At 40.5% G+C, this 72,089-nt stretch overlaps 1 protein-coding gene across 8 annotated transcripts; it reads left to right on the top strand.

Moving 5' to 3' along the window:
• Positions 1 to 17,442: 17,442 nt before the first annotated feature.
• LOC125457907 (NACHT, LRR and PYD domains-containing protein 3-like) lies at positions 17,443 to 70,424 on the top strand. Of its 8 annotated transcripts, none has more exons than XM_059650999.1 (14): positions 17,445 to 21,131; positions 25,765 to 25,840; positions 32,941 to 33,014; positions 37,414 to 37,548; positions 45,912 to 45,956; positions 47,552 to 49,340; positions 50,074 to 50,160; positions 51,869 to 51,955; positions 53,416 to 53,586; positions 53,686 to 53,856; positions 54,812 to 54,982; positions 59,728 to 59,898; positions 67,373 to 67,547; positions 67,828 to 70,424. In XM_059650999.1, the coding sequence occupies exons 3-13, from the start codon at positions 33,005 to 33,007 to the stop codon at positions 67,533 to 67,535; spliced, it is 3,000 nt and encodes a 999-aa protein (XP_059506982.1). In that variant the 5' UTR covers positions 17,445 to 21,131; positions 25,765 to 25,840; positions 32,941 to 33,004; the 3' UTR covers positions 67,536 to 67,547; positions 67,828 to 70,424. The 8 variants fall into 8 exon arrangements, with proteins under 8 accessions (XP_059506989.1, XP_059506988.1, XP_059506982.1 ...); XM_059651001.1 differs by having other exon boundaries at positions 17,446 to 18,064; positions 21,006 to 21,131; positions 67,373 to 70,424; XM_059651000.1 differs by having other exon boundaries at positions 17,446 to 21,131; positions 67,967 to 70,424.
• Positions 70,425 to 72,089: the final 1,665 nt, after the last annotated feature.

Raw genomic sequence — 72,089 nt, 5'->3', positions numbered from 1 at the left:
TACCTATTAGGTCTTCCAGCTATAATATTAGCTGCTTGATTTCACATTCTGCCCCAAACAGTGACCCAGACTTCGAGAATTCAATGTAAGTTTATTGTTTGTTATTCAAAGGATGTTATTTGATCTGAAAAATTAGTCTGGTATGTCCTAGATTTCTTGAAAGAAATTGATAGCAAGAAGCTGTGTTTTTTGTGCTTCTTTGTCACTAATCTCAATACATTTTGATGATAGTTTAATTTTAAAGATGGAACCTGACTTCACAAAAATACATTTCTGGGGCTTGGGAGTGATGACTCCACTGCAATGTAATAAATAGTAATTATATCTGATTGTTTACATTGCATGCTAAACAGCAGGGCCAGGTATGTCGACCACTATTAAACAATGGCTAATTTGCCCTAAATATAGATGCATGCAGTTGTGATAGTAAATTTAGGTTTTCACTTCCACAGTAGACCATTGTTGTGACAACTGCTTTGCTCAGATCCCAAGTTGCCGAATGAGCTTACCCCTGTTTAAATCATGTAAGTTTTGCGCCCTGACTGGCTCTTCAATGTAAAACATGGCATTGGCTTCACTGTCTTGTCAAAATTAAACTTACCTTTCTATCATTTCACCTCAATTTTGTCACGTCTGTTCCGACTTGTGATTTCAGCTTTCTTTTGCTATCAGAAGAATAGTTTGGCTTCAGAATGTTACTCTTTGTACTGGACTACTTCCCAGGTGGTTTTTTTTCCTATTCATTTGTGGCTTGTGGGTGTCGTCAGCTGGCTAGCAGTTCTTGCCCATCCCTAGTTGCCCTTGAGGAGGTGATGGTGAGCTGCCTTCTTGAGCCACTGTAGTCCTCCTACTGTGGGTTGACCCACAATGCTATTAGGGAGGAAATTCCAGGATTTTGACCCAGTGACATATTTCCAAGTCAGGATGGTGAGTGACTTGGAGGAAAACCTGGAGGTGGTGGTGTTCCCATATGTCTGATGCCCTTGTCCTTTTAGATGGAAGTAGTTGTGGGTTTAGAAGGTGCTGTCTGAGGATCTTTAGTGAATTTCTGCAGCGGATCTTGTAGATATTATACACTGCTGCTATTGACCTTCGGTGGTAGAGGGAGTGAATGCTTGTGGATGTAGTGCCAATCAAGCGGACTGCTCTGTCCTGGATGGTGTCAAGTTTCTTGACTGTTGTTGGGGCTGCACTCATCCAGGCAAGTGGGGAGTATTCCATCACTGTCCTGACCTGTGCCTTGTAGACGGGGGACAGGCTTTGAAGAGTCAGAAAGTGAGTTGCTTGCCGCAGTACTCCTAGCTTCTGGCCTGCTCTTGCAGCCACTGTGTTAATGCGGTGAGTCCAGTTGAGTTTCTGGTCAATGGTAACCCCACGATGTTGACAGTAAGGAATTCAGTGATGGTAACACCATTGAATATCAAGTGACAGTGGTTAGTTTGTCTCTTATTGGTGATGGTCATAGCCTGCGTGAATGTCACTTGCCACATGTCAGCCCAAGCCTGGGTTGTCCAGATCTGTCATGGACTGCTTCATGAGGAGTCACGAATGAACAGTGTGCAATTATCAGTGAACATCCCCACTTCTGACCTTATTTTGGAGGGAATGTCATTGATGAAGCAGCTGAAGATGGTTGGGCCTAGGACAGGTAGGCTTCGAACCTACTCTTGTAACAGGTTAAATCTCAAAGACAAGTTAAGTATGAGGCAAAAATCCTCATTATAAGATTTATGAGGCAAAATTTTAGAACAGAATTTCTGAGAAAGGACATGTAGTATCTTCAGTGAAAGGTTTGCTTCAGGAATCAACCACTGTACTGTTAATAGAGTCTATGCAATCTGCAAGTTCTGCAACTTCAGAACTAGTGAAAGATAGCAAACCTTCTCTCTCTTTCCCTGAGCTTGCTCTATCTACCAGGTCCAGCCATACTTGAATCGCATAAGAAATCTGTCATTTCCAGATTTGATTATTCTCCAGGACAGCTTCCAAATTTGCAAGCTGTGTAAACTTCAATTGATATAAAACTCTACTGCTCATATCCTATCCTGCAAAAAATCCTATTTATTTGTCTCTCTCATGCATGCTCATCTATGCTGGCTCTTGATTTGCTACTATTTCTAACTTAAAATTTGTGTCCTAAAGTTTAATTCATTATTCCGTGGACTTTAACATGCTGTGCAGCCCTCCTTATCTTGCCTCACACTGGCAGCTGTGCCTTAAGCCATCATGGCACCATGTTCTAGAATCCTGTCTCTAAAATTCAATCCTTTGATTAATCCTTCAGTCATCCTTCGTTTTATAGGCTGTTTGACTCAGCATCCATTTTCTGAGATCAAATTCTGAGAAGCTCTTGATAAATGCAAGTTGATGTAGTTTTCCCTCAAGGCTTTTCAATGTCTGTCAATGCACTCTTGAAGGCTAGGAATCCCCAAACAATCTCCAACTACAGACAGACATTCCATAAATGTTTCTTTCTAGCTTTTGACATCTATATTTTTGCTAACTTGAAGGAAGACAGGTTACAAGGACCTAATACATGCCAAATTTTTTTTTGGAGCAGAATGGCAACAAATGTCCTGCAACTTACAGTTGGAAAAAAAAGACATAATTTCTGAAATGTGTATTGGAGGTAGAATATCTAAAATATGTCCTAGTTTCACATAATTCTATCCATTCATAGTAACAATGTTGCAGGTACAGCCTCTCCTTTTACTTTTTTCATAATAAATCTGATGATAGCAACATTTCACAGATAAACTAATTTGATATTACATTTTTAGGTAACGTATTGTCCACAACCACAATGCAATTTCATTTGCATTGTGACGTGCTTTGTGAATGATTCCCTTGTCCTTTGTGTTTGTTTTCCTATAGCCTTTTGCTACAGAAGATCATAAGACAAATTCAATAAAGGTGTGAACATGATACATTTCTTATTTAGAAGGCAGTTCGTGAAATATCACTCAACTGAAAGACTAATCATATTTATATCAGATGAAGCAAACCTCTTCTTGTGATTGAAGTGTTTTGTTTTATTTTAGCATGATATCCATTAAATCTAACCTGAAACACAGAAAGCTTCTCGTTGTACTAAAGTGTCTATTGCAACCACACCCAGCTCCACTGGTTCCGATTCCACTGTTAATAGGTGATACTTATATCCTCAGCTTCTACTCAAGCGTCATAGAATTGTCTGAGACCTGTTTTGAAAAAAATACATTTATCATTGTCTTTTTTCCCCCAATGAACTTGCCTAATGGGTTTACAGAATGCAGATGTGAGCAAGGGAAAGTTGTGTCTTTGATCATATGTACTTCATGTGGAGTTGTTTCATCTTAATTTGTGTTAATGGGTCAGATTTTCAAAAGAAAAATTATCTTTTAACCATTATCCTTTTAACCCATTATCTTGCCAGTAAAATATTACCAGAGGGCATGTACCATTTTTACAGAAAGGTTTTCTTCTTACAATTCTCATTATTACCAAACCCAAATGATTTTTAAATGAGACAGCTATTATGCCTACATCATGTAATGAACAGGAAGCACACTGAGTCTACACCAAGGTTTGCTTTCCAGAAACAGAACAGCTGAGCTTTCTGAAAGCATTCTTTCAGCAGGTCTCTGAACTGCTCCAAATAATAACCAAAGCAGAAACCAGAATCTGATAGTCACAAACAAGCAGTTATCACAAGACATGCAACTACCAAAAAATGCCTTTCCAAAAGTTCCAATGTCCTTTCATTACATAAAGAACAATCCTGTCATCCTCAATCCTTCAAACTAAAGTCTATAAAAATTAAATACGAAGGATTCATAATAAAAGATAAACACATGATTTGACATGTAACTTTTCTGATAATGAAACCCAAGATGGAATAGTAAAAAAGTTACAGTTTAGGAGGAAGACATTTAGCCTATTAAGCCTGCGCTGGTTCTTTGAAAGAGCATAGGTGATTGTCCCATATCAACAAAAAACCTCACTAAGTTCCTCATTCTCTGTACAACTCTGTTTTCATTTTTTTTTGTTTACAGAGTTAAGTAGTACCATATTTTCAAGTTCCAGATCCTGACAACTCTCCGTGCAGAAAAAATTCCTGATATTCCTACTAGATATTTTGTCAATTATTTTAAATCTGTGTTTACCTACTCTCCAGATGGAATAGATTATTTTTGACTAGATTACTGAAAACTCTTATCGTAGTGAAAAGCTCTGTTAGATCACCTCTTCACCATTTCTGTGAGAAAAACAACGTTAACATTTCCACCAATATAAATAAAAGCAGTGTACAGTGGATGCTGGAGATCTGCAATAAAAACAGAAGATGCTGCAGAAACTCAGCAGATCTAGCAGAGCATGTGCTATTAGTGCTGCATCTACTGCTTTTTATCGTTTATATAAATGATTTGGATGTGAATATAGGTTAGTAAGTTTGCAGATGACACCAAAATTGGTGGTGCAGTGACAGTGAAGAAGGTCATCTTAAAGTACAACATGACCTTGATCAGATGGGCCAATGGACCGAGGAGAGCAGGTGGAGTTTAATTTCGATAAGTGTGAGGTGTGGCATTTTGACAAGGCAAACCAGGGCAGAAGTTATACAGATAATGGTAGGGCCCTGGGAAGAGTTGCTCAACAAAGAGAATCAGGGATGCAGGTGCATTGCTCCTTGAAAGTGGAGTCTGCAGGTAGATAGGGTGGTGAAGGCATTTGGCACACATGTCTTTCTTGGTCAGTGGATTAAGTATAGGAGTTGGAGCATTATGTTGCATCTGTACAGAACACTGGTGAGGCCACTTTTAGCGTATTGTGTTTAATTCTGGTGTCCCTGCAGCATCAGGATGTTCTCAAACTTGAAACAGTTCAGAAAAGATTTACAAGGATGTTGCCTGGATTGAAGGGTTTGAACTATAGGGAGAGGCTGAATAGGTTAGGACTATTTTCCCTGAAGTGTCAGAGGCTAAGTGATGACCTTATAGAGGTTTATATAATCATGAGGGGCATGGAAACGGTGAACAGTCAAGGTCTTTTTCCGAGGGTGGGGGAGTCCAAAAATTGAAGGCATAGGTTTAAGGTGAGAGGGAAAAGATTTAAAAGGTACCTGAGAGGCAACTTTTTCCACACAGAGGGTGCTGCATGTATGGAACAAGCTGCCAGAGAAAGCAGTAGAGGCAGGTATAATTATAACATTTGAAAGGCATCTAGATGGGTACATGAATACGAAGAGTTTAGAGAGATATGGGCCGAATGCTGGCAAATGGCACTGGATCAGTTTAGGATATCTGGTCAGTGTGGATGAGTTGGACCAAAGGGTCTGTTTCCATGCTGTATAATTTTATGACTCTATGTGTCAAGATGAACAAAGTTAATGTTTCAAGTCCCACGATGGCTGTTTTTCTGAACTGAGGTTTTCACAAAGGCTGTTACTTCTCTTTGGTAAGGGAAAGAAATAGAGAATTAGCAAATCAGTTGCTGCACAAAATGTGTACCATACCTGACACAGGACATAACCATGACACTAAATTACTACTTGTCCAGAGATAGTAGGAACTGCAGATGTTGGAGAAGTTAAGATAACAAGGTGTAGAGCTGGATGAACACGGCAAGCCAAGCAGCATCAGAGGAGCAGCAAGGCTGATGTTTCGGGCCTAAACCCTTTGGGCCTAGACCCTTCTGAAGGGTCTAGGCCTGAAACGTCAGCCTTCCTGCTCCTCTGATGCTGCTTGGCCTGCTGTGTTCATCCAGCTCTACACCTTGTCATCTCTTATTACTTGTTGATCTGTGTTTAGCAAGGACAAAGCTGCTGGCAAATGTGAAGCAAATGAGAATGTAAAGGAGATACTAGATCGGCTAAAAACTTATAAAGGTCAAGTACTACAAAAGCAGGCTTTGTTAAAATTGACCACCAAGACAAAATTGTCATTCAAACTTCAGGCTTGTATAGAAAGGAGAGGCTTTCCAAGGTTGAAAGACATTCACTAGTTGCAGAGAACCCAGTCTCTGCTTGGCTATTGGAGTTAAAATTTGATATGATTGGTCCAGCGATGATGGCCATAAAGATGTTGATGATGGGGGGAGATCAGTAGTGGTAATATGAAATGGTAATACTGTAAAATACAAATCCAGTTAACAAAGCTTTATGATCATTGAAGTCCATATGGCCCCACTGCTCTGTGAGACCCAGCATCACCTGAAAATGTCTCAACTGCTACAGGTGTAAGACACTCACTATAGTTTCTATTAATACTATATTTTCTTGTCGCTTCTTGAGTTCTTTGTCCAAATGAATATATCACTTCTTCTAATTGTAATATGTATAACTGACTGAAATGCTTTTAAAAATTATGTCTATAATTTTACTGTTAAGACCATAAGACATAGAGGCAGAAATTAGGCCAATCAACCCACTGGGTTTGCTCCGACATTCGATCATGGCTGAGAAGTTCCTCAACCCCATTCTCCCACTTTCTCCCCGTAACCATTGATCCCCTTGATAATCAAGAACCTATTCTCTCAGTCTTAAATGTACTCAATAACCAGGCCTCCACAGCCTTCTGTGGCAGTGAATTCCATAGATTCACCACTCTTTGGCTGAAGTAGTTTCTCCTTATCTTGTTTCTAAAAGGTCTTCCCTTTACTCTAAGGCCAAGCCCTCGGGTCCTAGACTGTGCTACCAATGGAAGTATCTTCCCAACACCCACCTTGTCCAGGCCATTCAGTATTCTGAAAGACATAGACATAGACATAGAACATTACAGCACAGTATAGGCCCTTCGGCCCTCGATGTTGTGCCGACCTGTCATACCGACCTCAAGCCCATCTAACCTACACTATTCCATGTACGTCCATATGCGTATCCAACGATGACTTAAATGTACCTAAAGTTGGTGAATCTACTACCGTTGCAGGCAAAGCGTTCCATTCCCTTACTACTCTCTGAGTAAAGAAACTACCTCTGACATCTGTCCTATATCTAGCACCCATCAATTTAAAGCTATGTCCCCTCATGCTAGCCATCACCATCCGAGGAAAAAGGCTCTCACTGTCCACCCTATCTAACCCTCTGATTATTTCATATGTATCTATTAAGTCGCCTCTTAACCTTCTTCTCTCCGATGAAAACAGCCTCAAGTCCCTCAGCCTTTCCTCGTAAGACCTTCCCTCCATACCAGGCAACATCCTAGTAAATCTCCTCTGCACCCTTTCCAAAGCTTCCACCTCCTTCTTATAATGCGGTGACCAGAACTGTACGCAATACTCCTCAAACATACCTCATATGTTAAGTTTTCCATTCCTTGGACCATTCTCGTGAACCTCCTCTGAAACCACTCCAGGGCCAGTACATCCTTCCTGAGATATGGGGCCCAAAACAGCACGCAATACTCCAAATGTGGCCTGACCAGAGCCTTATAAAGTTGCAGTAGTTCATACCTGCTTTTATATTCAAGTCCTCTCAAAATAAATGCCAAAATTGCATGTGCCTTTCTGACTACTGACTCAACCTGAAAGTTTACCTTGAGAGAGTCCTGGACTAAAACTTCCAAGTCTTTTTGCACTTCAGACTTCTGAATTTTCTCCCCATTTAGAAAATAGTCCATGCTTTTATTCTTCTTACCAATGTGCATGACCTCACACTTCTTTGCCCATTCTCCTAACCTGTCCAAATCCTTCTGCAGCCTCACCACCTCCTCAATACTACCTGTCCCTCCACCTATATTTATATTGTCTGCAAACTTAGTGAGAATGCCCACAGTTCCTTCATCTACATCATTAATGTACAAAGTGGAAAGTTGCAGTCCTAGCACTGACCCTTGCGGAATTGCACCTGTCACCGGCTGCCATCCTGAGAAAGACTCCTTTATCCCTACTCTCTGCTTTCTGCCAGACAGCCAATCTTCTATCCATGCTAGCACCTTCCTGCTAACATCATGGGCCCTTACCTTACTCAGCAGCCTCCTGCATGGCACCTTATTTCAGGCCTTCTTGAAGTCCAGGTAGATAACATCCATTGGCTCTCCTTGGTCTTCCTGCTGCATTCCAGCAGATTTGTCAGGCATGACCTCCCCTTGATGAAACCATGCTGGCTTGCCCTATTTTACTATACACTTCCAAATATTCAGCAATCTCATCCTTTACAATGGGCTCCAAAATCTTACCCGCGGCTGAGGTTAGGCTAATTGGCCTATACTTTTCTGACTTTTACCTTACTCCCTTTTTAAACAGGGGTGTCAGGTTAGTGATTTTCCAGTCCTCTGGGACTCTAGTGATTCCTGAAAGATCATGCTTTCACTATCTCTTCAGTTATCTCCTTCAGAACTCCAGGGTGTAGTCCATATGGTCCAGTTTATTTGTCCACCTTCAGGCCAATCAGTTTCACTAGTGGCTTTTCCTTGGTGATGGCCACTGTACTCAGCTCTGCCCCCGACTCTTGAATTTTTGGGATATTACTCATGTCTTCCACCGTGAAGACTGATGGGTTTAAACACAATGTTTAGAGGCAGTTATCCCTCTTCAGTGAGGGAGATGAATAGTGATAGGGAATTAACAGATACCTGTACAAAGCAGATCAAGGAACCAGCTTTTGGCTCAGTGCAAATTTTATATTATAAGAACCAACTGCCATAAAATATATTTAAACATCCACATTGAATATTAGTGAATATTTGAATAGAAAGTGGATAAATGAATGAATAGGCAGCATGCTATGGCAGGTTAATCAGTTCTGTAAGCGCAGAAATGAGTAGGTTGTTGGGAGACAGGGAGTAACAAGTGAATTAGGTGATAGATGGGTAGGGTGGCAGGGTGCCAGGGTTGGCAGGTGGCTGAGTGAGTTGATGGCAACTGAATAGCTGGGGTAGTTGGAGGGGGGGGGAAACTGAGAAGGTGGAGGGTAATTGTCAGTGTGAGCAACAGCAGAATCAACTGGATAGTCAAACAGGCGTTAAACTAGGATTTTTCCAAGTACATCAGGACTGCCCAACTCTAAATCAGAGTTTTTGAGACTTTTTCACAGAGTCCCTGAAAATGGAGTCTGCCAGAGGAATTTAAAATTACTTGAATATTTCATACAGAGGTCAGTGAATCAAAATCTCCATGAGATTCCAACCACATCATGCCCTATCTGTGTGGTTTTCAGAGATTTGGATGCAGAAAAATCTGGGCTTCTTAATTTACCATGGAAACTATAAAATGATAGCAATGGCAGTATAATCACGATACATCAAATCACAAAAGGGCCCTGCACATAAATTCATGTTAAGCAGAGCTTTTAGGTAGCCGAGGATACCCTTATGCAACCTGATCTCCTGGAAATGAATCTTATGTAAGAGAAAATGAAAATAGTGTCAAAGTAAATATGTGAAAAATATCTTTATTTTTCAATTTATTTGTAACTTACAATGGCTTGACCTTGTACTGTAAAACGTATTGAAAACCCCTGTGCGTTAACTTTGAAAACACTCAGCAATTTTTTCTGCTTTGCATGCTGGTCCCAAACAAGTCTGCCATGTTTCTAATGCTGTCAAATACATTTCCAGTGGTTTTGTGCTGCAGTGCGAAATCCTGGAGCATCCATTTGTGGCTTCAGCTGAAGGAAAAGGCAAGTGAGGATTCATCAGATTCTTTAGGGTCACCAGGGTGTAACGCAATATGGCTCCTTAGACTTTCCAATCAGAAGTGGCAGCTTTTCTGTGTCACAATATTATTGTAGACCATAGCAGATTCCTCGCTTCATTTTCCATTATTACACCTTTCATTTTTAAACATTAAAGAGCAATCTGGTAAAAGACAATAAAACAATCCAATTTCATTTGCATTAAAAAAGTACATACTCATTCAGGACTTGGGCAAACTTGTTTGCTGTCACCATGGCTGACATGCCCATGGTTTTACATTCAAGCATCGCCTAACTCCTCTGATTGGTTGCTGCGGTCATATAATGAGAATACATATATTCAGCTAATCTGGATTTACTGCCAGCAGCAATGCCTGGCTATTTTACCTAAACCTGAATTGTGGTTTCTCTGAATTTGACTCATTGCAATTTCACTCTTTAGCAAAGGAGGTATTTCAGTCTGACACTTGTGTGTCAACTCGAGCTATCGAGTCTCATTTCAATTTTTTCATTTTCTTCTTTTTTTATTTTCTTTCTTTTCAAGTGATACTTGAAATTATGGTATCTGCGGCAAAAGTGTTCATGTACTAATAATATATATTATCAAGTTTCCTTTCATTCTTCTGGGATGATTTTTAGTCGAAGACATTGCCTTGCCAATTAAATAAATAGCGGAAAATTTATCAGTATTTAATTATTTTTAAAAATTCATAGTTTTGAAATCTCTATTAGAACTACCTCAAACTCTAACTTTTTTTTGAAAAAAAAGCTTTTCAAGCCATCACACTGAATACCACCCTTTACTGCCAGTATCCCTCTATTCATTTACTCATCCTCAGGAAAGTGAACATTGTGTAAGACCAGCATTTACTGCCTTCACAATTGCCTCCCAGCAGCAGGTAGTTGACAGCCTTTTTGAACCATGACAGTCCATGTGGTGCAAGTACATCCACATTACTGTTAAGGAGGAGTTGCAGTAATCTGCCAGAACACAATCTTAGCATTGGTGAGCAGGTTATTGCTATCTAAGCGTGACTTGATAGCATAGTTAATGATGTCTTCCATCAATTTACTGATGGCTGAGTGTAGACTAAAGAGGCAGTAATTAGCCAGACTGCATTTGCGATAATTTTTATGGAACAAACATACCAAGGTAATTTTCTGCCTGTCAATTAAACATCATCATTGCAGCTTGGTAGGGGCACAGCTAGTTCTACAGTGCAAAACTTTGGTACTACAGCTGAAATGTTGTCAGGGCTCATGTGCTTAGTGATATCACATGGAGTTAATGACATCGTTGAAGTCTGGCATCTGTGATATAGGAGACCACAACGAATCATCCAATCAGGACTTCTGGTTCAATACAATAGTAAATATTCAGTTGTATATTTTGCAATGATTTGCTGGGTACCCACATTATTGAGAGTTAGGATATTTGTGAGCCTGTTCCTCTAGTTATTTACTTCACTGTCCACCTCCATTCATGATCAGATGTGGCAGGTCTGCGGAGCTTTGATCTGATTCATTAGCTATGGGATGGCTTTCACTTTTTAGCATCCATGTAGATCTAGTCTGTAGCTTCATCAGGGTAGCACCTCATCTTTAGGTCAATCTGGCACTGCTCCTGGCTCTATACTCTACTGAACCAGGGTTCTTCCTAAATGGTAATGATATAGTGAGAATACTGGCTGTGATTAAAAACAATTATGCTATTGATGATGGACGCACTATGTTTCAAGGGTGCCTAGTTTGAGCTCCTCAGATGTGATCTGAATCTCACAGAATCACAGATTGCGTGGCACAGAGGCCATTTAGATCATCATATCTGCAAGGAGCATTATGACTGACGTCATTCTCCTGCCTTTTCTCCATATCTTTGCACATTGTTTCTATTCAAACAGTCATTTCACAGCTTCATGAATGCTTCAATTGGCTCTGCCTTTGCCTTACTCTCAGCCAACACATTTCAGGCCTAAACCATTTCTTATGCAAAAATGTTGTTTTCTTACATCAAGTGCGCAAATCACGTTAAACTTGTACCCTTTTGTTCTTGATCCTTTTATAAGTGGGGACAGTTTCCCCCTTTCAACTTCCATTATTTTGAAAACTTCTATCAGATCTTCTCAGCTTTCTTCTCAACGAGGAGGACAGACTCAACTTCTATAATCAATTGTCACAATTGAAGTTTTTAATCCTTGTAACATCTTTGTAAATCTCTTCTGCACTGCATTCTCCAGTGCATTCACAGGACAATACATGATACTACAGCTGAGGGCTAATAGTCTTCTAGTAGAGGTTCAGCATAAACTCCTTGTTCTTACACTCAGTGTTCCTATTGATAAACCCCACAATACAGTGTGATTTATTAAGTGGCCTGTTATCTTCAATGATCTATGTACAGATCCATAATAAGTCTCTTTGCTCCTCCTTGTTCTTAAGTACTAAATATTGTAGTTATACTGTGTCCATGTTCTTCCTACCAAAATGCATTACTTCATACAACTCTGAATTAACTCCAGCAGCCATCTATCTGACAACTCTACCAACTTGTCCATGTCTTTTTGAAGTTCTACCCAGTTCTTCTCACTGTTTATAAACAGTGCTTGCAAGTTTAGGATGATCTGTAAATTCCAAAATTGTTCCCATACAAAAAATCTAGAATAACAATATGCATCAAAAATAAACAAGGGTCACAATGTTAACCCAACATCTCCAAAGCATAAAAAAATTCATTGATAATTAATCTTTGTCTCCTATTACTCAGCCAATTATTTATTCATGTTGCTCCTGCCCGTTTTATTCAATGAACTATAGCATTTCTCGAAGGACTGTAGTGGAACAGAACCTTTGAAAGTTCATGTAAAGGTAAAGGTAACATTACCATAGTTTTACCAGACCATATGAATGTTCTGTCATTACAGAATTGACTGGTGGTGGTTTAGCCTGAGGCCCGCCACACTCGGACAAGGGGTGAGATTGAGATGGAGATTCTTGAACAGTAACCTCAACTAACGCAGGAATGGAACCCACACTGTCCACATACACCCACATCAACAGCATTTCCCTTATTAATCCTTTCTGTTAATTCTTCAAAACTTAGTCAAACATGATTCTTGTTTAGAATTCCATGCTGGATGTTCCTAAACAAGCTACCATTTTCCATGTGATTCCAAATTCCACCTCAAATAATTGTTTCTGGAAGCCTCCTCAACACCAAAGTTAAACTGACTGGTCTGTAATTGCTGGGCTTATCCTTACAATGTTCTGAGTGAGGGCAAAATGTCTGTGATTTTCCAGTCTTTTGGCACTTCACCTCAGTGCAGGAAGACTCAAAAATTATAGTCAGTGCCCTTGCAATTTCCTGTGTTACGTCCTTCAGTATCCTCGGATGCATTTCAACTAGTCCTGGTGCCTTGTCAACTTTTAGTATTGACAGCAATACTTCTTCCTCCTCTGTCAACACTGCCTGGGTACTATCTAACTCCTTGGTAATCACAGATGCAAAGTATTCATTTAACATCCAGCTGTGCCCCTTGCCTCCATGTGTAAATCCCTTTTTGGTCCCTAATCTACTACCCAGTCCTCATTTTACTACCGTTTTACTATTGACGTGCCCATAGAAGACTTCAGGATTCATCTTTATGTTGGCAGCCAGTTTTCTTTTGTAAGCCCTCTTTCCTTCTCTACTAAGCCTTTTTACCTCCCCTCTGAATCTTCTAGATTCTTCTTGATTTTCAGTTGTATTAGCTACCTGACATCTGTCAGAATCACATCTTTTCTTCTTTATTTTAATTTCCACCTTCTTTTTCATCCATTGAGCTCTAGAAGCGTTTCCACTTCTTTTCCCTTTTAAGAGAATAAACCTTAATATACCCGAATTATCTCTTCTTTGGAGGTAGCCCATTGTTCAGTTCCAGTGTTTCCAGTCAATGATTTGTTCCAATTTATCTGACCCAGCTTTGTTCTTGCCCCTTTGAAGTCAGCTCTCCACCAGTTAGTTATTCTAACTCTGGATTGGAAATTGTCCTTTTCTAGCTTCATCCTAAATCTTACATTACAATGATCACTGCCTCCTAAATGATACCACACTGACACTTGATCTACTTGGTCCACTTCATTTCCAAGAACTAGGTACAACGTCATTTTCCAAACAGACAGATACGTACAGCTGTGGAGAATGCAGTTGATGGATGCACTTGTATCGGGTTATTGAAGGGCTGGTCAAGTAGGCTTTGGCCTTTTGTTGATTTCTTAATCCACAAACTCAGTCCGACAGATTATGTTCTTCCAGACTCGGCCAGCTGGTTCAGTAATTGTACTGCCAAGCCATTCTTATTAATAAACATTGGTGTACCCCATCCAGGGGGGTTTCTGTGGCCTTGGTACCCTTGATGCTTCTTCCAAGTGATGTTCAACATATAGGAGTACAACTCATCAACTGAGGGATGGTGGTAGGTGGTAATCTTCAGGGCATTTAACTGTCAATGTTTGCCCTGCAGCCATTAAAATTCATGGTGTTTGCAGTCAACGTTGAGGACTCCCATGCTAACTCCATCCTAGCTATATACCACCAGGCTGTACCTGTGTTTGGCCAGTTCTGTTGGTGAGACAGACCTGTGGAGGAATGGTGATGAAGGGTGCTGGGATATTGGTTGAAAAGTGTGATTCATTGAGTGAGATTAAATCAGCTTGTTGCTTGATTAATCTCTAAGGCAGCTCTCCCAACTTTGACACAAGGAGAACTTTATAGAGTCTACTAGGCAGGGTGTACCATTGCTGTGGTCTAGCAAGGCTCTCAATGACAGGACCAAATATCCACCATCACATTCTCTCGGCATCTGCGGATGTGTAATGCACGTTTCATTTTCAGCATTGCTCACATCTGGAGAACGACAACAAAAATTGAAAGCTGTGTGTTTTCATAGAATTTGACCATAACCACTTTAGACCATAACCAACCATCATGCTCTAGTTGCCATGTCTTAGCCTTCTAAGTGATAATTCTTTATGGTACATTTTGCTTCAATTTCTACTATATATCTCCTCCATACCCTGTTGTATTTTATGTTGCTTAGGGGGCTTCAATGGTACATTCAATGGAAACTATTTTGACACAAGTAATCAAGGCTTACTTGGAAAATACAGTGTCAGTGTGGAAGATTGCACAAGAAAGTTCAGACCTTTAGTAAATCTAATTTCCAAAAAAATTAGTTTCCAAAGGATGTTTCCTCCTAAGTAGTATTCACACACTATCCTCAGCAGCCTGTCATTTGTGACATAAATGGTAACATGCAGAGATTACCTAGCAGGTATCAACTAGGAAAAATAAATCAGCTAACCAAAAAAATGGAGACAATTCAAAAATACTAACAATAAAGATAATTCAACAAACAATAACAAGGCAAAATATCACTGCAAATGCAAACGGGGACAAACATCTGTGCTTGATTTGTAAGAGATCTGTGGCTCAGAATGAAGAATTCTTTTTTCATTTACTTGTCCACCAATGGCTGCCAAAACGCATACAAGAACCATATGTTGATGGGAATGTGGGCACCAGGAGACAGCTACAAAATGTCAGGCAGCTTGACCAGAAGCAATGACCCTCAGGCAGAACTTAGTGAACTTCTGCTGTAAGTGTAATTGCTGCAGTTAGTTTGGGGATTGAGTTTGAAAGAAAACAATTCAGTTTGTGTTATTTATGGTACCTACATTTGCTCGCTAATAATGCTCTTTATCTTTGAATAAGGAGAATGTAGTAGCTTCAAGCACCTTTCCAGCTACCATTTCAGCATGCAATTTGAACTGACAGGCGTAGAAGGGTGCACTGCAATCACAGATGTCATCTTTGGAATAAGGTATGAAACTGAGACCAGTCAAGCTCCATGCAAAAGATTCTATGTCCACTGACTTCCCTCAGAACAAAAACATGTAGAAATTTGCCTCATTGCTGTTCAAGGAATCACGCTGTGTGCAGTTCTGCTATTTGCCCATTACAACTTTGACAATCCTTTACAGGTAATTCATTGACTGCGAAACTATTTGGCTGCTTGTTATTTATCTCAATTACACTATACATGTATTTACTCATTGAGATTGTAACATTTCTGAAAATACGTTTTGATTGATTCACTGTCATCTGTTTATAACTAAATTGGTTATATTGGAATGAGATGATTAAATAAAATATTTAGAAAATGTGCATTTTTTTATTGGAACGTAACAATTTGCTAAATAGCAAGTTTGTCTATGAACGCAATTTTCACCAGTCTATTCAAGCAGAAACAATAAGTGATCTGCAGTTTAATTCATTTTTTCAATAGTTCATCACTTTTAAAAAAAAATTCACAGACTATGGTATGGTTAGTATTTGTTGCTTGTCCCTAGTTGCTCCTTGATTTGCTATGTCATTTCACAGGGCAATTAACAGTCAATCACATTGCTGTGGGTCTGGAGTTACGCGTGCACCAAAATAGGTAAGGGAAGCAGATTTTCTTATCTAAAGGATCATCAGTGAATCAAATAAATTTTTGCCACAATTGACGATGCTTGTCATTCACCATTATTGAGACCAGCTTTCTACTGCAGATTTATTAATTAAATTTAAATTCCACCAGCAGCAGTGATAAGAATTTGTGCTCCAGAAAAATTAATCTGGATGTTGGATTACTATTCCAAGGACATTGCTAGCACACCATTATCTCCACCTTGTAAGTATAAAGTCTAGACAGCCTGCAAAATTGGCAGGAGCTGAATTGATAATTCAACCAAGGGATACATCATTTGTGGGACATTGTTTCCAATATTCAGTGCCAAAAGCTGGACACATTCCACATTTGCCCATTTACAGGGCTAATTTTTCAACAACCCAATCCTAAAGAGTCCAAAGAGGTCCAATAAAAAAAAAGAGTACCACAGAAATACCATTGTTGGTCACTTAGTGCCACTCTCGAAATTTTTTTATAGTTGAGTCACCGGATGTCTCAGCTTCAGGCTAAACAACTGCCCTCCAGCCTTATCTAGTCGTTGGCAACTCACAACACCAGTGCAATGTTTCAAGCCTTAGGTCATTCTTCAGAAAAGGCTGTGTGGCAATCTGATAAGAGGCATTTAAAATTATGAAGGATTTCGAAAATGAATTCATTGATAATGCTTTCTTTCTTGAGGGTAAATAAAGATGATCCTTACAAGACAGTTGCTAAGAAATACAATATGGAATTCAGAATAAATTAATTACCCAAAGAGTGATGAGAATGTGAAACTCATGGTCACATGGAGTGGCTTAAGTAAATATTATTGATACATTCAAGGCAAAGCTGTACATGGGAAGAGAATCGAGAATTACAGTGATGAATTTAGATGAGGAAAGATGAGAGAAAGCTCAGATGAAGCATGAACATGGACCACTTGGGCTGAGTAAGGATAACAAAGTGTGAAGCTGGATGAACACAGCAGGCCAAGCAGCATCTCAGGAGCACAAAAGCTGACGTTTCGGGCCTAGTCCCTTCATCAGAGAGGTTGATCACAATTTTAATCCCACTTGGGCTGAATGTTCGGTCATTCGTATATGTATACGTGCGTGACACGGGTATGAACTGGACAGTGCGCTACTCAATGCTTGCTGAATTCAGGCACTGAAACATTGATATTGCATTCTGTGAATGTTGGAGGCAAAGAAATTGACACATGGGCTCCCAAGGGTCAAGGGTCACTGTCAGGTTATTGTACTGCGAGGCCGGAGAGTCCAAAGTCTCACTTACCAGTCTGCTGCACACAAACTCCTCACGGGGCACCAGAGAGTAACACCACACATATCTGCAACCATAATGTGGGTCTTAGTGGGTATGGGCTGGGGGGGCAGTGCGTGTCCGTGGTCGTGGCTGTTGTCAGCCCCGGTGACGGTTGGCACCTTCTCTTTCCTTTATTTTTCACATTCTGTGCTCTCCTTCCCAGCCTGCCCGACTCCGCGTCGCATTGGGATCGCGGAGGAGCTCGGGGGGGGTGGGGGGCGGTGGGATTGCTCAAGGAAGGCTCCGGCCCCCAAACTTCGGCCAGCCGAGCGCGCGCAGCACCAGCTGACCGTTAAGTCAAACGGCCGCCGCGCGTGAGCGTGTTTGCGGTGCGCGCCCGCGACCAGGGACAGTCATTCATTGAATGAGCGGGCGGACGAAGGGCCTGAGAAACTTTCCATCCACCGTTTGGGCTCGTCCATCTGCAGGAGGTAGGAAGTTTATCGCCTTATGAGGCGGATAGGAACAGTCTCCGGGGTGAATTCGGAGTCCCACTGCACATCACGGCTCTGAACTCTTTGGACCTGACCCACAGCCACTGCAATCGCCGACGCTGCTTCTGGGAATCGACTCTAAACTTCCGTACGAAACCAGAAGAGCAAGAAGTAGATGTTTCCGCACAAGCCCGAGCCAGAGGCAGTGGTTTTTCGACCTTCTCTCAGTTAAGGAACCCCCACAATATAGTTTATGAAATGCTGTGTAATGCTGTCCTCCAAGTCAAACGTGAAAACAAAGTAGTACACAATTGAGCAAATGAATGAATGTGCAAATAAGTCTTTTCTTTTAAATATTAAAACTATATTCAAAACTCTAGTAATATGTTCAAATTACCTGAAAATTGGGTGGAAACTTTGAAAGATGCTCGGATTCTGGGGAAATCTGTTTGAAAATGCATTTTTCTCCACAACATTAACGTGTATTGACCACTGAGAGCTTTAAACTTGTCACTTGATAATTGTGTTTCGCTGTATGTGATGTTTGTGAGTTGGGGGTAATTACAGACAAAATTATGCTTTCATCCATCAGACCCCAGCTTCCCTGCCACACAGCATTCGACCCTTTTATTTATTAATTGGAATATGAGAATCAACTCAGTGCCTTAGGTGCCAGGACCTTTATTACTTTCATTCTTTGCACTCCCAAGAATCAAGCAGTCTGACATGCTCCCTATGAAACATATTTTCCCCCACTTTACGCATAGAGGGTTACTGAGTGTTCTGGCTGTCTTGTTTATGGTTGTAGAATTCAGTAGCAACCATACAACCATACCAAGGAGCTGCCCAGCACTGGGCATAAATGCCACAGTGTGGGTGAGTTGCAACCGAAAAACAAGATTCTGGAAGGAACTTTCTGTAAGACTCTTCAGAACACATTGAAATGAACACACAGATTAATCATTATGCAAGTAATTTTAAGTCACAGCCTGGTAGAAGAGCAAATACAGATCTTGTTCTGATTAATCTGTATAATTAGAAAGTGTAACAAAGAATAATCTGTATAACTTCAAAAGGAAATGTCATGCTCGAATTTTTTGAAGGAGCAACAAAGTAGATGATTACATTCTCCCATCACAGTGGGTGACTCATTCTCCAATGTGATGTTGGAGGGGATCACCCCAATATAATAAAACCTTTGAACTGATTGGAAGGGTAAATTGTTGATTGTAACTATTGGATCTTGGGGTTTGTGGTCAGGGCAGATTTTTCAGATTTATCAGAAGGCCAGTTTGTTCTGAGCTTGGGCAGTGACCACAAGTCTCATGCTGAAAGTCAGTTGCCAGGCTGGACTTTGTTGGGATATAATTGCCGCAACAATGGGCTGGAAATCTAGGGATAGCTTTTTATTGACCATCAGCTATGTTTTGTGCCCATCTTAGTCTGGTGAACTACTACCAGGCGCCTTGTCTCAAGGGACCCAATATCATGGAAAGAGATTTGTTGGAACTACGTGGGAAATTTTAAACTAGTCTGGCAGCAGAGTGAGACCTTAAGCAGTAGTGAGACAAGAGAGAAGGTTGAGGCTGGTACAGAAGTTAAAGAAAGCAAGTTAAATAGGCAGGCATGAGTACGGCAGAGAACAAGGGATGACTGATGAATTAAACTGCATTTATTTCAATGCAAGAGGCCTGACTGGTAAGGCAGCTGAATTCAGGGCATGGATAGGAACATGGACTGGGATATCATAGCTATTACAGAAACATGGCTGAGGGAGGACAAGACTGGTGGCTCGATGTACGGATGCTTTAGGAAAGATAGAAGGGGAAGCAAGAGAGGAGGGGGAGTGGCATTTTTGATGAGGGAAAACATTATGCTATACTTAGGATATTCCTAGAGGATTGTCTAGTGAGGCTATACGGGTGTAATAGAGAACTAAGAAGGGGTGATTACTTTGATGGGATTGTACGAAAGACACCTCCAATGGTCAGCAGGAAATTGAAGAGCAAAAATGTAGGGAGTTGTAGATGGCTGTAATAGTAATAGGGTTGTAAAGTAAGAAGTTTGAACTTCCCAAACATAAACTGGGACTGCCATAGAGAAGGAGGAATCTGTGGGGTGTGCTCAAGAAAGCTTTCTTAATCAATTTGTAGATAGCGCTACTCGAGAAGGGGCAAAACCCAAACTCTTCTTGGGAAATGAGCCAAGTGATTGAGGTGTTAGTTATGAGTGATCATAATTCTATTAGTTTTAAAATAGTTATGGAAAAAGATAGGCCTGATCTATAAATTCTAAATTGGGGAAAGGCCAATTTTGATTATATTAGGAACTTCCAAAAGTTGACTGGGGGAGGTTGTCCACAAGTGAAGGGGAGTACGGCAAGTAGGAGGCTTCAAACATGAGATAATAAGAGTTCAGGGACAGCATGTTTTTGTCGATGTGAGGAGCAAAGCTGGCAAGAGTAGGGAACACTGGATGGCTAGAGATACTGAGGCTTTGGTCAAGGAAGAGAAGGAAGCATATGTCATTTGTAGATAGCTGGAATCAAGTGAATCCCTTAAGGAATATAGGGGGGGTGTAGATTACACTGAAGGGGGAAATTAAAAAGGCAAAAAGGGGACGAGAAAGGGCTTTGGCAGATTAGGTTAAGGAGAATCCAAAGGCATTCTAAAGTATATTAAGGTCAAAAGAGTAACTTGGGAGAGAATAGAGGCCACTTAAAGATCAACAAAGCCATCTGTGTTTGAAACCACAGAAATATTTCATGTTAGTTATTGCTGTGGAGAAACATATGTAAACTAGGAAACTCAAGGAAATAAATAGTGATGTCTTGAAAATATTTCATTTTACAGAAGAGGAGGTGCTGGAGGTCTTAAAATACGTAAAGGTAAACAAATCTCTGGGATCTGATCAAGTGTATTCCAGGCCATTGTAGGAAGCTAGGGAAGAAATTGTGGGGCTCAAGTAGTGATATTTATATCATCAGATCTGGCAGAGTTAACTTTTTGAGCCCTGTGACCCTTCCTCAACTGAAGAAGGATTACTGGACCCAAAACATTAATTTTAATTTCTCTTTACAGATGCTTCCAGACCTGCTGAGCTTTTCCAGCAACTTCTGTTTTTGTTTCTGATTTACAGTATCTGCAGTTTTGTTTTTGGTTTTTGCAGTCATATCATCAATAGCCATGGGTGTGGTGCCAGAAGATGGAGAGTGGCTAATGTTGTGCCATTATTTAAGAAAGGCTGCAAATAAAAAAGTGAACTACAGATCCGCAAGCTTTAAATCAATGGAAGGTAAGTTGTGGGAGGGGATTCTGAGGGACAGGGATCTTCATGCATTTGAAAAGGCAAGGACTGATTAGCAATGGTCAACACAGCTTTGTGCATGGGAAATCATGCCTCAGTAATTTGATTGTATTTTTTGAAGAAATGACCAAGAAAATGGATGAAGGTGGAGCAGTAGACATTGTCTACATGGACTATAGCAATGCCTTCAGTAAGATTATGTATTGTAGACTGGTTATCAAGGTGAGATCACATGGGACCCAGGGAGAGCTAGCCAATTGGATACAAAATTGGCTTGACAGCCTGAGACAGAGGATGGTGACAGAGAGTTGTTATTCAGACTGGAGGCCTATGATCAGTGGTGTGCCGCAAACATCAGTGCTCAGACCACTGTTTTTCATTAATACAAATGATTTGGATGTCAATATAGGAGGCATAGTTAGTAAGTTTGTGGATGATACCAAAATTGGTGGTAGTGCGGAGAGTGAAGAATGAATCTAAGAGTACGACAAAATTTGAATCAATTCGGCCAGTGGGCCAAGGAATGGCAGATGGAGTTTAATTAAGATAAATGCAAGGTGTTGCATTTTGGTAACACAAATCATGCAGGACTTACACAGTTAATGATAGGGCCCTGGGAAGTGTTGTTGAACAGAGAAACCTAGAGGATTGGATAAGGTGAACAACTGAGTTCTTTTCCCCATGATAGAAGAGTCCAAAACTAGAGGGCATAGGTTTAAAGTGAGAGAGGAAAGATTTAAAAGGGAAGTGAGGGGCAACTTTTTCACACAGACAGTGGTGCATATATGGAACAAGCTGCCAGAGGAAGTGGTAAAAACATTTGGGCAGGTCCATGGATAAGAAAGGTTTAGAGGGATATGGGCCAAACACTGGCAAATAGGGCTGGTTGAGTTTAGGAAACCTGGTTGGCATGAATGAGTTGGGCTGAAGAATGTGTTTCTGTGCTGTATGACTCTATGCCTATTTGACTCAATGACTTGTCCCTTTAAAGGGACTTCTAAGATTTGCTAGCCTGGGCAATGTGGTGAGAATTAATTAGTAAAGGCTTTGGGGATGTTGCTCAGGGATGCCCATTACTGCCAGGAGGTGCAACCAGAAGCCAAAACTATACCTCAATTAGGAGGCCCTCCACCATTCCCCATCTCACATCCCCTACCTCACATACTCCTACACCCCTCCACATTCCCACAGCATCCCACACACATTTACCCTACCCCACACACTTCACCACAACACATGTCCCCCATTCCATGCTCAGACTCCAACCCACACATCATTCCTATGCTATCTAACTCCCAATTCATATCATCTTGTACCCACCCAACCCCTAGGTCTGCAAGGAACTCTGCAGGATTCAAAAGCTGATCATCTCGCACTGTAAAGGAAGCATCCACTACAGATAAAATGCCATTAGCAAAGGTACAAGGCCTTTAATTATGATGAGGCAGCTAGCCTGTAGAAGGGCCATCCTCCACCTTCACATAGTAGATGCCATGGTAACGGAAAGTCAATGGGTACATCACCTGGTACCTCCTCTCATCAATAGCTATATCAGCATCTACTTTTCTGCTCATTCAGTACCCATAAAAATCAAGAAATGTAGTGCAGCCATCTCTATTTCCATTTCACTGTTGCATTTCCTGACCACTGAGAAACACAGGAAGAAGAAATTTAGATCAGGCTGCCAATTGCAATGTGAGATCCTAATTTAAATAATTTAAATCATTCTCAGCCACACTGGACAAGCCTTTTGTTTCTTTACTACAGATCCTTGTGCTTTTTAGACCAGGAAACCTGTTGTAAGACCTTTGTCTTTCCAACCTATCAGAGACCTCATTCCTTCTTTCTCCCATCTCCTCCTTCCGCTTTTTTAAAGGCCATTGCATTTCTATTTTCCCTCAGTTCTCAAGAATCGTCCTTGGGTTGAAATGATAGTTCTATTTCTGTCTCCACAGATGCTACCAGATGTACTGAGAATTTCCAACATTTTCTGTTTTTGGTTCAAATTTACAGCATCTACAGTAATTTGCACTTAGGTTGTGTGGGCACAAAAACGGTGCAAACATTGCAAATTGAAAAAATGTTTCTAATTTGTCAGTTTTAAACATAATCCTGAGTTGAGCCTGATGTAAGGAATTGGGAGGTGGTGGGGGACATGGAGTGGGGGAGATAATAATCAAGTCTATGTGTCAGCGGGATCTAAGGTCCTGAAACAAAAGAAATTTGAATCATCCTCCTTGTAAAGTATCACAGGATGTCAAACCTGTGAGAAGAAAATTAGCCACATAAACAATTGAAACCCACAATGTGAACTGCAAACCTCATGAAAGGAAATCAGCTAAAAGAACTCAGGTAAACTCCTGAAACAGTGGATAATAACTAGATCCAGCATTTAGTCAACTGTCCAACAGTTCTCAACCATTTATATTTAAATCAGAAGAAACAACCATAACCCTTTACGGTTGGTTTGAATGTGATGACCATGCAATTAAAATTCCCTTCAAAAACATGTCTTCCCATTTCCGCATGATTCCTGTCTTCTGCCCAGTAACTGTGCCCTCTGTTTCAGTAGCTAAAGTACTCTTTTGATTCAGACAGTCACTTATTAATATGCGAATACAAGGTTACTATGTCGTTATTAGAATCCTATTAGCATTTCAACCTGCTGCTGATGAAAGCACACATCACAACCATTCCACTTATTGAAACATACTTCAAAAGGCCAATAAAGTCCTATAACATAAATGTTAAACTTTTCTTATTCAGGCCAAAAGGAGTGTGGAAAACCTGAAGTGGGATGCCACCGGTTGTGCAATATTGTAAGAATTGCCTTCCACTGCTGGACTTGCATCAGAGATAATGGGAACTGCAGATGCTGGAAAATCCGAGATAACAAAGTGTGGAGCTGGATGAACACAGCAGGCCAAGCAGCATCTCAGGAGCGCAAAAGCTGACATTTCTATTGGCCTGCTGTGTTCATCCAGCTCCACACCTTATCATCACTGCTGGACTTTCCCTTGCTGCTTTCTTGATTGCAAGCAAACAGCCTGATACCATCAATTTAGAATCCCTAGTTAAAACCGATTATTTTCAGGATTTCTGAGTTTTCTTGAAGTTTGTTCAAAAGCTCTGACTGTCTCATATTTCCCATGTATGAGCTCACCTTTTCACGGATTTGCATTGGGAATAATGGATACATTTATCACTAATCAAAAACAAAACCTAACCAAATAAAATCAAAATACTGTTGGCCATGTCAATTATACTTCCAGTTTGTCAGTTGTGATAGGCATCAGACAAGTGCTCTTGCACTCATTTCAGGAATTCCCTCCCCTCTTTGCTATAAGACTGATCTATTTCAGTCTGTATTAAGATATCTTAAGTTTTTATTATCTTACATAGTAGTTTTGCTGCAAATTTGTTTTCTCTATCTCTTTCCAACTATTTGGTATGCTGTAACATAGGTTCATTGGAGTATGAACTCTTAAATACGGTGTCTAGAATTTGTCTTAGTTTGAAGCTCCTGCTGCATTAGAAACCATGGCTAAAGCCTCAAAGAAAGTGAACTGGAATTCTACTTGAAAACATTTAGAGTTTTGAAGAACTTTGTCATGATGTTCATGCCATATATACTGTGTGGATAGCCCAGTAAATCAGTGAGATCTATTTTTGTTGTATCTGCCATTTAATGTGTGATTTATAATATAGAGGCTATGATTTTCTTATTAATTAAGTTATGTTATTTTGATTTTAATTTAATTAGTAAGTGTGAAATCTTAACCTTTGGTTTTCTCATTGTTACCCTGATGAACTTGTATAGTATGATCTGCCTGTAAAGCATGTAAGACAACAATTTTCACTGTATCTCAGAGCAGTAATGACAGTATTAACAGTAATTAGCAGTAATAAATCAAATCAAATTCAATCATTGGGCATGTTGATTCATTTAGTTTTTCATCAGGTTCTAGTTATTATAAATAACACTGTAAAGAGGTATATGTCATATGGTTACCGGAAATATTTGCTTGTTAAATACATTCACTTGATAAAATCAAAAATAAGTTAGTGAAGACACTGATTCTTTGATGCAAGCTATGGTGCAGGGATATAAAATACAGCATGACTTGGTGTAATAGATTTATCAATTGGGAAAATCCTTTAAACCCGTGAAAAACCTAATCCTCCACCCTCAGGATGAAAAATCAGAAAATAAATTCAGTTAATCATTTTGTAATAGGAGATGATGTACATCTATCAATACCGAAAGCATCTATTTAGGTTCAGCATGCGAGTACAATTGATGTGCATTATATAGGGCATTTTATGCAACTATGAAACAATCCAATAGTGGCCACAGAGAATAAGGGTGCAGTGACTCATTTTTTCCAATTTGTACAGCAAATTCAGTACAAAGAAACCACTAAATACATTGAACGTTACCACCATTTTAGAAATAAAGTTTATGCAGCTGTATTCAGTACAAAGAATCCAACATTGAGTTAAATGATTAATAAAGGAAACAGGAAGTCAAGCTTACTTTCTGTCTGCAATTCAGGGCAATTACAGGAACTGTAACAATTCTACTCAAAAAAGCATCAAGACTCCATTTTTTTAATTGCAGTTTTAATTTCTGCCAAAGGAACTAATTTCTCACCACTACATGCATCTGTCTGAAGTTCTCACCATCTGTAAGTAATGTAAGTACAAGCTGTCTCTAGCTCTATGACTGATTCTGTTTTCCATGATTTTTAAGAAGATGTTTATCGGTGGTTGTCTCTGAAGTGTGCAATCTTGCTCATTTTTTACTCTGCCTGGACCATGTACATCATAAACAATTCTTTCTGAAAAGGTGTTTCACACTGTGAAAACTATGTAGAAAGAAATTTTTCCTAACCTTTCCTATTCCTGATTCAGAATTCTTTTCCTGTTTGCTCTCCCAAAGCATTTCATAACTCTAAAAATCTGTTTATGTTAGTTTTATCCTTCTCTGTCCCAGTCAAAATTGACCCAGTACAAGAACATAAGAGTTAGGAGCGTGAGTAAATTATATAGTCCTGTGAACCTGCTGCGCCGGTCAATACAATCTTTCCTCAACTCTACTTTTCTACCCACTCCCTATATTCTTTGATACCGAGTCTGTCCATCTCAGCCTTAAATATGTTCAATGGTAGAGTGTTCATGACTCTTTGTGGCAGAGGATTACAAAGATTTTATCCTCATTGTAATCCTAAATGATTGACCCCTTATCTGAGGCTGTGTCCCCATGTTCAAGATTCCACAGACAAAAGAAACAATCTCCCCATGTTTACCTCTTTAGATTGTGTAATCAATGAGATCTCCTGTTATGCTTCAAAATGAGAAATAATGGACCCAAATTACTCAATGTGATCCCAAGATAATCCTCTCATCTCAGGAACCAATGTAGCAGACCTTTGCTGTACCCACCTTAATAGAAGTATGTCCTTAGACATAGAGATAAAATCTGCACATATTATTTCATATGTGGTCTGGACGAAGCCCTGTACAATTGTTTGTAGACTTCTTTCTTCTTGTACTCCATTCTGGCAACAGTAAAAGCAAACATGAATTTTACCTTTGTATTTTATGCCATAGCTGTATGCTAGCTTTCTAGGTTTCTTGTATGTGTACTGCCAAGTGTCTCTAAACATCAACATGTAGTAGGTTTGTGTTTGTTTTTAATTATTTTGTTTTTCTGTTCTTACCACAAATCACATTTCCCCACATTGTTCACCTTCAGCCTTGTTGTCAAATCAATTAGTCTACCTTCATCTCTTTCCTCCTCCCACTTTACATTCCCACCTAGCTTTGCAACTAAAAAAAAGAGATACGTTATTCTTGGTCTATGTTGTAAACATAGATTATAAATAGAAGAAACTTTACACTGACCCTTGTGCAGCCACAGTAGCTACAACCTGCCATTTTTTAGAGTCATGGAGTCATACAGCACGGAAACAAATCTATCCGTCCAACCAGCCCATGCCGAACATAATCCCAAACTTAACTAGTCCCACCTGCCTGGTCCTTGTCCACAAGTGTCCAAACCTTTCATATTCATATATCCATGCTAATGTCTTTTAAATGTTGTAATTGTACCTGCATCCACCACTTCATCAGAAAATTCATTCCACATGCAAACTACCTTCTGTGTGAAAAATTTGCCTCATGTCTTTTTTAAATCTCTCTCCTCTCACCTTAAAAATGTGCCCTCTACTCTTCGAATCCACCATTCTAGGGAGAAGACAATTACCATCAACTCTATTTATACCTGTTATTATTTTATAAACTTCTATCACGTCACCTCTCAACCTCCTATGTTCCAGTGAAAATGTCCCAGCCTATCCAGCCTTTCTTCGTAACTCAAAGCTTCCATACCCAGCACCAACCTGGTAAATCTCTTCTGAACTCTCTCCAGCTTGATAATATCCTTTCTACAACTGGGCGACTAGAACTGAACACTATTCCAAAAGAAGCTTCACCAATGCCCTGTACAACCTCATTACAACATCACAACTCTTATAGTCAAAGGACTGAATAATGAAGGCAAGCGTGCCAAGGGCCTTTTCAACCATCCTGTGATGCAAACTTTAAAGAATTATGTACCTGCATTCCTAGGTCCTTCTGTTCTACAACACTACCCAAGGCCCTAGTATTAATTGCATAAGTCCTACCCTTGTTATACCAAAATGCAATACCTTACATTTATCCGAATTGAACTCCATCTGCCATTTTTCAGCCCATTGACCCATTTGATAAAGATCCATTTGTAATCTTAGAGAACCTTCTTCACTGTCTGCAATGCCACCAATTTTGGTATAATCTGCAAACTTACTAACCATATCTTCTATATTCTCATCCAAATCATTTATATAAATGACAAACAAATGAGGAATCCGAACTGATCTCTACTATGCGGAACCTTGTCAAAGTCTTCACTAAAATCCAAATAAATATCCTCTACTGCTCTGGCATCATCAACCATTTTGGTAATTTCCTCAAAATACTCAATCATGTTTGTGAGATGTGGTTTTCCAGGCACAAAATCATGCTGACTATCCCTAATCAATATTTTCCTCTAAAAATGTCCATAAATCCTACCTTTTATATTCACCTTCAAGAATTTACCTACAAAGCAAAGTCAGACTCACAGGTCTATAGTTCCCTGGTATCTCCTTACAACTTTTCTGAGGCAATGGTATAAGGTCAGCCACCCTCCAGTCATCAGGCATCTCACATAGTTACAGATTATAGAAATATTTCTGCAAGGAATCTCATAATCTCTCCCGTACTTTCCACAGGGTTACTTTTGATCAGGTCCTGGAGATTTATCCACCTTTATATTCTCTCAGACCTCCCAAATTTCCTCTTCTGTAATGTGAACTGTTTTTAAAGCATCAAAGTTTATTTCTCTACATTCTCTAGACTCGATTTCCTTCTTCACAGTAAAAATTGACGTGAAATATTAACTTAGTATCTCTCCCATCTCCTGGGGATCAACACAAAGATGACCTCCTTGATCTTTAAGAGGCCCAACCCTCTGTCTAATTACCCTCTTGTTCTCAATGTATTTGTAAAATCTCTTTGAAATGCCCCTAACCTTATCTGCCAATGCTACCTCATATTCCCTCTTTGTTTCTGTTAGAGTGAAGGGTAAGGCTGGCATTCTTAAGATTGAAATCACAAAGGCAAAGAGTCTCTGAACTCTCTTCATCATACTTTTGAATAACTCCCACTTGTCAAACATCCTTTTACCTGCCAACAGTCTATTCCAGTCAATTTTTGAAAGTTCTTGTCTCATACCAATAAAATTTGCCTTAGTCCAATTAAAAACTTGAAAATTAACTTGAAAATCCTCCTGAATTCTGCCTTAAATGGTTGGCCCCTTATTCTGAGATTATGCCCTCTGGTCCTACACTTTCCCACAATGGTAAGCAATCTCTTCTCATCTTGCTTCAGCCTAAGAATCTTATATATTTGAATAAGGTCACGCCGCATTCTTTTAAACTCCAATGAATACAATCTCAATCTGCTGAACCTCTCCTCATAAGAAAATCCCAACTGTATCCAGAATCAACCTAGTGAACCTTCACCGGACTACCTTCAATACCAGTATATCTTCCCTTAGATAAGGGAACCAAAACTGTTCACAATATTCCAGCTGTGGGTTACTGCTTGTATAGTTTTAGCAAGACTTCCCTATTTTTACAGCCCATTTCCTTTGAAATAAAGGGCAATGTTATATTTACCTTTCCTATTATTTACTGAACTTGAATGCTAACATTTTATGATGGCTGATAGCAGTGACCGAAGGCAACTATGTGACATGTTCATTGAGGTACACACAGTTCTAAACACAGACGTTATCACAGAAACTTTACATGTAATGCCACACAAAAATGCATTACAGTGCCTGAACAGAGAAGCTTGTGTGATTTTGAACTGGGGTTCAATGGTGGGGAAAGAGATGTCGAATACTGGGCATGGGATGTGAACCCTTGAAGTAAGAAGGGAAGAGGGCCTGAAAGCCAGCGGTGGTGTTGACAAGGAAAACCAGGAGAGAGGGAGTGGTGAAAAGAGGACAAAGGAGCCAGGTGTCCCTTACCCTCTTCTGCCTCACTTCTACACTCTCCCTGGCTCTCTTTCTCTCTCCTACCTCTCCCCAGTTCTCTCCTGGACCCAGATCTCTACCCTTCTATTCCCAATCTCTTTTCCCTCTCACACCAATCCTGATCTTGATCTTTTCCAGACCCACCAGTTCCAATATCTTACCTCCTCTGGTCCCAATCTTTCCCTCCCCAGTCCTGATCTCTTCTACCCTGCCACGTCCCACCCAGAAATCTGCAAACATGTAATTTCAAGCAGCACTCAGCTCTTATGCATTGATGTCAGTGAGCATGACCTATTGTGATTCGTGCATGAGCACACCCAAATCCCTCTGTGCTGCAGCTTTCTGCAGTCTTTCCTGTTTAAATAATATTCAGCCCTTTATTTTTCTGCCGAGGTATATAATCTCATATTTTTATGCATTATTTTCCCTATTACACAAGTTTTTGCCTATCCACTTCACCTAACTATATGCCTCTACATACTCTGTGTAGTCTTCACACTTACCTTCCCTCTTTTTACATGTCATCCCAATGTAGCAATAGTTCATTCACTTTGCTCATCCAAATCATTAACATGTATTGCAAATAATTATGGTCCCCAACACTGTGGAATTCCACTAGTTAAATGGTGCCATCTCAAAAATGTTCCTTTTATCCCTACTGTCTTTTTTCTATTAGTTAGTCAACCCTCTATTTGTTCTAATATACACTTCTAAACACAATGGACTCTTATCCTATTAAGTAACATAATGTGAGGCATCTTATTGAACACTTTTTCAAAATCTAAACATATTGTATTGTACTGCTTCCCCTCTATCTGTCTGTGTTTTTTACCTCCTCAAATAACTCTAATAAAGTTGTCTGTTATAATTTCTCTTTCATGAAGACTTGCTAACTCTGTTTCATTTTAGAGAAACATAAGAATTAGAGTGGGACTAAGCAATTCAACTCTTCAAGCCTGCTCCACCATTTGACATGAACATAGCTGATCTTATCCTGGTCTCAAATCCACTTTCCTGCCTTCTCCCCACAACCCTTTATCCTGCTTTTCATCAGAAATGTATCTATTTCTTCCTTGAATCCGTTGATTGATTCTGCCTCCATGCACTGTTGGGCAGTGAGTTCCCCGATTCACGACTCTCTGAGAGAAGTAGTTTATCTTCATCTCAGTTTTGATCCTACCTTCTCTCACCCTATATCTATGACTTCTTGTTTGATACTATACCAAAAGAGGGTACATTAGTTCAATATCCACCTTATCAATCTCCTTTAGCTTTTTATATACTCCAAACAGATCCCCTCGCATTCTTCTGAACTCCAGCGTTTGTAAGCCCAAGCTGTTCAATTGCTCTATATATTTCTGCTTATATACTCTTTACAATAGACTCATTTTCTAAATAACAGATGTTAAACTAACAGGCCCATAGTGATCTACTCTTTCCCTCCCTCCACATTTAAGTAAGAGTGTTACAATGGGATTTTACTCAAGTTTAAGCATCCTTGGAAGGTTACTACTAGTGCATGCACTATCCACATCATTTCATATGTTGTAATCCATCATAGGTTGTATGGATTGTAGGTTGTAGGTTGTAATCCAATTCATAGGTTGTAATCCATCAGGTCCATGGGACTTATTGGCCTTTAGCCCTATTATTTTCACTGGCACTTTTTTTTCTCATGATAACTATAGTGTTTATTGATTCCCTACGTTGGGTCCCTTGATTGTTTTGGGGTATTTTTGAAATACCATTAGTATTTTTGAAATACTATTAACTGTCGAAGACTGAAACATCCTGTGCCATTTCCTTGTTCCACAGAGTATCGTTGTCTAAGAGGTCTATTAACACTTTGGCCCAATAAAAGCAGTGGTCCATAATACATAAGAACAGAAGTAGGTCATTCAGCCTGTTGAGTTTATTCTGCCATTCAATAATACCATGGCTGATCTGACAATGCTCAACTCCTTGGTTCCTTTACTGATTAAAAATCTGTCTACCTCAGGCTTGAATATACTTAATGGCCCAGTCTCAACAGCCCTCTGTAGCAAAGAATTCCACAAATCAACCTATCACTCCCACAATATGCTTTTCTATAGTCAGACAGGTATTCATGCATCACTGCTCTCTGTTTCATGCCAATTAACCAATTATTTTGTTCATGCTGTCACTGTGGTCTTTGTGTTACGGACTTTAACATCCCTAGCAATTCTGTTATGTGGCACTTTATCAATTTTAATCATACAACCACAGAATCCCTATAGTGTGGAAATAAGCTCTTCAGCCCAACAAGTCCACACTAGCCCTCAGAGCATCCTGGCCAGACCGATCCCCCTCAACCCACCTAATCTACACATCCTTGAACACTATCGATAATTTAACATGACTAATCCACCTAGCCTGCACTTCTTTGGACTGTGGAAGGATACCACAGCACCCAGAGGAAATTCATGTATACCACTTCAACCTTTTCTTTAATTAACAGCACAATGCTTTTCCAGACCAAGTTTCAAAATAATGCTCAAATTAAAGTTATATAGCAGAGATGGCAGGAACTGCAGATGCTGGAGAATCTGAGATAATAAGATGTAGATCTGGATGAACACTGCAGGCCAAGCAGCATCAGAGGAGCAGGAAAGCTGACGTTTCGGGCCTAGACCCTTCACTGAAATGGGGGAGGCGGGTCGAAGATGGATAAAGGAGAAGATAGGTGGAAAGGAGACAGACAGGTCAAATAGGCAGGGGTGGAGCCAGTAAAGGTGATTGTAGGTGGTGAGTTAGGGAGGGGATGGGTCAGTCCAGGGAGGACAGACAGGTCAAGGTGGCGGGGATGAGGCTAGTAGGTAGGAGATGGAGATGGGGCTTGAGGTGGGAGGACGGGATAGGTGGGAAGAAGGGCAGGTTAGGGAGATGGAGACAAGGTGGGCTGATTTTGGGATGCGGTGGGGGGAGGGGAGACTTTGAAGCTTGTGAAGTCCACATTGATACCTTTGGGCTGCAGGATTAGATCCTTGCTTGTCTTCCAGAGTTCACCTCTGTCACATTATTATAACTCTACCACTTCAACCTCTTCTTTAATTAACTGCACAATGCTTTTCTAGACCAAGTTTCAAGATAATGCTGAAGTTAAAGTTATATAGCAAAGGTAACTTACATAAATCCTTGGTTGTCTTCCAGTGTTCAACTGTGTCACGTCATCATAGCTCTCAAACGGGTGACTGAAGATTATCCATTTATAACAATGGCAATGGGTAAGTGTATTACAACAAAATACAGAATAATATGTTGGGGTATGAATAGAGGATGGAGGGGTCTGGGATGCAAGGCGCCATGGACGTCTACTGTGGGTGGCTGGGGTTCATGAAGGGATGAGAGGGGTGAAGGCTATGGTGCCTTACAGCCATAAATAGAACTGGCCCAATATCCCAAAGAACGGAGGTGAGCTCTCTGTTCACCCTGTCTTGACAACAGTCAACCTCTATTGCCACGTAATGCTCCCCAAATCTAGCCTACACCCACTGTAAAATATTGGGTGAACTGGCTTTTCAAAGTTGGGAATAAAATATTAGAAAATTACCCGACTCATGCATCCCAAACCAAATTCAAAAATGCAGCTGTTTTTCTTCTTCATATCTTGCTTTCCTATCTGAACTATTTTATCCTATCCGTATTTAATAGCAAAGTTTGATATATGTAACCTGTTCCTGAATCCGATTCATTTAGAGATTATAAATAGCCTAGAACCCTGTACTAATCCCTGTGTCACCAACAGTGTCCATCCCGATAATGAGCCATTTATCACAGCTGTTTCCTGTTATTTAGCCAATCCTCTATCCATTCAAATACATTATCCTCAATATTGTATCTTACATAATAACTGTTTAAACTGCATTTTACTGAATATCTTACAATATCGTATCTCCTGTTCTCTCTATCCATCCTGCTTGTTACATCCTCAATGAACTCCAATAAACGTGGCAAATGCAGTTTCCTTTCTTAAATCTATGTTGATCTGGTTTGATTGTGTTGTGATTTTCTAACTGTTCTGCAACTCATTCCTTGATATGGATTGCAACATTTCTGCAATGGTAGGTATTAAGTTAACTGGCCAATGATTTCCTACTTTGTCTAACTCCTTTTATGTTTGTTACATTTACAATTTTCAAATGAACCTGCCCAGAATCTCAGGAATTTTGGAGAAATACTACCAGTGCATCTACTATTTCTGAAGCCTAAGACCCTCGGATGCAAGCCATCAGGTCCAAGGAACTTATCAATATTTAATCCCATTAGTTTTCTTAGTACTTCTGCTTAGTACTTAATGACTTCTTAAGTTCCACCCAACTTTTCTCACATGATTTTCTGCTCTATTGGGATACCTTTTCTGTCTTTGGCAATGAAGACAACTACAAAGTATTTGCTTAAAGTCTCTGGTATTTTCTTAGAGTCATAGAATCCCTATAGTGCAGATAGAGGCCATTCAGCTCATTGAGTTTGCGTCAATCCTCCAAAGGGCATCCCACTTCCCCCACCTATCCCCCAACCCTGCTTTTACCATGGCTAATCCACTGAGCCTGTGCAATTCTGGATACTACGGTGCAATTTAAAATGGCAGTTCACCTAATCTGCACATCTTTGGTTTGTGGGAGAAAAGCTGGAGCTCCTGAAGGAAACCCAAGTTGACATGAGTGATCATGCAAACTCCATATAAACAGTCACCAAGGTCGGAATCAAACCCAGGTCCCTGGCACTATAAAGCAGCAGTCCCAACCACTGAGCTACCTTGTTGCTTATTTCCCAGTCTTTAAAATTTAAAAAGAAGATTTTCATGGCAAAAAAGTAACATTAAATAAGCTGATTATACAGTTACACCATGCAACATGTATTTTAAATGAACATTCTTTCCCTTTATCATAGAGTCTGTAATAAGCTTATTGTAAAATCTTTTACGAGTAAATCAAATATCGACTTTAATGGCAAAATATTCAAAACAAGGGGAATTGCTTGCTAATCCACCCATACAAGCAGGAAATTAAGGAATACAGGACAGCAGGGAAGATAGCTTAGAAATTACAAGTTTTGGTTCCAAGAAGCTATGTGCAGGAACTGCAGAAAAAAGCAGCATGTATGTAAAAATGGGCACGTGTGAGCAAGATGAACAACATATCGCACTGGTATACAATACGACAAGTAGGAAAAAGGTATACACAGCACAAAAAAAGGCATGAGAAAATCTCAGATTTACAGTGTGGAGATGACCTGTTCTTCAACACACTGGCCACAGCTGACGACACTAGATCACTCCCTTACCAAATAGCAAACTGCTAAAAGTGAAGGTGCATACTAGAGCAGGTGGGTTTATTGATACTTGAAATTGGTCATCAGAAATAGCTGAGTCACGTAGCACTGCAACCTTCAAAAATTGTACTAACATATCCAGGTAAAGCAATTTAATGGGTTGTGTCAAAGTGAAAGTGCAGTTAGACAGTCAGACTGATATTCCCTTTCATGTTGCCAAAGAAAATTTTCTAGCTTCATTAGGAAGAAGGTGGTTGGAGAAAATCAAACTCGACTGGACTGGCAAAAATTTCTTGTCAGATTCTACAACTGATCTATCACAAACTTTAAAGAAACATACCATTGTTTTCCATAGGGATCTGGGAAGCACAGGAAAGATTAGTCAAGTTGAAAATCAAGAATAAGGGAATCAAGCAAAATGTTGCGAGGTTAAATCAGTACCTATGTGATCAGACCAAAGGTTGACACAGAAATCAAACCAAACAAGAAATATGAATTGAGCCAGAATGGCATTTTCTTAAACCTTACAAATAATCTGCTCACGAAGATCAACAATGACCACAAGACCTGTGACATTAGTAATGCACAATCAAGAGCTCACCTGACAGTTGCAGCTTTGCTTATGTCCTTCAAAGTGTAAGGATGATGATGTTCAAGAGAATGATACTGCTACCCTGCTATGTGAAGTTAACAGATCAGATATAGCAGCACAATGGATGAAAGGATCCACTCTACTTCAGCCTAGTACCAAATATGAAGTAAAGCAAAAAGTATCCATCGCTGAGCCTATCATTCATAAATTTAAACCAGAAGATAATGGAAAATTCACTTGCAACATTCGAGAACTACTAATCAGTGCTTCCTTGAATGCTAATTCCCTCCTGGTCCTTTTCAGACAAATGCTTCAGAGTGGGGAAGCTGATGAAGTTAGCACTACAACTTATCACTGCAAACTTACTAAACCTGATGCTTCTATAAAATGGAAATAACAGGCAGTAGTGCTTCATTTAAATGACAAGTACGAAGTGGGTTTTATTGTTGAACTGTCAATATGAGATCTGAAACGAGAAGATGTGTGAGAATATACCTGTAAATCAGAAAATCAACAGACCACAATGTTCTTTAAAGTGAAAGAGAACCCAACAGTTTTTATTAAATCCTTGGATGACATTGTTGGAGAAGAGAGAGGAATGATCACAGTAGAGTGTGAAATTTCGAAAATAACTCAATGTCAATTCTATCTAGGAAAAGGATGACTCGGTTCTTGGTTCAAGTGACAAGTATGAATTATTGCATGCAGTAAAAGCACTTTGTCTTATAGTACATGATCTAAATAAAAGTGATGCTGCATTGCATACTTGTGACATAGGCACAGACATTTCAAGTGCTAATCCTTGATTTGAACATTGAAATCACGAAATGGCTCGAGCACAGAGATCAAAGAAGGCAAAATGGCTCTTTCAAATGCAAACTTTTTTTCTGAATTGATAAATTCTGTAAATGGACTCTTAGTGGAAGACAATGAATAATTTGAGGCATTTAATATTGGACGAAAATCCATCTGTAACAATTAGCAGACAGCTCTATCAGATGCTGGAGAAATAATTTTCACGTGTGAAATTTCACCTTGAAAGCCACATTGATGGTGAAAGGAAAAGAACAGAAGAAATCACAAAGTAATTTACGAACTTGCTGCTGAGAGTAGAAGTAAAGATTATACCAAGCTGTGAAACTGCTCAGCCCAATTGTTTGGTTTAAGGATTACAAAAGAATTAGAAAGAGTCATACGTAGAAAGTATTAACAAGAATTAACGTCACATCACTACAAAGAATTCGGGAGAATATGCATGTGAAACAGAATTTTTGGTAAATCAATTTGCCAAAGAATTACACAACATTAAAACTGAAGAGAAAAGAACAGCCATTTTTGAATGTGAATAAATCAGCTAACAGAAAAGATTATCTGGAGTAAAGGGAATGACCAGAAAAGTCAATAAGAAATACAAACACCTGAGGTCCACACAGGAACTGATGTCCTCCACAGCACCTTACCCCGCTGACTGTTGATTGTAAATATTGTGAATTGTTTTCATTGCAGGAACTTTTGATGTAAATGAGGAGGGATGTTGTGTATTTGGTAGACTGTCACTTTAAAAATCATTCTCCTGCTGTTGTTAAACATTTCAGCCTTTTATTCCCTCTTGAGAATGTAACATTAAGTATCACACAGTGACAAGCATATATTGACACAGAGTCAGCTTGCATCTTGGGCTGTAAGAAAGAATAGTATATGGAGCTGCATCCTGAGCTCCCATGTGCATCCAATGATTGTAACTCTTCCTACTTTTCTAGGAAATAATCAAATGATCACTGCAACTGTGAGAGCAGAAACTGGGAGCAGCATCATTTCACCAGTTATTGAAAACTCCACTGTCAGCTCCATGCCCATTACAATCAATGTGGAGCGTGTTTGCAAGGTCAGCCATGGTAAGATATCACTAAATTTGCAAGTAATTATCAACAGAATCTATGGGCATCAACAATGGATAAAAGTAATTCGCTTTGAATATTATTAAGTCAATGTGAAATTATATAGTCCTAGACATTTTTTACAGACATTAATCAGTGTTTAGCATAATGCCTGAATATGAGAGACACTAATTTTTAGATGGAGAAAGGTCAGGTTCTGCTCCGGGCATGCGTTGATTTGGATGATCTCAGATACAAGGGTGTTGGCTTTAGCAGCACTGAGATAAGTAGGGGAGTAATCAGCCAGTGTTCATTCTATTGACAATTATCCAAGGAGCCCAATTAGAAATGTGTACGTGGCTGTGGGGACGTAAGCATATTAAAATCTCCAATTTACAAAGGATATTAAAGTCAAAGTGTCTTCACTGTAGATTCACCAGTGTGATAAAAGCAATGAGGAACTACAATTACACAGTTATGACACTGTAGTTGCGGGGAGATATTCGTGAATCTAAGACAAATTTCACTGAAGCAGAGAAGGCATTGTGGGAGATAGATATTACATTCTTGTTCAAAAGGGGTGTAATCATAAACTGTCTGGTTAACAACAGGCCAATCAGTTTAACTTTGGTGTTAGTCAACTTTAAGAAATGATAGTTCGGAACAAAATGAATAGTCACTTAGATAAATTTGGTTTAATTAAGCACAGCCAGCACATTTTGTGGAAGCAAGTCTTTTTTAACGAACTTGACGAAGTCTTTTGATGATGCAATTGTGTAGGTTGATGAAAATAATTTGGGTGTCACGGTCTACATGGATTTCTAAAAGTTGTTTGATAAAATGCCAGAGAAAAGGCTTTCCAGCAAAATTAAAGCCTATGGCATACAAGAGACAGTGTCAGCATGAGTTGAAATTGATTGCGTGTCAGGATTTGTGGTAAATCATTGTTTTTTTCTCATCTAGAAGAAGGTGTACAAGAGAGTTCTGCTAGGATAATTTTTTAAAAAATTTATATTAACGACCCAGAATTGGATGTACTGGACACTATTTTAAAACTTACAGCTGACACAAAACATGGAAATATTTGAAACTACATGGAGGTTAATGATAGATTTCAAGAGGACATAGACTAATATAATGTTAATTATGTGGCAAATTAAATTTTACATAGAGAAGTATGAAGTGATATCTTTACTAGAAAGAACAAGGAAAAGTAATATAAACCTAAGTGTACAATTCTAATATTGGGTAAAGTCAGATTGCCTGCAAAATGTCACTTAGGTTCAGAGGTGTACTCTGAACATAATATAAATGAGTGACAATTCCAAATAATGTGTTAAAAAGGAAATTTTATTCAATAAAATGAGACGAGTAATGTATAACAATTCATAAATGATAACGTTAAGTGATAATTCCCATTGAATATGATTAAATCGATGTTAAATTATATGGTCCTAGACCACTTTTTTTTTAACAGACATTAATCAGTGTATACCTAATGCCTAGACAACAAAATGTGAGGCTGGATGTACACAGCAGGCCAAGCAGCATCTCAGGAGTGCTCCTGAGATGCTGCTTGGCCTGCTGTATTCATCCAGCCTCACATTTTGTTGTCTTGGATTCTCCAGCATCTGCAGTTCCCATTATCTCTTATACCTAATGCCTAGTTTTTAGATGGAGCAAATAAATAAGAAAGAATGATCAGGAACAAGAGGACACTGATTTACAATGAATGACAAAAGAGTCAATGGGAGAAAAGAAAATGCATTTTTTAAAATCAGTGATTGGAAGCAGTTGTTGGGCAGTATGGTGGCTCAGTGGTTAGCTCTGCTGCCTCACAGCACCAGGGACCTGGGTTTGATTCTACCGTCAGGTGAATGAATGTGTGGAGTTTGCACATTCTCCCAGTGTCTGTGTGGCTTTCCTCCAGGTGCTCTGGGTTTCCTCCCATAGCCCAAAGATGTACAGGCTAGGTGAATTGGCCATGCCAGATTGCCTGTAGTGTTCAAGGATGTGGAGCTAAGGTGGATTATAGGAAGATGGGTTCCTGTGGGCTTGTTGGGCTGAAGGGCCTGTTTCCACACTATAGAGATTCTATTCTAAATGTTGTGCCTGAGAGTGAGGTGGAGGATGATTCAATCATGCCTTTCAAAGAGAATTGAATAATCTAAAGTTTTTGAGAATGTTTGTAACTTGAGTTTGGATGAGGATGTAGACTTGCTCACTGAGCCAATGTGTTCGGTTGTAGACATTTTGTCACCCGCTAGATAACATTGTCAGTGCGCCTCCGGTGAAGCATTGGCGTTCTGTCCCATTTGTTACTTCTATGCCTCGGTTTTCTGGGGTGGTTAGCATTACTTTCGGTTCTGTTTTTCAGTGGTTTGTATATTGGGTCCAGTTCAATGTGTTTGTTGATGCAGTTCCGGTTGGAATGCCAGGCCTCCAGGAATTCCCTGGCATGTCCCTGTTTGGCTTGTGCTCTTATGGATTGTTGTCCCAGTTGAATTTGTGTCCTTCTTTTTCCATGTGTATTGAGACCAGTGAGAATTGGTTGTGTCTCTAGGTGGCTAGTTGGTGTTCTTGTATCCTTATTGTCTGTTTGACTTATGTAATGTTTTTCACAGCCCTTGCACATATATTACGTTAGTTTTATTGGTTGTGCGTGTGGGATCCTTTACATTTGTCAGTGGCTGTTGCGGAGTGGTTGTTGGTTTGTGGGCTACCCTGATTCCTCGGTATCTGAATAGTCTTGTGGTCATCTCTGATATGTCCCTAATGTGCAGTAGGGTGACTAGTGTGTCTGGCTGTGTTGTATCTCCTTGTTGTGGTCTGTCACAGAGGTAATGGTGGATTGTTTAAAAGCTCTTGTATAAGTGCCCCTGTTCTGGTTTGCTTAATTCCGGATTGCTGCAGTGTGTTTGAGTAATGCCCTGATGCAGCTCTGTTTATGGCTGTTGGGGTGGTTGCTGGAGTAATTACGCATCTGATCCATATGTGTGGTCTTTCAGTATACGGATCAGATACTTAACTACCTCCGCAACAGAACACAACAAGAAGACACAACACAGCCAGAATTGGATAATCAACCAAACAGAAAAGATTTGTGGGGATAAGAAACTGTAGGCAGATGAGAGTTGCTGAGTTGCTCTTGCAGTGAGCTGGCGTAGATAGCACAGGCCAAATGGATTCCTTCTGTGTTTTAAATATTCTGTGATTCTATTTATCATTGAAACATTAAATGGTGCACTTTAGAATGAGACCGGTTGACCTATTGTGCTTGTGCCATTCCTTGAAAGAGCTATATAATTCATTCTATTCCAGTTCTGTTTCTGTAGCCTTCCTGTTAATGTTTTCCATTTAATGATTTATCCAATTCTCTTTTGAAACTTTCTATTGAATCTTCTTCCCTTCCAAGGAATACATTCCAGATTTGCTGCATCAAAATTAAATCTTTGTATCTATTCTACTTCTTTTACTAATCATCTTTTTCTCTCACTGTTGACTCTTCTGCCACTGGAAATAGTTTGACCTAGTAAGGACTGCCAATACTGGAGTCAGAGATAACACAGTAACCTATGGATTCAACGTATCATTCTCCACCACTTCCGCAACCTGAAATTTGAGCCCACAACCAAGGATATATTTCCCTCCCCAACCCTATCTGCCTTCCGTAGGGACCACGACTCCCTTGTCTGCTCCACACTCCCCACTAGCCCCACTACTCCCGACACTTTTCCCTGCAACCACAGGGAGTGCTACACCTGCCCCTACACCTCCCCTTTCACCTCAATCCAAAGAACCAAAAAAACTTTCCACTCAGACAGAGGTCCACCTGCACATCTGCCAATGTGGCCTACTGCATCCGCTCTCCCGGCGTGGCCTCCTCTTGGTAAAATCAAACGGAGGCTCGGAGACCTTTTTGTAGAGTACTTGCGGTCTGTTCGCGACAAACGACAACACCTTCCAGTCCCGAACCATTTCAACTCCCCCCCCCCCCCCCCCCCCCACTCCCTGAACGACATGTCCATCCTGGGCCTCCTCCAGTGTCACAATGACGCCACCCAGAAACTTGAGGAGCAGCACCTCATATTCCTCCTCGGGATCCTACAATCCAATGGTCTCAATGTGAACTTTACCAGTTCCAAAATTTCCCCATTCCTGGCCTCATCCCATGACCAACTCTCCCACTCATCCCCACCTCCTTGACCTGACACAACCTAACACAACCTGCCCATCTTCTCTCCAACCTATCTGCTCCTCACACCTCACTGACCGATCTCCAACACTGCATACCTGCACTCACCTATCACCATCCCCAGCCCCACCCCTCCTCTCTATTTCTTTCAGACCTCCCTTCCCTCTGCCTCATTTCTGAAGAAGGATCCTGACCTAAAACATCAACTTTCCTGCTCCTCTGATGTTGCCTGGCCCGCTGTTCTGCTCAAGCTCCATACTGGAAATAGCTCCTTTATTAGAATATCAAAACTGTTCAAATTTTAAACACTGTTAAATTTTCCAGTAGCAGTCTCACCTGTAAGAAGAACAAATTCAGCTCCTTCTATCTCTCCAGATAACTGTAGTCCATCATTCCTGATACGATTCAAATTAAACCCTTTCTGAAATCTCAACATCTTTCTCAAAGTGTAGTATCTAGGATTTAACCCACTATTCTGTCTGAGTCTTAATCAATGGTTTCTCAAGGTTTAGCGTGGGATTTTTCTTATGTACTATATGCCTCTATAAATAATATTTAAGTAGCCTTCTCAACTTTTCTAATCAGCTTTAAAAACATGCATTCAGATATCCAGGCCTGTTTGTACCTGCATCGCTTTAAAATTTATTTGATATTGTCTCACCTCATTCTTCATACCAAAATTGACCACTTTAGACTTCTCTGCATTAAATTCCATCTGTCACTATTGCTCATTTTGTCAATATATCTACGTATGCCTGACATCTGCTATTGCACTTTGTTTTTGCTATCTCTCCAAGTTTCTTGACATCTGCAAATGTTGGAAGTCGTTAGGCATGACATCCCTTGAGCAAAGCCATGCTGACTGTCCCTAACCAAATTTTAAAATAAAACAAACAACTGTGGATGCTGGAAATCTGAAGCAACCATAAAAATTGCTGGAGAAACTCAACAGTTCAGGCAGTATCAGTGGAGAGAAAACAGAGTCAATGTTTCAAGCCCAGTGAACCTTTGAAGTTTCTCCAGCAATTTGTGTTTTTGTTCCTAATCAAACCTTGTCTCTCCAAGTAGAGATTAATTCTCTCCTTCAGAATTTTTTCCAACTGTTTCCCTGCTACTGATGTGAGGCTTACTAGTGTATGATGCCTTGGTTTATCCCTACTGCCTATCTTGAAAAATGGTACAGCATTAGATGTCCTCCAGTCATCTGGAACCTTCCCTATGTCCAGAGAGGAATTAAAGCTTTAAGTCAGAACCCCTGTAATTTTTAATTCCTCATCTTCTAAATAGCTTAGGATACAACTCATCTAGAAATGGGGATTTTTCCACATTTAAACCTGCAAAATTGTCAAATTCCTCCTCTCCCCTATATCAGTCTGCTCAAGAACCTCACTGTCCCTCTCCCCAAATTCTGTGCTTACATCCACCTTCCCCAGAGTGAAGGTTGAAATGAAGTACTCACAATACACCCCACCAGTATCCTCCAGGTCCACCTACCCCTTGGTCCCTAATGGGCCTTACTCTTTCCCTGGCTATCGTCTTCCCCTTGATACAGTTATAAAATTTTCTTGGATTGTCTCTAATTTTACCTGCTAATGCTTTTTCATGCCACTCTTTGGCCTTCCATTTGCTTTCGTAAGTTCTCTTGCCCTTTCTCTTCTCCAGGAGGGCTTCAGTTGGTTTTCTCCCTTTGTACCTGCTAAATGCCTCTCTTTTGCTTTTTATCCAGTTCTGAATATTCCTAGTCATTCAGGGTTCTTTTTATTGGTTGCTGCTATGTATTGCCCTGAAGGGAACATGTTTGGCTTGTACTGTACAATGTTCTGCTGTAGATTTTCAATAAGTTGCTGTTTCCAGCCCATTTTGGCCAGATCCAGCCTAATTTCAATAACATCTGCCTTCCTCCAATCTAAAACCCCTGTTTGCAGACCATCTCCATCCTTCACCGTAGCAAATTCAATTGTACTGTGCTTTGGTTGCTATCACTAAAATGCTCCCTCACTGCCATCTTGACCACCTGTCCAGTTTTGTTCACCAGAGTTTGTTCCTGCATCCCTCTTCGGACCTTTTATGTGTTGAAGTCATAAAGTTTGAATTATCACTCAAGAAGTGAGGAATAGGTTTAGGAAAAAAATTTTGATACGGAGAGTTCTTGGGCATGCAGTGCTTTTCAATGCCTTTTAGCTCAGGAAAACTCCAGAACAACTTTTAAGAGAAGAATAATATTTCAAACCTTATTGCCTGGGCCTATTGACCGTGAAATACTCTATGCAGATACTTCCACCAGTTAATTACTCATCAAACATGTTTATCCAGGTGCTCTTACTATACGAGACAAGCAAAGGCCTACAGTTCAAAAGTAGTTTTGTTAAAACATTTACAAGTTAAAGAAACAGCCGTTACACAACAAATTAAGCTAACTTTCCCCCAAACTTGGCTGACTGCCTAAAAAGACACATATGCTAACTGTGAAGCTGGATGAACACAACAGGCCAAGCAGCATCTCAGGAGCACAAAAGCTGACGTTTCGGGACTAGACCCAAAACGTCAGCTTTTGTGCTCCTGAGATGCTATTTGGCCTGCTGTGTTCATCCAGCTTCACACTTTATTATCTTGGATTCTCCAGCATCTGCAGTTCCCATTATCACATATGCTAACTGCTCTGATGAACATGCTTTGGGCTGCTGGACTCAATCCACTGAATTCCATCAACGAGTGCACTCAAGATCTTCTTAGCATGAAGGTGGATCTTGCATCTAGTCTTTGCTGGCTGAATCTTCACTGAAGGAATGGCTGCTAGGTGTCCCTTCCCATTCTCCCCCCCCCACCCTTTCTGAACCCTATTGGAATGTTATCTGACTTCGGTCAATGGGGCTACAGGACAGAGATTACAGCATCCAATGAGATTAGGCCAATACATCCAATATGTGCCCATCCTCTTTCCAAGATGTGATTGATCCAAAACTGGGGAATACACAAACATAATGTGTCTCCCTATTGTTCGAGCTGATTACTCCTTAATGATTTTTGGAGCACTCCTGTTCAATATGCAAGACAGATCTGGGTTGGTCCTTCTTTGCTTTGACTTATGGTAACTCTTGCCCCATTGCGTTCCATCAGGCCTTGCTTGCAGAAACTATTTAGCCAATTTTATGTTGGGCCTAGTTGTTTAGGCCACAGTCCTTTCTCTTGACCCCATGAGCCTTAGTGAATAGGATCACCCACATCAAATTTCCCTCACAGGCAAACAACTGAGTCTCAGCCCAAAATCCCCAACCCTTTCACTATACAAACATGTTTAATTAAGTACTGTAAAAGCATTATCTTTAAACTTTGTTAGAGAAAATTTAAACATTGCAAAAGTCAAGGCAAGAAGCACCCTCATCTTAAACATTTTCTCCAATACAATACAAATCTCAAACATTAAATCGAAAATACAAGTTGGCTTGTACCACCCTTTTCGCGAATCCAAATACAACGCGAATATTCACAGATATGTACTAAAGGGTCTTTGCCGTGCTCGTGGAGACCGTTGGTTAAGCATCATCTCCATACTTAAATCTCTGCAATAATTCTTTCCTCCACCAGATGAATTTTAATTTGCCTATGTCCAGTGGGGTGAACCATAAGTAGCCCCCAGGCTAAGTAACTTTTTGTTTGTTCGGCGTCTTCGGTGAATTGATCCCAGTGATCTTCAGAATGTCTTCTAATTCGATGGCTATCCTTAGGAGAAGTCAAGGTGGCATTTGTTCTCATCATTAGATAATATATTTTCCTAACTGTTCTCCAGTGCTGGAGATCTGTATTGGTCGTATAGTAGCGCTGTGTCACGTTTGTCTTACATACCAAGTGCATTAATAGGGAAATCATGCCTGTGAATGTCCTGCCTTGCCATCATGGGCGTACAGATTCACAATGCATTCTGTTCTTCGTTAAGAATTTGCATTCATGACACTTATCCTCGAGTTGTTCTGTCTACAAAGTGGAAAGGGTAACTTCTCTTGGTGTAAAATTTGAAAGTAATGAGAAAGGAGAGAGTGAGGAGGTGTTGAATTCTACTGTTTGTAGGTCGTAAAAAAAATTATGAAAGTGTTCATTAGTCTTCTTTCCCATAGTATAATTATTTTTCCAAACATTATGCCAATAAAATATTTGAATGAAATAACAATCTTGCCAATTTTGATTCCAGGTGGATATTTTCGCTGCATGGCTTTACCCCCATCTATCAAATCTGGTAAGGAAATGATAAGTGAATACTTTGTAGTGCAGAAGTTAACCTTTGCTAAAAGGAGACTAAAGGTTGAACCTTAATGTCTTACACTTAAAAGAATGCAAGAAACAGACAAAAAAAAACACCAGCTTTTACAGCACAGGAAAGATTGAGAACATGGAACATTGCCACGCAGTATAGGCACTTTGACCCATGATGTGCCACCCTATTATCTTACACTAAGATCAAAGTACCCTGCATACCCTACATTTTATTATCATCCATAATGCCTGTCCAAGAGTCGCTTAAGTATCCCTAATGTATCATTCTCCACTACCACAGCCTGCAGCGCATTCCATGCACCCAGCACTCTCTGTCGAAAGAACCTACCTCTGATATCTCCCCTATACCTTCCTGCAATCACCTTAAAATTATACCCCCTCGTAATAGTAATTTCTGCCTTAGGAAAATGTCTCTGGTATCCACTCTATCTATGCCTCTCATTTGTTGGGCCTTTTGGGCAATTGGTTGCTGGTTAGTCGGAGGATAGGAATCTTGCAGCAGGTAACTCGCCTCCTGTCCCCACAGAGCTTGTTCACCATCTGCAAGGCACAAGTCAGGAGTATGATGGGATACTCCTCACTTGCCTGGATGAGTGCAGCTCCAACAGTACTCAAGAAGTTTGACACCATCCAGATCAAAGCAGCCCGATTGACTGATACACATCCACAAACATTCATTCCCTCCACCACCAACACTCAACAGCAGCAATGTGTACTATCCACAAGATATACTGCAGAGAGTCACCTAGGTTCCTTAAAGAGCATGTTCCAGACCCAGGACCAGGCAAGGGTATCAGTTATGTGGGGACACCACTACTGCCTGTAAGTTTACCTCCAAGCCACTCATTATTCTGATTTGGAAATAAATCACTTTTCCTCAGTGCTATTGGGTCAGAATCCTGGATTTCTTTCCTTAATGGCATTGAGGGTCTACCTGCAGCAAATGGACTGCAGTTCACCACCATCTCCTCAAGGACAAATGGGGATTGACAATAAATGCTGGACAAGCCAACAACATCCATTTCCCATACGTGAATTAAAAAAAAATTCTGTAATCAGTCAGATAATTCAAATCTGAATGAACTCTGTAACCACTTGGTTCTTTAAAGTCGTGGTAAAGAGGCAATTGCATTCTGAGCCGACTTACTGGGTGTCACAATTCCAAAAAATTAAACTTGCAAATTAATAAACACTTTTCCTTTTCTCCCTAACAGCACCTTTTTTGGCATTACCTTTGTTAACATTGGTAAAGAAATTCAATTTGACCTTCTCAGATCAGTTACATTAGTTGTTGATAATACATAAGAATGGATATGTAGCAAATGAAAATGTGAATTTGTTACAGAAATAGCACATAGGAGTTCAAGTTAATTGTGATGATATGTAAACCTAGGCTTGATGGACAGTTGGTGTTTGACTTGTGAACAATACAACTGCTCAGAGGGACTTTTATACATAGGACTCCATTTTACAGGCTGATATTGGCTGTTCAGATTAGCATGTATTTCCTGTCCAGAATCTAAGTAGAATGTAAAATTTCCCTTATTTTACTTACAGGAGATTTATATGAACAAGTTATAAACGATCATAAGAAAATCCTGAGGGAAAAACTTGAATATATTACAGATTACACATCAATTGCAGGGGAGCGTATCTACCTCCTTCAGAGGTTCACGACTCTTTGGATCACCGATGCTAAGGAGCACGAAGTAACAGAAATTGGATCATCTTCCCATAGACATGACAAAACAGTTATTAAATCTATGGAGAACAAGAACATTTTCAGACCCATTCATGAAGAACGACCGGCAAGAGTGGTCATTACCAATGGCATTGCAGGCATCGGGAAGACAATTTATGTAAAGAAGTTCCTCCTCGACTGGGCAATGTCAAAAACACACCAGAAGTATGATTTTGTATTTGTCTTTCCATTCTGTGAGCTCAATCTCATCTCAGACGAAAGCATGAGCCTTGTACAGCTAGTGCAGCAACATTACCCACATATGAGGCAATTGGGTGAGTCTTACCCGAAGGACTCTGACTGCTCCTTGTTCATTTTTGATGGTCTGGATGAAAGCCGATTTTCCCTAGAGTTTGAAAATAACCCTGTGTGCTCTGACATAACAAAGCCAGTGCCTCTGCAATCATTACTGACAAATCTCATCAAAGGGAACCTCTTTCCCTCAGCATCTATTTGGATAACAACACGCCCATCAACAATACATCGAATTCCATCCTGCTATGTGGACAGAGTGACAGAAATACAGGGATTCAAAGATGAAGAAAAGGAAGAATATTTCAGGAGGAAATGCCAGGATGAACGGCTGACAGAGAAAATCATTGCACTAGTAAAGAAGCAAAGTAGCCTTTGGATGATGTGCTATGTGCCTGCTTTCTGCTGGATCCTCACCACTGTTTTAGAACATGTCTTCAAGTCATCACATGGTGAGGAATTTAGAGATAGCACTGTAACTGAGATTTATACCAAGTTTCTACTAGTCATGGTGACGTACCATCATGAATACCGTGGCCATGGAAAGGAAAAAATTGAAAAGATATGCCAGTTACTTCAGTCAGACCGGGCAGCAATACTCAATCTGGGCAAGCTTGCATTCCAGTATCTTAAGTCTCATACTTTTGTCTTTTATGAGGAAGATTTTAAATCCTTCAATATTGATAGTTCATCTATCTGTAGTGGGTTTTGTCGGCAATATTATATTGAGTACTCCCCCCTTTCCCACAGGCGAGTCTACTCCTTTGTTCATGCCACAGTCCAACAGTACTTTGCAGCTCTCTATATTTTTGTAGCTTACCACAATGACAAACGGAACCTGATGGCATGCAGTATGATGGGGCGGCTCTGGGAGATCTTTTCAAAGCCTACCTTCTTTCAGGTTTGTAAAAGTGCCTGCAGTGAGGTAGTTCAGAGTCACACAGGCCACTTGGATCTGTTTCTCCAATTTCTCTGTGGGCTGGGAAAGTGTAGGATACAGAAGTGCCTGCAAGGTCTTCTAACTCATGTGGAGGAACAGAAAGATGATCTACAGAATACCATAAGCTACATGAAGAGGTTGCTCCAAACAGACATCCCTCCAGAGAGATGTATCAATCTATTTCACTGCCTCACTGAAATGAATGATAAGTCAGTAGTGAGAGAAATGAATGAATCCCTTCACCAGGGAGTATTGTCCTCCAAAAAACTATCACTTGCTGATTATTCAGCATTGGCCTACATTCTGAAGACATCTGATATGGACAGAAAAGAATTCAATTTATCCACATACAGGATATCACCAGATGGTTTGAAAAGACTGTTACCGGTTATTAAATCCTTTGAAAAGATAACGTGAGTATTTTGCCCATAAAAGATTTGAAGACTTCACTACTTTTCTATGACACAAATATCTTAGACTTTTTTATGTTCAAGTATAGGAGAAGGAAGGTGTGCAAATGATTTAGATTCAAGGAGAATTTGCTGAGCACATGGCTGACAGCTTTGAGGACAGTGTGGAAGAGAGATTGGATGGCTGTCTGATAGTGTAAGCGATTAAACAAGTATTAATTTCTTTGGCTGAAGATATGATAACACAATATTTTTAGGCCTTTTACACTCTAATATAATTCAGTCTGATTTATTCTATGAGGTATTTGGAGTCTTTTGAGATTTTCAGCAGATAGGTTGTCCCCTGAATTCAGTCTATTTAAGACATCAGTTCTTTCATGCGCTGCACTTGGACAATACTGTAGAGTAGATAAATTATTATCCTTTTGCACTCTGGGACTGTGTGGCACAATGGATCAGACACTGCTGTGTGTAGTCCGATTGGGTGCTACAGTGGGTCAGATACTATTCTGACACAGTCAGATTGGATCAGATACTGTCCTTTTGCACTCTGGGATTGAGTGGGTCAGTGGGTCACATAGCTATACCATAATATTAAACCTTTTAACTATAGCCTATCAGCAATGCTACAGGACAAGAGCAAGTAGTGTGACACAATGTAGGAGTGACTCTATGTTTCTTTGCAACATTTGTCTGGATATTATCTGAAATATTTGACCTATTATTTGAACTATAGGCTAACAGGTACCATCATGGATGAGGAAATGGTTAATTCTATGAGCGCTCTTCTGCTTGCCAATAAAAACCAAATCAAGGAGCTATGGTAAGCTGTGACTTGGTACCAGACATTTTCTGTACAATTCTAAGCAGCACAGTAGAGACAACTGTCATCCTGGGCTCAGAGGTAGAAATTCCACCTCTGTGTCAGATCGTTTTGGGTTTGAAAGTCCACTCCATAATATGATCACATAACCCAGGCTGGTATTCTAGTAAGATTTAAGGAATTACTGCATGCTGTCTTTCAAGTGAAAAACCTTCTGGTCACCCAGATAGATATAAATATAAATTAAAGAAAAACAGGGAGTTCAGTTAGAGTGAATCACCAGTATTTATCTGTCAACTTTCATCACTGAAAAAGATATTAATCATGTATTTTGGGGATGTACTGAGGTCTAGGAAGATGCCACATAAATTGAAGATCTTATCTCTCATAGGAATGAAGTTAGGATTTGGAAATTTTGCTATAAGAATGATAGTAAGCTGCTCTGCCCTTGCCTCAGTGGGCCACACTCATACCATGAATAACACTTGAGCTGTAAAGACCAATACATCCTGAGTCCTATTCCCAGGTCACAGTCAGTCATTTCATATCAATTGGTGAAGTGGAACACGATTAAAACTCATCTCAATGCCCAGGGTCCTGATCCAGATCACCAATCCTCTCCTGCCAGGAATATAGTGCTGCTACTTCTCAGTGACTGCACTAATGTATAAAGGATGATCATGGTGTTGACTTACTGAAGAGTGTCCGCTGCCCTGGAAGCCAGACCCAGTGACGTTTAGTCCTTTTTGGGAGGTGGAAAGAAATGATGGATAATGAATCTGACAAGCAATGGTTTGGTAGTTTGGCTGGTGCCTGAATGTTGGTGGAAAGCCCGTTAACACTCAGAGCGGCTCGGGTATGTGTAGACCCTTAAACCTCACTTACAGTAATTTCCAGGTCAATTAATACTTACGGGATATTTAATCACGGGGGACAATTGTGGCCATGGTAGGCACACATAACTTTAGATGTTCATTGGCTAGTGATCAGTGGGGCTGATTTATTTTAATTCTTGATTGTGAGATCCTGAAGTCTCCACTTCCTGCCTCAGATGAAGTAAACCAACTCAAAAAGTACCTGGGGCATTCCTGCAATGTTTGACTCAAAACACATCAGTAATTTGCTGCTTCATCATTTCAAAGCTGAAGAATGGATTCAACATTTGATACTTGCCTTGAACTCGGACTTCCCTGCTCAAAACTGTTATTGTCTGGTGAAGATCTTCTGATAGTGACCCAATGGAAAATCTCCAAGTACTTGATGTCAACTACATCTCCTTACTAAGCTCACACTGACCTTCATTATGAGCATGGCCAAGGTTACAACTCATATCATTATGCTCTCTGTGTCATGGATGTCCTCTTTCCAAGGCCAAATTAGTGGACTCTATAGCACCTTAGAGACAGCATATAAGAGTTTCGCTATCTGTTCCTATGAACTTAAACCTTGCCAACAGGTCTTGGGTGTTAGAATTTTACATTTACCTATCAACAGGTGACAGTGTTAACAACAATCTTTTCCAGATGTTTAGTCCCATAATATTTAACAGAACAAACAAAGTAATAAGAAACTAGAAGTGTTAGAATTGGACTTGGGAATGGAGTTTGTTGGACTTTGAGTTGTGAAATGCCAGTTGATCATTTGGCCCTAAGACTGTATGCTTTAGATCTGTGATTTTATTGTAAATGTGAAATGATTTACATTCCAGCTTGATAAATAACACATTGGGAGATACAGGCCTCAAAAAGCTGGCTGGCGCACTGATGAGCTCAAGCTGCAGGCTGGAGATACTGCAGTAAGGAAACGTTTTCTACTTTTCAAAACTCTTTTACATAGAAACATAGAAAATAGGGATGGGGATTGGCCTTTCAGCCGTTCAAACCTGCTCTTCCATCAAATACGGCCATGATCAATCATTCTACCCTTTGCCATTAAGAAGTATATCTAATTCTTTCTTGAAAGCATTCAACGTTTTTGCTTCAACCACTTACTGTGGCAGACAATTCCACTCTCTGGATGAAAAGGTTTCTTCTCATCTCAATCCAACATGGCCTACCCTATATCCTTGAACTATGACCCCTCAGTCATCAGGAACATCCTTCCTGTGCTCATAGAATCACAGAATTTTCACTATGCAGAACAAGGCTATTTAGCATATTGTCCATCCACAGTTCTATTACCTGGTGCTGATCTTGTGCCTTTTCCCCAAATCCATGCGCACCATTTCTATCAAAATAATCATCTAATGAATGCCTCAATTGAACCTGCACCCACTACATTTCCAGGCAGTACACTCCAGACACTACCTACTTCTATGTGAAAAAGATTTTTCTTGCATCACCTATGCTTCATTTGCACACCACTTTAAATCTATGCCCTCTCATTCTTTTTCAAGCAGGAACAGTTTCTGTCCAGCTCATTCATGATTTTGAAAGCCTCTATCAAATCTCCTTTCAGCCTTCTTCTCTCCCAGGAGGACATTTCCAATGTCTTCAGTCTATCATCATAACCAACGTTTACCCTCTCCAGTCCTCATTAAACTTTTTCTGTGTTTCTATGAGTTTTCCCCTGGTTCTTCTAAACTCCAGTGAATGTAGTCCTAACCAATTTAGTCTTTCTTCATTCAACAGCCCTGCAATCCCAGGAATCAGTCTTATAAACTTTATTGCACTTCCTCCATAGCCATTAGATCCTTTCTCAGATAAGGAGATCATAACTGCAAATAAGAGTCTAGGCATGGTCTCACCAAGGCCTTGTAGATCCTGAAGTCCTCTCATGATGAAGGCCACTGCAGGAAACTGGAACAGCTCAGTTGCCTGTACAGTTGGTTTGTGATAACAGGGTGATACCAACACTATGAGGTCAATTCCCACACTGGCTGAGGCCATCATGGAGATCCCACCTTCTCAACATTAGCCTTTGCCTGAAAGGCGGTGATCCTTAAGCCACCAGCAGGTATGCCTCTCTGAGAGAAGAACCCAATGGTCTTATAGGACTATGACAACTTTCTTTCCTGCAGCAACATCAAGGTCTATCCAGTGCTAAATTTGAATGTCAGCCATTATGTTTTGTTAATGGAAAAGTCTCTTGCTGCAACCACAAATTCCTTGGTGGGTTTTAGTGTCCTTTCTGTAAAAAGATAGCTGGTAATTGATGCAATCACATGTTTGGCAAAATGTATAAACTGACCTTTGCTCTTTTGATCTTTTAATGGTGTTATGATTCTCATGCTTTATGTAATTGAATTCTCTGCAGTCTGTGTACAAATAACCTCACAGAGCAATGTGGCAAGGATCTAATTTCCATTTTAAGAAAAAATCGAATTATAAAAGAGTTTGACCTGAAATATAACCAGTTGAAAGATGCAGGAATGAAGCAGCTTTCTCTCGCACTGCAAGATTCTGACTGTGAGATCGAAACCCTGGGGTAGGTGCCCATTGTTAATTCTAACACATTTCTTTGTAACATGTTTCTTTTCGATCTTTTTTTTGACAGTAACCAATGGTGTCTGTGTGATTTATTCAGGTTGTGGGGCAATGAGTTCACACACTGCTGCTGCGTAGATTTAGCTCTGGCTCTTAAAACCAACCAGTCGTTAAAAAGGCTGGATCTAGGCTGCAATATTCTTGGAGACTTGGGAATAAAACTGCTGTGTGCAACGATGAAGAATGATGGCTGTAAAATTGAGAAGTTAGGGTAGGTAATCCTACCTTATACCTACCTTATAACTGTTATATCTGCAATAGTCAGTGGATCTTCCACTCACCTGCAGTGGCCAGTTGGAGCAGCCAATAATTAGATATGATTGTGATAAATATAGTTTGAAAAAAATTCAGAAATCAGTATTTTAGAGAATTTATCAATGTAGTAGTGCAGAGCTCCAGGATAATTTCACACCCAAAGCTACAACAGGTTGACCGGTCTAGTAACTGGAAATGATGCATACATGCCACAGTTTTGGGTTTGGGTTTGGGTTGAGACATAATTGAACAGTGTGAAGAGGGTTTTGCCCAATCAAATACTCCTAGATCTGGTACAGCATGGGTTAATAATAGTTTAAATAGAGATTTATTTATCTGACCAATGTTGTACTTGACCTACAGATGGTCGGTTGTACAGTGCAGAGGGAGTTCTGTCAATTCCTTAACTAACATAGAAGTATAAAATAGAACTTTGGAGAGAGTGTTTTGCCTGCATCTTGCTTTGTTATGTTATTTCTGACCTAGGCTATTTTATGGGATGGTGTACAGCTTGACAGTGTTTGCTTCTCAGATCACAGTTAATTTTACTATATAGCCATAAGAAAAAGATGAATGTCATTTAAAGCTGATAATACTTTATTAACTAGTCAGTATATTATGTGAAGATGAGCTTGGGCAGGGGGAAAGTGGGCATATTAAATGCGAGCACGGAAGAGTTCATTCTATATTTACATTCAAGTGATCATTGCATAGATATCAACTGTCAGAAAGAAAATCCTTGACCAGCAAAGAGGATATGTTACTTTTTATATGCTTCTGTGTTCTATTTCCTCTTTGAACTTATTAAAAGACTCTTTGTGTTAGCTGTGGCCTTGAATGCTATCCCTATTCTGAATCTCTGATTTCCGTTCTTGCATCGTGCTGCTGATCCCTGTTCTTGACCTCTATAGGTTACACCAGACTGGCTTAACAGAAGGCTGCTGTGAGGATCTCACCTCCGTTCTCAGAACAAGCCAGAGCCTGACAGCTTTAGAGCTGGGCTACAACAACCTGGGAGATTTGGGTGTACAGCGACTGTCTGCAGCACTGAAAGATCCCAACTGTAAATTACAAACTCTCGGGTAAATACATTTGTGGTTGTCTTCTGCAATCTGAAGCTAGACATTTTTTTTTCCATAGGTTTATTCTGACTGGGAGGCATTAGCTACTGGTCGGTTGCACCACCTCTACGCATATCCCCAAACTCACCCCTAAAATACAAAGAGATGGCATGTGCCAGAATCAGATTGCGCCCCCCATATAGAAGTAAATAATGAAGGATCAATTGAGCATGTTAAAAGCACAATGGATCCTGATAACATACTAAAGTACTTCAGGAGTGGACAGTTTTTTAAACACCTAAATGATTAAAGACGGGAAGGTGAGGGGTGCTTCATTAGGAGGGGATTTGCCTCATGCACATCAGTGGCTATACCCCTGCAAAGAAGCCATCCCACCTTTCTTCCACCAATCCTGCCTTCTTCGGCCTCCCTAGCTACCTTTCTTACTTCCCTCGGATCACTCTTCATCATAAGATCCTGGAATTTACAGGGCAGAAATCCCTGCCATCTGAATTTCTGCACTCCAGTCAATACCCACTACTGAGATCCTGCCCTGCAGGAAGTGATAAATTTGCTGATGAAATAGTTCCCCTCCCTTAGTCACCCACTCGGTTAGTTGCAACAAGGTTAATTTGAAAAGAATTCCTTACCTTTCTCCAAAATCCGAGTGGAAATACAACACACTTGCAAACAGGCTAAAAATGAGAGGTGGTTTCAAACAAATAACAAATTAAAAAAGTTATATGTGGCAGGCTTTGAATTGTTTCTGAAGAGTGAAGACGTGAACATTGTTGCTGTTGCAATGCAGATTACCAGTCGTGCTGGTATTTGTAGGTGAATAGTCAGCTTGGTGGATCCCTAGTTTTACAGATTCGTTGACATTCTGTAGTTCTGATGCCTTTCGACTATGATCAAATTCCAGCATTCAGGGTAAGAGTTTCTTGATGAGCAGGTACTTTTTAAATCTGATTTCCAGCCCTTGAAGTTACAGAAGGTCTTTACCTGCCACACAGGGGTATTCAGGAATTAGGAGATAGTTCATTGACTGTGACTTTCACAGTGCACTGACACTCAAACCCAGGCTGGTACACACAGCATTTAGTCCCACTTATCCATTCCAAGTGAGGTTAAACTGGCTTTTTAACCCTGACGTTGCAAGTTCTTCAAAGGGAAAATTACAAAGTGTATGTGCAGTCTCAGCTGTAATTTGTAGTGAGTTTGTTAGCCCCTCACTATTTTTGTAGCTTCCAGAGATCATAATCCAATCTGTTTGAAGTTTCTTTGACACCTTCACTTATTGAATCTTATCAGCTCCACACAAATGTTTTTCTACCTGCAGTTATCTCTGTAGTAGTCCTCTTTTGAAAAGACATGTTTTGGAATTAAGGGCAAAAAAATGTCCACAGTACTTTGGGATTCTGACCCCTGATCATGATACAGTTGAGGCATAGAAATCCCACGATTAGCCAATTTAGTCACTTACAGGCTTCCAATAAGGGGCGGCACGGTGGGTCAATGGTTAGCACTGCAGCCTCATAGCACCAGGGACCCGGGTTCGATTCCAGCCTCAGGTAACTGTCTGTGTAGAGTTTGCACATTCTCCACGTATCTGCATGGGTGCGCTCCAGTTTCCTCCCACAGTCCAAAGATACGCAGGCTAGGTGGATCAGCCATGCTAAATTGCCCATAGTGTTCAGGGGTGAGTGGGTTATAGGTGGATGCGTCTGGGTGGGATACTCCAAGGGGCAGTGTGGACTTGTTGGGCCAAAGGGCCTGCTCCCACACTGTAAGGAATCTAATCTAATCAATGTGCAAGTCAACTTCTAATGACTTGTTTTTCATGGGATGGTGAGTCATCTGAGATTCTGTTATTTTCTGCCCAAGGTTTATTCAAAAGAATCAGATGCGAGGATAAAGCCATTTTTTGACCTTTTTCATCTATCCGGAGATCAGTTCTTTCCCAATGAAACATCATTTTTTTTTATTTTTCAGTGGTTTCATGTTTAGATTCTTTCTTACTGAACTAATTAGGGGACTGAGCATGGACTTTTCAAGTGAGATAGAATTTACATTGCAATTTAGTTTTATTCACACCCACCTCAGTACAAGGGAAGTGCATGACTCTGCAAACACTTGGCATACATGGTTTTATTTTTCACGTGGTTCATTTTACAGGTAAGCTACAGTATTTGAAACTGATCAGTGAATTGAGCCAAACATCTATAGAGGTGATTGTTATCCTGGGGTAACGAATTTGGCTGACCTCTGTGAGAGGATGAATGCGGGAGACAATTGTGCAAGGGAACAGAAGTAATCATTCTTTGCAATCCTTTTAATGGACCACTTTGTGACAAGGAGCTTCCAATTGTGACTTACTGTTTCACACTCTATGCTCAATTTTCAAGTCAGTTTAAACCAGGTAAAACATATGGGCTAGATCTGGCGATACAATCACATAATGGGGGCTGTCTTGTAGAAGTGTGGTCTTATGGGTTCAAGTCCCACCTGTCCAGCAGTGTGTATTAACATCTCTGAACAGGTTGATTAGTTAAAAAATGGGTATAGTCACATAAAGGATTGAGTGTCCATTCTGCCCAGAAGTAAACTTATGTTGATAGTTTGTATTTTCCCAGAACTAAGCACAAAGTTTGTAATTTTCTGTTACCATAAGTCGATACTTCATCTTATTTAATTTTTAATAAATATACCTGTTGATGTATAGGCCAGCTTTGATATGTCAGAACGTGTTAACCTTCCCACGTTACTTTTGAGACTGCAAAGCAGAACTTCATTGATTCCATTAGTTCAGATTATTTGTGACTAAGATTATCTGCTCAGTCTCTGGGGTTTGTGAATAATGAAGCACCCAAATTCTTAGCATATACAAGGCCCTCATAAAGAATGATTATTAGTACTAAACCCAAGTATTATAGTGTGATAAAGAAAAAAAAAGAAGCAGTTCTTTAATCATGTGCCACTTTTTTAAACTCTTCATCCTTTTGTCCTTTACCAATGACAATCAGCCTAATATCTGCATTACCTCACTATGAACTATCATTTGATAGGAATCATTATAATAATGCACAACATAATCTACTGGTCTAACTGGATGTGGGAGTACAGTGAGGTCAATTGGTTGAACGGTTGGTTTGCAATGCAGAGTGATGCCTACCTCGTGGATTTGGTTTCTGCTTTGGCTCAGGCAACGATGAAGGATTCTCCTTCTCAACTCACCTGAGGTTTGGTGACCCTCAGGTTAAACCACCACAAGTTGTCTCTCTGTAATGAGAGAATAGCCCCAGGATCCTTTGAGACTATGACAACTCTGCCTCTGATACAATACAGAAAAAGACTAAAGAAGAGTTTCAACTGGTGGCTTCTCACGTCTCATCCCAAAAGTGTGATTAGCTGTTCAAGGTATGTTGGGAACATTTGGTGCTCATTTACTGCCTGAATCAACTTTTAGCAGATCTGCAAATTGGTGCCCAGTATCTACACCTAAATCGATCTGTTTAGTTACACAACTTGGGGATCATGGGCCTGCCATTGGACTGTTCTCAAATATCAAAGGGAAAATTGGCATAAATTACATATTACATATTGATCCTGCTTCTGTCAATGCTGACAGGCATTTCCAACAATGATAATATTTGCATGATCTTTCATTTAAAAATCTCTGTGGGACTAGGAGAGCAGTTTGGGAATATCATTGGAGTGTCTCCAATACAACGCAGCCTCACTCCTTCCCAATGAAGGATAATCATTGCACCTGTGAATGCTGTTCCCATGTACTTAGTGAGTCCGAAGCACAACCACACATAACTGTCAGAAAGTACAGTAATTTGGTAAAATGTCCATGCATAAGTTTAGCTCTTCAGGACCTTTCAAGTCTGAAGGTTGTGGATTAAGCAGGTCACCTAAGCTGATACTTTGATGCAATATGAAGAGAGCACTGCATTGCAGGGAACTGCTGCCTTTCAAAGGATGCACTAAGGTAGGCCTGTTCCAATGAATATGAAGGATCTCCTGTTACTATTTGAAGAGCAACAGAAGGTTTCATCAGTGCCCTTGCTAACATTTCTCCCCTGACCAACACCACAGAAAACTAAATAAAACCCAAAGAACTGCAGGTGCTGGAAAGCAGAAACAAAAACAGAAATTGCTAGAAAACCCCAATAAGTCTAGCAGCATCTATAGAGAGAAATCAGAATTAACGTTTCGATTCCCTTCTGCGGAAGGGTCACCAGACCTGAAATATTGACTCTGATTGCTCTCCACAGATGCTGCCAGATGTGCTGAGCTTTTCCAGCATTTTCTGTTCTTCTACAGCAGAAAACTAACTCACACATTATTCATATATGTGGGTTACATCACAAGCAAATTGCTTGTTTTTTTTGCCAGTGGCTAAGAAATTCCAGGGTGCTGTTCTGACTTTTCAATGGGATTGGAGCAGAAGCCTAAGTGCACGCATAAACAGAACTTCAGCTGTATATTCAGCAACATTTCTGAAGGGGCGAGGGCTCAGCTCCAAGAAAGTTCCTGAGATATAGCACAAGAGTCTCAGCATTTCGATAAATACCACATTGGGTATAAAGGGCTTCAAAGCATCATAAAGACCTATTACATTTCAGTATAAATATTGATGCTTTCATACTGATTTGTTATTCCCTATGTTGTTTACTTCAATTGGACTAAAGTCTTATGAATTAGGTGGGATGTATAGGGTTAATGAGAAAGTGAGGATGTTATTGCTGTGTTTCCTGCAGGCTGTACCGCAACAATCTGACAAGTGCCTGCTGCCCAGATCTTGCACAAGCCCTCACTGTCAGTTCCACATTAACAGAACTCAACCTAAACAGCAACAGTCTGCAAGATTCGGGAGTCACATCACTCCTTAAAGCCCTGAAGAATCCACAGTGCAGGATACAGGAAATAAAGTAAGACTGATTTCAAAACTAATCTTAGAACAGATTAAAGACTTTTTTAATGCAAAATATACTTTATTTATAGAAGGAAATATTTATGTACATACACACTTAGAGAAGCCATCCAGATCTATACTCTCTTTGCTTACAGAGAATAAAATAAACAGTGCTGTTCGCCTTCCTCTGTACTTACAATTAATCTATTGGCATTTAGGTGTGGCATCAGTGGGGCCCACTTGCTGAATTGATCCTCATTATGCTTTGGCCGAAGTACCTGACACAGTGGTTTTTTCCCCATTGCTCCTTTGCAGCAGCTGTACCAAACTTTACTGTGTCCCTCAGCATGTAGTCCTAGGCCTTGGAATGCCAGTCTGCAATACTCAGTCAGTGTCAACTCTTTCAACTTGAAGACCACCAAGTTTTTGGCAGACCAAAGAGCATCTTTCACTGCATTGATGTCTCCACACACAGTTGATGTTTGGACCGGGCAACAGTATGTGTCCCAGGGAACAGACCATACAGCACAGAGTTCCTTGCATGAGCTGTTCAGGACGAACCTTGACAAAAACCATTATATTTCTCTCCTGACTTATTTTGCATAGGCACATCCCAGAAGGAGGTGTGTAACAATTTTTTCCCCACCACAGCCGCTTCAAGAACAGTGTGAGGAGGCACAGAGAGTCTGGGCATGCATGAAGGAACTCAGAGGCAGAGCCTTTCTCACCACCAGTCAAACAATGTCCTGATGTTTGTTGGAAAGTTCTGGTAATGAGGCATTCTGCCAAATGACTTTGACAGTCTGCACAGGGAACCACTGGACAAGATCCACCTTCTCCTTTTCCTGAAGGGTCTTGAGGATGCTATGTACTGACCACTACCTGATGGACTTGTGGTCAAAGATATTTTTCTTCACAAATTTCTCCATTAAAGACAGGTGATATGGAACCGTCCTACTACTTGGAATGTTCCATGGCACTGAGGCAAGGCCTCTTCTTTGCAACATTGGAGACAGTTAGCACCTTAGTAAGTAGTGACGCTTGGTGTTTGAATATTGAGGATCTATGCACAGCTTGATACAGCCACACACAAAAGTGGCCATCAGGGTGAGCGTAACATAGGGTAAATTTTGTCCCATTTGTCCAGTTCTTTGTGCATAATGTCCCTTTGGACTCAGTTCATCTTTGATCTCCAAATGATGGTCCAGGTGACTGCACCAACACAGGTTCTGGGAATAGGCTAGACCTGCACCATGTATGACAACACTGAGAGTACCTCCCATCTGATGATTAGGTTTTTACCCGCAATGAAGAGGGATCGTTGCTCCCATCTGTCTCGTTTCTGCTTCACTTTGATGACATGCTCTTCCCAAGTTTTGGCACACACCCCGGCCCATCTGAATTGAATCCCCAGCACCTTCAGGTAGTCTGTCCCGATGGTGAAGGGGATAAAGGATTGATCAGCCCAGTTCCCAAACAGCGTGGCCTCGCTTTTGCCTTGATTTATCTTGGCACCAAAGGCCAGTTCAAACTGGTCACAGATGCTCATGAGTCTGCTCACTGACAACAGATCCAAGTAGAAAATGGTGACATCTACCATGTCCAGGAAGGCTTTGACCTGCAGGCCTCCACTGCCTGGAATTGTCATCCCCCTCAAGCTCTCATCCTTCCTGATGGACTCGGCCAAAGGCTCTTTTCAACACATAAATAAGGCAGGAGAGAGTGGGCAGCCCTGCCTGATTCTCAGATCTGATGATTGGGAAGCTTTTTGATTCCCACCCGTTGATTGAGACTGCACGAACAGAGCCTTTGGATTTGATTGCAGACACCCTCCCCAAAGCCCATTTTTCTGAGAACATATCTCATGTATGTGTGTGGTATCTTGTCAAAAGCCTTCTCCTGGTCCGGCTTGTTGAGGCAGGTGTTCACAATCATATCCCTGAGGAGCACAAGGCTCTAAGCGATTGTCCTGCCCCAGACAGCACAGTTTTAGTCAGGGTGAATTACCGATCGCACAGCAGACCTGACCCCATTGTCGATGATCTTAGAAGGGATTTTGTAATCCACACTCTCGAGTGAAATTGGTCGCCGATTTCTAATCTCCTCCCTATCTCCCTTCTATTTGTAGATAAGGGTGATGATGCCTTTCCTCATGGATTTGCACATAGTACCTGCCAGAAGCATACTGTCAAAGGACTCGAGGGCCTTTTTCAGCTCATCCAGAGGTAGCAGCTTGTTTATTGTATCCCACATGCTGTCATCTAAGACCTCCGTGATAAGGGACAAGAATGACTAGGTTGTGCTGTCAGTGGGCTTTGTCTCATACAGCCTGGCATAAAAAGATTTGCTGATCCTCATGATGTCAGACTGAGACGACATTACCAAGCCATCTTCTTCCTTCAGGCTGCTAAGCAGTCTCTTGGTGCACCTTCTGAAGAAGTAACAAGATCATGTCTCAGAGATAATGGGAACTGCAGATACTAGAGAATCCGAGATTAAAAAAAAGTGTGAAGCTGGATGAACACAGCAGGCCAAGCAGCATCTTAGGAGCACATCTCGCTTCACTGAATATTATCTTGGAGGCCTGCAAGGCAAAGAGCGATGCTTGCTGGCTCTGCACCTCCTGGAGATCCCCTGTGAAATCAACCCCATTGTTTGCAACAGGAGCAGGTTCTGCATACTTTTCTGGAGTTTTGACAGCTTTCCCTGCCTCTCTATCACCTTCTGAACAGCTTTGAGGATAAAGAATCTCTTGATGTTCCCTTTGGCTGTTTCCTGTCAGTCCACTGGAGACTTAAAGAGGGGTTTCATGGTTCTCCAACCTGTGTAATCCCTTTTGAGCTCCTCAATGTTTTCTGGGATCAACACCTTCACGTTCAGCTTCCACATTGCCTTGCCAGCCCACTGCTCTTGCTATCCTGTAGGTGACAGCTGGCCAGCTGGAGGCAGTAGTCAAAGAAGAACACTACTTTGACCTTAGTGGACCTGTCTGGGACTCAAACAGGAAATCTACCTTTGAGCGGATAGATTCTTCTGCTGTGTCTACACTGTGTTCCATCTGTAGGAGTGCTGAAGATGTCATGCACCTTTGATGTTTTTAGCCGTTTCCATCAGGAAGTTGGACGTAGCGTCCAGTTTGCGGTCATTCCACCCCCCCACCCGATTGCCCATCTGCATTGATGATGTAATTGAAGTCTCTGGCCATAACGACTGGCCTGTTGACACCAGCAGCAGAGGGAGCTGCTTCAGAACAGCCAACGTTCATTCTTAGCACTGATGCGTAGACATTGATTAGTCTTAGGGGAGCATTCCTGTATATAACGTCTGCTACATGGAGGTGCCCACCAACCATCTCCTTAACTTTGGAGATGGTGAAATTGCCTCCTCATAGCAGAATACCCAGGCCAGAACAGTGACAATTGTTGTGCCCGACCAAATCAAAGATCAATGGATCCACAATCTCAACCATCTCCTGTAGCTGCTGAGGTGTGGTCTCCCTCACTCCTGCAGAAACAGGAGATCTGCTTTAATGTTGGCCAAGTAAGCCAACGAGAAAATACATCGTACAGAAGATTTAATGCTATGCACATTAATACTTACGATTTTTAAACCCATTTTAGATTTATACAATTGTTAAAACCCGAAATCCATTTACGCAAAGTCCTATCATTGGGGCAGTCCCTGCATCCCCACGGTGTAGGTGAACTGTTGGACCCTCAGAGGGCTGAAGCCATTTTCTAGTTCATCCCTGGGGCATTTCCTCAGCCCGGTATCATCGGGGCTAGGATGAAGCCAAGGACATCCAGCTCAGAGTCTGACCAGGAAGCTGTTGTCCCCTGCTCCTTCCTCTAAACCTTGCTGCTCTCGGTTGCCCAGAGCTGTGGTGTGGAGTAACCACCTTGGTTCCCAACAGTGGAGGGCTAGATGCACCCGACCGGTCTGCTGTTTTCGGCTAGGGAGCTGCTCCTCTCCTCCCTGGTTACCTTGATCGTCATTTTCTGTTGTGACCCTCCCTCTGTAAGTCCTCTTTGTCGGAGGAGCTGCTACTGTGGCCTTCATGTGGCCTCTTCCCATTCTGTTGTTGTGGACCTGAGGGGGCCTGGTGAGGCTTTTTTTTTTCAGTTTTTCTTGACTGTTTTCCACTCCCCCGACTCCTTCTTCACCTCCTCCTCCATTGACTCTGGATTTTTGGCTGAGGTTGAGTCTGTTTTGCCGCTGTACTGACTTTAAGTTTCTCCTCTCTGGCCCGTCCCTACTTCTGTGTGACCCTCACTTCATTTTTCCTGCTGGAGGGTTGGAACCAAGACAGGATCCAAACCATCAAAACAAAAAAGAAAAAAAAACACAACATAATGAAGGTAGATGCTATGATTTAAAGTTGTTGAACTTGATGTTGAGGCAAGAAGGCTGTAGAGTACCAGTTTGAAACATACGATACCATACCTTGAATTTACATTAAGCTGCACCAGAACACTGTAGCAGTCTGTGGGAAGAAAGGCAGCATGGGAGCAAGACAGAGATTTAAAATGACAAACAAATGTGTTTGAACATTTGAATCAGGAGCAGAAGCAGGCCATTTTGCCCCTTGAGCCCACTCCTTCATTCAGTAAGATTGCACCACAGTCCCATCTTTGGGTGGCATGATGGCTCACTGGTTAACACTACTGCGTCACAGTGCCAGAGACCTGGGTGTAATTCCACTCTTGGGTAAATGTGTCTGTGTGTAGTTTGCACATTCTCTGTGTGTCTGTGTGGCTTTCCTCCTGGTGCTCAGTTTCCTCCCACAGTCCAAAGATCTGTAAGTTAGGTGGATTGTACATGCTAAATTGTCCATTGTGTCCAGCAATATGTACGTTAAGTGGATTAGCCATGGGAACTGAAAAGTTACAGGGAGAGTGGTCTGGATGGGATACTGTACAGGGAACCAGTGTAAACTTGATGGACTGAAATGGCCTGCTTCCAAACTGTAGGGATTTTATGATTCTACCCCATGCCCTTGTTTATTTACCTCTGCCTTAAAAATATTTAGACTCTGCTTTTATCATCTTTTGAGGAGGAGGGTTCCAAAGATTCATGACGCTCTGTAAGAAAAAGCTTCTCCTCAACTTTGTCTGAAATTGGCAGCCTGTTACTTTGAATCCGTGACCCAGTTCTAAATTTTCCCACAAGAGGAAACATCCTTTCAAAATCCACCCTGTTAAGACCAATATGTTTCAATCAAGTTGCCTCTGAATGTACTGATCTCCAGCACGTACAAACCTATTCAACCTTTCCTTATAAGACAAGCTGTCAATCTAATCAACATTCTCTGAACTACTTCCAAAATGTGTATGTTTTTCCTTAAATAGAGGTCTATGAATATACATTGTGTTATATTCCAAATATGGTCACACCAATAGCCTGTATAACTGAAACACAGCCTCTACGAATTTGTATAAAACCTCCTGTGCAATAAACAACAACTGTGTACTGCTTTTCCTGTTTATGTGATGTACCTGTATACTGGGGTTTGGTTAGCTCTGTTAGTTAGATGACAAGAGTATGGTGCAGAATAAAGCCTATAGCTTGGGGTCAATTCCTGTACTGGCTGTGGAAGCCCATGAAGGGCTATGCCCTCACCTGCAGTTTGTGAAGTGGTTACCCTAGCTGGACATAACCAGTTGCCTCTAATGAAGAGAGCTGTCAATGGTACTTTGAGAACTATGGCTCATTACCTATGAACCTCTTACAATTTATGCCCTGGGATGCCCTGATCCTTCTGTATCTCAGACCTGATAATTTTCACCATTTAGATAGCATACTTCTTTTTATTATTCCTGCTAAAATGGACAAATGTGCATTTTCCCGCATTATACTTACCTTGGCGGACCACTGCTCATGTATTTAACTTGTGTGTATCCTATTGGAGCTTTCTTACATTAATCTAAGAAGATGAAAGACAAACCATGGTTAACTAAGTAAGTTAAGGACAGCATTAAATTTGAAGAAAAATATATCATGCTTTGAGGCAAAGATTGGCTTTAAACCAGATGATTGGGTAAGTTTTCAAAGCAAACAATAGAAATCATACAGTACATGAGGTTCTTTGGCCGAACGAACCAAATCCACCGAAGGTGAAGTAAATCTACACTAGTCCCACTTTCCAGTCATAGGCCTGTACTCTTGAATGTTATGACATTTCAAGTATTCATCTAAATACTTTTTAAAAGTTGTGAGTTACATGCCTCAACTATCCGCTCAGTCAGTGCATTCCAGAACCTCTGCACCCTCTGCGTGAAACAAATATTTCTTTAAATCCCCTCTAAATCTTCTGTCCTTCACCTTAAAATTCTGACTCCTGATATTGACCCTACAACTAAGGGGAATAGGTGCTTTCTGTTTACCCTTTCCGTGCCTCTGATAATGTTATACACCTATATTAGGTTTCCCCTCAGACTTCTCAACGTGAAAGAAAGCAACCTGAGCTTGGCCAACTTTTCTTCATAGCTAAATTTGCGCCAGGCAATATCCTGGTGAATCTCCTCTGCACCTCTTCCAGTGTAATCACATTCTTCTTACAGTGCAGAGACTAGAACTGCACAGATCAGAACTGCCTACAGTACTCCAGTTGTGGCCTAACCAAACTCTTATAAAGATGCAACATAACCTGCCTCCTCTTAAGATCTATGCCTCAACTGATAAAAGCAAATGTCCCATATGCCTATCCCATTTGTCTATTAATCTGTCCTTCCACAGGATCCCTCTGTTCCTCTGATCTTCCTTGTTTTTTGACGTTCATTGAGTATTCCCTTGTCGTGTTACTTCTTCCAAACTGCATCACTTCACTTTATCAGTCTTAAATTCTGCCCACACTGATCTGCTCATCTTAGCAATCTGTTTACATCCTTCTGTAACCAAAGACCGTCCTCCTCTCTGTCAGTCACGTAGCCAAAATTTGTGTCATGCACAAACTTACTTATCTCTCTCTCAAACAAACGAACACACATACACGCACGCATGCACGTACACACATACAAACACACACACGCACACACCTTTTTCATCTGCATTGTTTATATATATCACAAACAATAAGTGACTCAGCCTGAGTCCTGTGGTAAATCATCAACATTGGCCTCCATAATGCAAATAGCCTTCATCTGTGATCCTCTATCTCCTCCCACTAAGCCAATTTTGGATCCAAATTACCTTGGATTCCATGTGCTTTTACCCTCTTTATCAGTCTCCCATTGGGGCATTGTCAAAGGCTTTGCTGAAATTCATATAAACTACATCAACAGTACAACCCCCAGACGATTCCTGTGGCTGGCCTGTCGTGGTTAAGTTCCTGACTGCATGTGCTCAGGGGCTACTTTGGTGTCACGGATAATATCTGGATTTGGTGATTTTTAGGCCTTCTTTAGATCAACTATGACAGTGCAGTTTGCAAACTAGACCAAAAACGTTTACTGGATGGTTAGTCACTATGTGTTTCTGTTTGCTTCCCTCAGCTTAAAAAACTGTGATTTGACCGCTGCCTGTGGTGAGGATATTCTGTGTGTCCTGAGAGTGACACATTCACTCACACAGCTGAACCTGTCGGCAAACAAGCTGGGGGGATTAAAAGGCAAATTGAAGCACCTCACACAATCAAAATGCAAACTCCATCTATAGAGAACAAAACAGGTACTTGTTTCTCTTTCTATTTAATTTCATTTTCTGTATCATTTTCCTGGTTTCAAACTATGTTCTGTTCTGGACAGTATGATCTGCGACACTGAACACTCCTTGCATGCTATATTCACCAGGGTCTGGAAACACTCACTGCCCACCCACAATCTCCTACTAATGTAGCTTACATTAAGTGTAATCCTTGTGTAGAAGTGATGTGAAGTAGGAGGCATATTAAATAAAGAGTAATGGTTAAAAGTAGTATTTTGTAATAACAAGTGATTATGTGGTGCAGTTTATGTTTGAAGCCGTGCAGTGAGACGTCTCACTCAACCGAGCAGGGACAGTATGATGCAAAGCTGCTGGGTGTCCTGTTCACTTATCTTATGATGCCCAGTTAACAATGTCTACAGATGTCTTCCATCCTCTCCCAGGAAAAGAACTGAACAATGCTGTAACATCTGAGACATCTGCCAGATCAAGTTCACATACGTGGCTGGTCACAGCTGGAAATGCAGAGCTAAATGGACCAACAATGGCCAAAGGTGATTGCTCAAGGTGAATTCCATTAATTGATTGTGGTGCCCTATCTTACAACAGTGACCAAATTTCAAAAAGTACTTAATTGTCTGTAACTCAATTTAGTATTACTTGAAGACATGAAATGTGATTATGTAACAGTAAGTTCTTGCTTTCTTAGTTCTGCTCTCATGATCTATTTTCTGCACATGAACTCTTTGACCAAAAAGAACAGAAGAACATAACAATAGATGTATGGTGCCATGAATGCATATTGTCTTTAAAAAGAATGTTATTTATATTATGTATTTGAATGTCTATTCTATAAATGAATGTAAATTTATGCTGTGAATAGGGTTAAGTGTGCGTTGCAAATATCACTTTAAATTGCGTGATGAAAAATAAGCTGTGCGTGAAAATTTATATCATGTACATAAATTTTCAGGATATCATGCATGTGAATCTGAACTGTACACTGGAATGTACACCTGATGATAATTTATAGTTTGCGTAATAAGTATACAATGTATGATCATTTGCAGTGTGAATTAGATTGTCTTGATTAATACTGATAATGTATAGTTTACTTACTGAGTAAGTTTTATACTTTTATATCTCTATACTTTTAGTTTCTTTGTGCTTTGACGCTAGTTTCTTGTATGGCTATCCACAAGGTCACTATTTAGCATTAAAACTCTCTTTGCAGAGCTGTCGAGGTATCTTTTTCTCTTTATTTTTTCATGCAATGTAATTGCCCTTGACCTGAGTGGCTTGTTAGGCCATTTCAGAGATCAATTAAGTCAACTATGTTGCTGTGAATCTGGAGTAACAAGTTGGCAGATCGAATAAGGACAGCAGATTTAATTCCCTAAATGACATTAGTGAACTTAATAGGTCTCAGAACAGTCAGTGGTAATTTTATGGTCACCACTACTGAGACAAGTTTTCCATTTTTTTCTGTGCACTCACAGGATGTGGGCATCTCTGACTAGGGCTAGCATTTATTGCCCATCTCTAACTGCCAAGTAGGCAGTTAAGAGTCAACTGCATTGCTGTGGGACTGGAATCACATGTAGTCCAGCCCAGATCAGGGTGACAGTTTCCTTCCCTAAATACGATACAGATGGATTGTTCCTATAATTGCCAATTGATTCATGGTCATTATTAGACTCTTAATCCCAGATTTACTAATTACATTCGAATTCCATCCGATGCAATGATGGGATTTGAAACTATCCTCAATGAATTCACCTTGGACTCTGGATTACTATGGAGAGAAATAGAGTTAACATTTTAAGTTCAAAATGAGACAACAAGTTTGGGAAAGCTCGCCATTGATACGAGTCATAGCTAGTGCAAAGGTAGGTGATTGTCATTGTTGGACGTCAATCATCTCAATGCTAGGACATCATTTCTGTAGGATTTCAGAGAATGCCCCAGGCCCAACCATCTTCATGTTTCTTCATTAAGAATCTTCTACCTGTCATAAGGTTAGAGAGGCAAGTGCAGATGATGGAAGTTTTGATGATTACACAATGTTCAATGTTACCATCTCCAACTGCGTTTGCAGCTATCTCAAAACTAAAAGCAATTAAAAGCCTGTTTCTCTCAATACTACATGTAAGTGGTAAGCTATTCAAAGAATGTTTGCATTTTCATTAAATGCTTTGCTTTTTTCTATTGATCTTTGTGGAATCACAATTCACAATTCTGTCATTGTAGCTACCCCTCAATTCAACAACGACATCTGTTCAGGACCAGGGATTTCTGCCAAGGGTCTTCATGCGTATATTGGGGAAGTCAGCTGTCCCCTGACTTTTGTGGGGTATATATTGCACAGGCAGGATAGCAGCGGTCACCCCAGCACTGATCCCTACAATCACCATGGTGGCTTATAGCCAGCTTCAGCATGGCCCCCCGAAGGTGGCAGTGATGATAGAAGGCGCAAACTTGTGCACTGAAGGTTACTTGGGAATTTTTGGGTGCTTAGGACAGGCTCAGAGATGGGGGTCAAGTTTTATGCCTGAAATGCAGGACGACAATGAGTTAATCAGCTTCCAACAGCTGTTTATTTTGAAGCTGAACTCCCAATTGTTTAGTTGGCTTTTTGAAGCTAGGCATCTGTTTTGAAAAGCCCTAGAGGAGTATTGGTATGAAGAGGGAGATCCTAAATGGTCTTGTGAAAAAAAATGACCTTGTTTGAGCTCTTTTTTAAGAAATTTTTAAATGGCTGCTATCAACTACAGAATGCTTCTAGAAAATACCAGCAATTACCAAAGCAAAAACAAACTCAATATCTCTTGATTTAGAGATAGCAGGAACTGCAGATGGTGGAGAATCTGAGATAACAAGGTGTAGAGCTGGATGAACACAGCAGGCCAAGCAGCATCAAAGGAGCAGGAAGGCTGATGTTTCAGCCCTAGACCCTTCTTCAGAACACCCTCTTCATTTCTGAAGAAGGGTCTAGGCCTGAAACATTACCCTTTCCTGCTCTTCTGAAGCTGCCTGGCCTGCTGTGTTCATCTAGCTGTACACCTTATTATCTCATTATGTCGTGAAACTGATACTTCTGGCATTTAACACCTCTTCTAGCCAAACTAATACAAAGGCTGAAGCACCTGAAGGCAACCCATGCAGACACAGGAAGAATATGCAAACTCCACACAGAGTCCAAAGGTGGAATCAAACCCACTGTGAAGCAGCAGCACTAACCACTATGCCACCATGCCACCTTGGTCGTTATGTTCCTCCATGTTTTCACAGAACCGAGAGATTGATATATCTTTTTAACTGTTACCTTTTTATGTAATTCATATTTTTAATCTGTGTGCATATTGTCTTGCTTTTCGCATTATGTTTTCTCATACGTAGTAGCTAATAAAATTTCCTTTTCTCTAACTCAAGAATGCCTGGTTAATTTGGCTACTTTTGAAATATAAATACGTTTGGATTCAGAAAAGATATCCACAAGAGAAGGGATCCTCCATAAATTAGCCCTGAGTAGACAAGAGGTGGATTAAAGGGATAAAATTCATCCCTCCTCACTGGGGCATGACCAACTGGACCAGTTCGTCTGGGTAATGAAGAATTAGAGGCCATTGCTGGGGGACTAGTTATAGTAGCAGGAGGGGGCAGCTTCTTTGGGAATGATCTGACAGGTGTTTTAACTCCAAAGACCCAGGCACAGGAATGAGGGAGTTCAGGCTTGGTCCTTCCAATGTAAATAGGGCCAATGGACCAAAAAGAAAAAAAAAACTGAGTTAAAAGTTACCCATTGAATGAGGGGGGTTTGCTTGAGTGCTGAAAGAAAGGAGGGGCATTGCAGAATAAACCATGACCAAGGTTTTGCAAAGGGACAGAAAGCTGAATATAGAAGCATTGAAATTAGTAGAATAAGTAGACCCTAAGTAGCCCTTTAAGTCTGCTCTGTCATTCAACTCAGTGCCCTGTTCCCACTTTCCCCACATGCTCTTTCATCCCTTTAGCCCTAAGAATGATACCTGGCTCCTTCTTGAAAATATTCAATGTTTTGGTCTCAACCACTTTCTATAGCAGTGAATTCCACAGGCTCACCACTCTCTGGGCGAAGAAATTTCTCCTCATTAATCCAAATGTCTTAATAGTTTAGGACTCCCCAGTTATCAAGAACATCCTGCTTGCATTTACCCTGTCTAGTCCTGTTGGAATCTTATAGGTTTCAAAGAGATCCTCCAGCATTCTTCTGAACTCCAGTGAACATAGTCCTAACTGATCTAGACTTTCTTCCTACCACCAGGACATCCTTCCTCAAATAAAGAAATCAAAACTGCACATAATACTCCAGGTTTGATATCACTTAGGTCCTGTACAATTGCAGGAATACACCCCTGTCCTTTGCTCAAAACTTCTCATTATGAAGGTCAACATACAATTTGCCTTCTTTACCATCTGTTGCATTTGCATGCTTACTTTTAGCAACTGGTGTACAAGGATGGCCAGGCCTGGTACACTTCTTTACCCAATCTACCACAATTCAGATCAACCTTGTTTCAATGGCGA

The sequence above is a fragment of the Stegostoma tigrinum genome, chromosome 14 (genome assembly GCF_030684315.1).
Source record: "Stegostoma tigrinum isolate sSteTig4 chromosome 14, sSteTig4.hap1, whole genome shotgun sequence".
NCBI classification, from domain to species: Eukaryota; Metazoa; Chordata; class Chondrichthyes; order Orectolobiformes; family Stegostomatidae; genus Stegostoma; species Stegostoma tigrinum.
This window is presented reverse-complemented; position numbering and strand designations above follow the sequence as displayed.

What these genes read in the sequence shown, in the direction of transcription:
- LOC125457907 (XM_059651004.1), top strand. An exon ending in AACCAAATCAAGGAGCTATG is followed by an intron (nt 50,161 to 51,868) that starts GTAAGCTGTGAC and finishes TTTACATTCCAG; the next exon opens with CTTGATAAATAACACATTGG. An exon ending in TGCAGGCTGGAGATACTGCA is followed by an intron (nt 51,956 to 53,415) that starts GTAAGGAAACGT and finishes AATTCTCTGCAG; the next exon opens with TCTGTGTACAAATAACCTCA.